This window comes from Pseudorca crassidens, chromosome 14 (genome assembly GCF_039906515.1).
Source record: "Pseudorca crassidens isolate mPseCra1 chromosome 14, mPseCra1.hap1, whole genome shotgun sequence".
Taxonomy (NCBI): Eukaryota; Metazoa; Chordata; class Mammalia; order Artiodactyla; family Delphinidae; genus Pseudorca; species Pseudorca crassidens.
In genome coordinates, this window is record NC_090309.1 from 28,507,579 (window position 1) to 28,579,667 (window position 72,089).

The following is a 72,089-nucleotide window of genomic DNA, read 5'->3' on the forward strand; positions in this document are numbered from 1 at the left end:
GTTGGTGGAAGAGAAAACCAACTTCCCAACTTCTGACTTTTTAGTGGTGTGTGTGTGTGTGTGTTGTTTTGTTTATGTGCAAGGACATTTTTCTTTAGTACACTAACATTACAACAGAAAGTATAGTCTTGTTTTGGTTTTCTCTGCGCCCTCAATTCTGTATAAGACAGTTTCGCTGCACTCCAACAGAAAGGCTCAGCAAGAGTAGAGACCACCATAAGCAGTACACGTGGGCACCAAGGGCAGATACATTGCCCTTCCTTGTGTAGGAACTAGGGCCACTTGCTGCTTTACCGGGCCAAGTTTGGGCTGGACCTGCAGGAGGGGACACCTTTGAAAAACAGCTTCCTAACTGCACTACAACCTGCTCTGGCATCCTGATTCCACTCCCCAAACCCCCCAAATCTTCAGCCAGAAAAAAAAAAAAAAAAAAAAGAATGGATCACTGGATCACTGGATCGATGGGGAGATTTCTGTCTGCTCCTCCTACTGTCACCTCTTTCTTGCTATTTCCTGCCCGAGGAAACCTGACATCAGCCCAAAAGCACCTCTGGAAATGGGTAGGAGGGAGCCTTACACCTGTCAGCGCCAGAGAAGAAAGTGCGCTCTGCAGAGTTCTCAGTTGTTCCATCTCTTGCGATGAAAGGAAGAAAAGGAGCGAATCCGCCACAGATTTACTGGAGACCAGGGTTACTTCATTCGGCTCCGGCCACAGTAACCCCTGAAGACCAAAGATGCATTTCCATTCCCAGCAGTTCTTGTTGGCGTCTTTCCCTACAGGCTAGCCCAGTGCCTGGCCCCGGAGAAGTCTCTCCGTAAAGGTTCTTTAGGTCATAAATCAGGCTCCTGTGTGTATGTGTGTTTTTCTTAGGAAAAACTGGCACAGACGAGTTAGCAGTAGAGACTGGGCTCTCCCTACTACCCTTCATGCTTGGCGGCATCACCTTCGACTACCTCGCATTCTCCCGGCGCTGACAGCCCCGGCTCCGGACCTCAGGGTTGGAAGAAGTCAGCCGCAGCTAGAACCGCCCTGTCCGGGGCTGATGCCACCCTGTGCCTAGAATGTGCGTGTGGGTGCAGGCGGGCGAGCGAGCGGCTTCTACAGTGAGACCGAAGCAGGAGCTCAGCCTTCGCCTGCGACCTGCGATCCCCAGATTCCCTGGGGACCTCGAAACTCCCAATCGGAGGTACTCCCCCCGCCCCACAGCCGCCCACCCATTCCCTCCCCCCTTACCTCAGCACGCAGCCCCTCCCTGCGTGATGTTGCAAAACCGTGGGGAGGGTGGGCGCTGGGAAGGGTGGGGAGAGCCTGAGAGCGAGCGAGGGTGGGAGGGAGTGGGCGGAGGAGGAGAGGGAGCCGAACGCGCATTTAAAGCGATAGCCATCCTCGCTCTCTCCCCAGTGCTGGGCTGTTGGAGAGCTCGAGCTGCAAGCCACCGAGCGCGAGCTCGAGCGCGGCGCGCTGGCCGGGGAACCCCAGAGCGCACGGCGCCCCAAGCTGGCAGGCGCCGCGGGACCTCCCACCCTCGCCGGCTGCCCTTCCCCGGGCGCCCCTACCCTCCTCGCCCGCAGGAGACCCTGGGCTTCGCCGGAGGAGCTCACCCCAAGGGGCCAGGACTCCGGCGGGCCCGCCACCGTCCCCTCCAGTGCCGCCGCCACCGCCGCAGCCGCGGGAGCAGCATGGTCCAGCTGGGGAAGCTGCTCCGCGCCCTGACTTTGATGAAGTTTCCCTGCTGCGTGCTGGAGGTGCTTCTGCGCGCGCTGGCGGCGGCGGCGCGCGGCCAGGAGATGTACGCCCCGCACTCCGTTCGGATCGAGGGGGACGTCACCCTCGGGGGGCTGTTCCCGGTGCACGCGAAGGGTCCCAGCGGAGTGCCCTGCGGCGACATCAAGAGGGAGAACGGGATCCACAGGCTGGAAGCGATGCTCTACGCCCTGGACCAGATCAACAGCGATCCCAACCTGCTGCGCAACGTGACGCTGGGAGCGCGGATCCTGGACACTTGTTCCAGGGACACTTATGCGCTCGAACAGTCGCTCACTTTCGTCCAGGCGCTCATCCAGAAGGACACCTCCGAAGTGCGCTGCACCAACGGCGAGCCTCCGGTTTTCGTCAAGCCCGAGAAAGTAGTTGGAGTGATTGGGGCTTCGGGGAGTTCGGTCTCCATCATGGTAGCCAACATCCTGAGGCTTTTCCAGGTAGGGGGGCGCTCCCTCCGGGGCAGAGCGCGCCGTAGCTCCCCGCGCTCTTTATCCTGAAGGCTGGCTTGGACTCCAGGGGTGCGGGGTCTGGTCAGCCTTCTTCGCTCATTTCCACCCTGGAGATCCTGCCGAATCCCTCCCACCTCACCCGAGGAGGTACTTTCCCTGCTTGATTCATTTCCCTTCCATCTCTCCCCTGTCCGCGCTCCACTCCATCCGGCTTGACATTCTGGATTTATGGCCCCATTGACAAGAAACAGTCTCCGAAAAACAAGGCGATGATTTAAATGGGTTTGCATTCGAGTGAAATACGGTTCCAAAACAGGCTTGTAAAAGTGCCGGGCTCCTGTGAGAGCCACCTAGGCGCAAGGAATATGAAAGATGAGAAGACGCGTAGAAACTAGGCATTTCTCAACTCCCCAGCTTCCCTGCCCCAAGCCGCCCGACAAGCTGCAGCTGCCTTGGAAAATTTCGAGAAGCGCTTAGGGAGGCAGTTCTTAAACCGAAGGCTAGGTCTTCACCTACATTTGGACGTGAATTGCCCATTTCGCTCGGGTTGGATTTCCCGACCTGTAACCTGTCTCTGCGAGGGCATGGGGCGGAAGGCGTGGGGACTGTCCTCAAGCGGGGAGAAGCCACCGGCAGACGTGCCCCCAGGTGATTTGCTCTGGGCAGTTGTTTGCACCGTCTAAACTGCCTTTGCGATCCGGCCACTGGCAGGAGCCGGGCGATCAGCTTTCTACTCCTGCCAGCTCAGAGCCCGGAGGTGAGCTCATGCTAACTGCGAAACACAATCGCTTTCTCTGCACCCACCCTGTGCCCATCCTTTCCCACGACCTCCCTAACGCAGCCCCCAACCCCAGTGCTGGGTTTTGAGGACGATTCTCAGAGCCAGACAAGAAGGCGCCTGGAGGGAGGCAGTAGGGTGCGCTGAGCAAGGCCGGGCGGTCCTCTAGCTCCGGGTGCAGGCGGGCAACGGCGGAAGATGCAAGGACGGCGGATCGGGCCAGCTGAGCCGTGGGCAGGTGCTGCAGTGCTCTCTCACCGCCTGCTCCCGCAGCCTCGGCCCCACAGCTCCTGTGCCGCCCTGGGTATAGATGGATGGCTTCTGGATGAAGAAATTAAGTTTCAGGGTCTGCGTGACTATGGGTTCTCTTGTTTCTCTGTCTTTCTTCCTGTGTGTCTCTCTCTCTCCCTGCTGTTTTTTTTTTTTTTTTTTGTCTCTCTGTTTTTATGTTCTCCCTTTCAATTTCTGCCTCTCTTTTCCTTCTCTACCCCTGTATCCAAGTTTTTTGTTCATCTCTGTCTTGAAGTGATCCTTTCCTAAATGCACAGCTCTCTCCCTGCCTGGTAGGACCCAAGCTCAGTTAGTCCCTTCTCCAGATGTTCTGGCTGACCCTTATGCTCCCCGTAGCTAAAAAGTTGGCTCCCTCTCAAGTGCCTTTCCTGAAGCATGTTGGGTTTCTGGAGGGGACTCCTTGTGATTCAAGCTGTCACTACATCAGCACCCAGGAGTATGAAGTTTGTGTTTGTGCCAGAAGGAGGGGTGCCTGTCTAAAGCTGCAGCCTGGTATGGCCCCTCTGAGCCTCTGAGCATCTCTAGCACCTCTTGAGTATGCCACCATGGAGATCTCGAGATGTTTGCAAGGCCAAAAGTGCTTCTGGGCAGCCTTCACTTTGAGGTAATGCTTTCAGGAAGAGCCTGGGTTGTTGTAAGCAAAACCCAGAAGCACTTCCTTTACCTCTGAGCTTAAACTAGAGAACCTGAGGAGGCAGCGCTGCAGGGAGGATGAGGCCAGAGGTCACCTGAGAACCACAGGGGCAACTCACAGTATTTTTACTGGAGCTCTGGGGGTTGAAGGCGCATTTGCTCTTTGACATTTTAAAAATTATTTTGGTGCCTTCGCTTGGAGCTTGGGCAGTACTGCAGAGGGACCTGCCTGTCGAAAAAAGAGTGAAATCTTATAGAGTCAAGAGAGAGCTTGCCGACTAGGCTGAAGGCTTGTGTTTGCTGAAAAAGATTCCAGGGGGAGCAGATTCCTTCTCTGGTGTGTGGATCTGAGGCACTTGCAAGAAAAGAGAACGCTTGCCTTACGCTTAGTTCCCCCGTTCCCTGGGCTGGGAAGGAAAGGAACTGAATGCCAACATTAGCAGTGTGGGTTGGGACCAAAACCATTCAGAGAAAACACTGTCATTTTCCTCTAATTTGCAAATTGCAGCTATTCATGTTGGATTGAACAGCTGAGGGAAAAGAGCCCCCAGTTTTCACCTGCATTTATTGAGAAGAGGCTGGTAGTAGGAGGGATGCACCAACTTGTAGCTTGTGCTGCAAGCTGGATATAAGCTTGGTGTGAGCATCCTGGTTAACCACTGCCCACGTTCAAATATACAGAGATAGATTCCAACAATCTCTTCCCGTAGCCTTATTTTTGCGTGTGATCTTAGAAGCTCCTGGCATGTAAGTCCAGTCCCCAGTTTCCCAGCCTCTGTAAACCTGCAAAATGAATAGAGAGAATAGTGGAACACAGACCCATTGTTCAAAGACACAGTCACTTTAGGGAAAGAAGAAAAGAACGGGTAGGTGAATCTTCTCTGGGATTGCAGGGTTCAGCTCAATGAAGACTGTCCTGTATAAAAGAAACTCCTCTAAATGGTTGAATTCTTAGCTCTCCAGAGATCTGAGTTTTCTTTTCCCCAGTCCCTGTGGGTTGCTGTGGGGAATGTGCCAAACCTATCATTTGAGATAAAAATTTATGGTGAGGTAAGCTTCTAGGCTGGGGGAAGGAAGACTTAGTGACTGAAATGGGGGATGCTAAGCACTGGGGGGCAAGAAGGAACAAGGAGATAGTAATGGATGTAACAAATGCTGCAGCTGCCAGCAAAGCCTGGATTGAAGTTCCTTCCTGAAAATGAGGACCCGGGCAAGAATGACCACTCAGATGTAAACAGTGTCTCTGACTGGGAATTCTCATCTGCCTGCCGGTGGGCCAGAGCTGAGCAAGTCCTTTCTCTCCTCTGTATGCACACTGAATTGGTTAGTAAGTGACATGTCAGAGGACAGGAATCATATTCAGTGGATCTTTCAAATCCAGGAGTTTGAGGCTAATGAAATTAGTGTGTGGCCAGGGCTCTGCCAACTAGAATTAAGTCACTGCAGCCACCCTGCAATGCATTTTCAGCCTGAAGGGAGCATCAGGGAGGAATTTCGGGAGATTTGTTTCTGAGCCTGTACAAAATAATACTCTCCTAATGCTAAGAAAGATTAAATGTAAATTAATGTTGACTACGAGTAACATATTTAAAAAATAATCGCCGAGTGGGGGATGGCTTAAAGTGGAGAGATTATATAACGTGGTGTCCAAAGAATAAATCTCCCCTGACCACTGTTTCATGGGCTATAAGTAAGATCTATTACAATGGAAATTAATGGGAACGTTTTTAGTCAAGGCTTCTCTGCTATTGACTTGAGAGCAAACACTCTGAGAGTATAAATTACCCTTGCTATGTGCTGACTCTGAATGAACAATATTTCATGTGCAGTGACATGGTCTAAGCTATAGACTTGGAATCGAACGGCATCTGTTTCAATTGTTTTGTTCTCTCAAGAGCAACTAGATAGAAAAAAGTGGTCAATTTGACCCTTGTGGGAGCGTGTTGCAAATCTAAACCTGTGTCCCTCATACCATAAATGAAATACATTTGTAAATTTGTAAGTGTTTTCCTTCTGTTCATTGATGCTTGAGTATAATCTCAAACTTTGGGAGCAACACTTTATACATAAGTACTTGGTTTTCTTCCTTTCTTCTTTCTCTTTCTCCTCTCTCTCTCTCTCTCTCTTTCCCCATCTTATGTAATTGGATAGAACTGGGCACCTAGGATGATGTGGTGTTACTATAGTGGGATTTAAAAAAAAAAAATCAACTCTAACTTACCCTTTTAAAAATTTCATAAATACAGGTGTCGGTGCCATTTGGAATAGTCTCTATAACAATTTCTGTCATTTACTGTTTACATTTACATTTACATTTTCATTTTACTTTTACATTACATTTACATTTTGTAATGTAAATGTAATGTACATTTTGTAATGTAAATGTAAATGTAAAATGTAAATTACTTTTACATTTTACATTTACATTTACGTTTTCTGTCATTTACATTTCATTTACTGTGTTTCAGCAAATTTACCTAACAGATGGTGAGTGGGCAATTTTTAAAGGGGCATTTTTTAAAAGAGCGGAGAGGGAAGGAATTAGAGACAGGCACATACTATATTTGAAGTTACCTCCACGTGTATTTTATGTATGTATACCCATACAATTAAGAAGTCTTTGGATGTTTTATCTTCAAGAATAATTCAGATAATGGATTACTTGAATATCATAAACATTCAGGGTTTAACAGATTTGTTACATATAGACGTTGTATCATGGATTGAAAAGACCGTAGCCAGCGGGCAGCGGCGGGCGGAACGACCGAGGGGCGGCGCGGGCTGGGCGGCGGGTGCGGGGGTCCGTGCTTCCTCGTGGTGCAGGGCTGGGGTTCGCCGGAGACGCCGGGTTGCTCCGCGTTGCCAGGTTACCGAGCGCGTGCCCCGCGCCCGCTCTTCCGCCCGGGCCGCCCTCGGCGCTGCCTGAGCCGTGGTGCGGGCTGCGCGGGGCGTCGGTTCCGCGGAAGCCTGGGTAGGGCGCTGCGTGCGGGACTCTCGTCGCTCGTGGACGGGGCGCGAGCGCGCGGGGGACGTAGGGCCCCGACCTGGGGCTCCCCGGCGCTCCGGCTCCGCTCAGGGCGCCCGCTCAGGGGCCTCCGGCGCGAGGCCCCCTCTCTGGTCAAGATGGCGGCGCCCAGGCGGGCCGCGCCGAGGTGAGCTGGAGCTGGGCCCGGAGAGCGACGAGTCTGCCACGCCCAGGACTTGGACCCCGGGCTGGTCTCCAGTCTCCCGGGGAGCGGCGGGTGAGTGGACGCGGCCGCGCGTAGGTCCTTCTCGTGGGGTGGTCAGCTCTCCGTGCGTCCGCAGACTTCTTTCCTCTGATAGTCAGCTCTGGGGTGGCCCAGGTTGGAGGCGAGGGTGCTTGATTGGGGAAACCTGAGGGGTTTAAGGACTCTGTTGGGATCGTTTCAGACCCCAGCAAGAAGCTGAGCAAGTTTCCTCCTGACTCTCTTCCCGGCTAAGTTTTCTCCCTTCTCTGAAGACGCTAGCTTTTCTGAATCACTTTGTTACCCGGGGGGATACAGTTGGTGGTTCTGACCGTGGAACGTAGGACCCGGCGCGGGGAAGCCTGAGCTGGTTCTAGTTACTTTGTTTGCAAAGCACTTGTCTTGTCTTTGGAATCTTTGTGTATGTAACCAACGTTGGGAAGAGCCAGCGTTTTCTCCTCCACAACGCTGCGAGGGGTAACTTTATACGTAAGAAACAAGTGGGCGTTCACATCCATCTCATTTCCAACCACTGAGCCTTGGTTGTGTTTCCTTTCTTTAAGTTTGTCTCGTTTTGAAGTGATAACAAAAACAAACAAAAAAGACCATAGCCAATTACACAAAGTATACTCTAGTCTCAGCCCTGCCATTAATTAGCTATGTTACCTTAAGTCATGTAAGTTTTCTAGGCCTCATTTTTCTCATGTGATGTTTTTTCTTTGCAAAAGTATAGTTTCTAGAAGTCTCTAATCTGTGTCATAGTTCAGCTTGGAGAAAACCTGTTCTTATCCAAACTCCGTGACATTGTATTTCCAGCTCCAACTTTGGACTTTGAGTGAGTTGGGGGCAACTTTTTAAGGATATTTTCACACAGCTTTTTTAGTTAATATCTGTCTAGCTGACTTGTCATACTCAGACTTTCTCCCATACTCTTTTACCAGTGTGTTCCTTAGTCATATATATGAAGGCTGTTGTGGGAAAAATGACCTCCTGGGTCAGCTTACTGCATGGTCATCGACACAGGGCAGGGAGTAAGATTCTGTGGATTTTACAGAAGCAGATACAGGTTTCATTATCCATGTCCTCTCCCCTTTCATCTTACAAAAACAGCAGGCTTTTCTTGGAGAACTGCCAGATAATGCCATCCTGCCTCCTCACGCCCCCCCCCCCCCCCCCCCCCCCGGGGGATGAGTCTCCAGGGACTGAACTCCAGTAAAGCAGGTGATTGGCTCATGGGTAGGCATCTGACCTCGGCTAAGTCTATCAGACTCCTCCCCAGGACTTTTCTCTCAGAGAAAAATGGAAGAATTGTCTTTTCTCTCTGGAATTTCTAAGCTGGGGAGATACGACTCTGGGACTCCCAGTTACCATCCAGCACAAGAAGAGACTTTCTGTAAAATAAAGTCTTGCAGAGGTAAGCAGGGCTGAGCGATGGAGAGAGAGCTGGAACCCTGCTGATACTCTGGAACTTCCAGATCCAACTGTATCTGAATATGGCTGCATCCCTGAATTTCTAGTACTTGTTTGTTGAGGTGGTGGTTGTTGTTTGGTTTTTGTTTTTAAATTTCCTTTGACTATTTTGAATTTGTTTTCAGCCATGTGCATTTGAAAGCATCATAGCTAAAAGAGCTAATTTCCTACATTAATGTCAGGTTTGCTGAGTGGCATTCCTTAAGTGAAAAATAATATCCGCTATTTTCTTTAAATAAAATCCTTCTAGCTCAGGTTTGAGATATTCAAAACTCTGCCTCCTACCCTCCTCTTTTCCAACATTTACTATATCACCTTGAAGCATTTGTGACCACATCTTTCCCATCTAGACGCAGTTGAGAGAGAGAGCAAAGACTTCTGATATAAACTGCAACCTATACGCCTCCTACCTGGAAGCTTTAGAACATACTTGATTCTTGTCATTAAAGCAAATCTTTTGTTGTTGTCTCCAGGGCACAGAAGCATTTTCATGGCATAATGGAGTACAAAGTACATTAAGCCTAACTCTACTTCTCACCCTCTTTTACTTTAAATAGGCAGAAAAGAACAATCTCAAACACATTTTCCCAACAAATAAAATACATATACGATTATGTTTAGAAGACGTTTATGCAACATATAGTTAGACTGATTAATTAATGGACCTTTCGCCAATTGGCACAGTAAATATGTATGTTCAATGTGCTTAATTAAAAAGAAGACAATAACATATTTTTACAGGTTAATTATCGGAGAAGAGTATTGTGCCAGCACACTTGATGCTACAGTATTTCATGTTTGACAGGTAATCTTCTTTCAATTATATTTACTGCTAAATGTTTCTTGGATCAAGCTATTAAATTATAAGGTCAAAAGTAAAATGGTATGAAATTACAATGATAAAGGGACACATATCCCACTTTATGAGAATAGAAGTTCTAATTTCTTTTCAATACTACTAGTAGTGACCACAGTACTAATTTGAGCCCTTACTGTGAGCCACTGTGCCCATATACATTTAGTTCTTACAGTAGTTCTGCAAAGGGCATGTAATAATCCACACTGTAAAGCTGAAGAAAGTGCTTCTCATAGCTGAAAGTCACATAGCTGGTGAGTGGCAAAGTCTAGATTCAAACTTAGAGTCGTCTGACAATGCCCAGGTTGTTGACCACTATGTACACTGCTCAATTGTTGCACCAATAAAGAAGTGCTTGAAATAATTATAGATTTGCCTACCCTGAAACTGCAGTGATTTAAAGACATCAAAGTTGCCAGTTGCTTAACCACATCTACTTACAGTAAGAAATTACATTTTATTTCATTTCTAAAACAAGATTAATTCTGCAGGCCCATAGAAACTTGAGCACACAAATCCTACCTCCAAATGAAAGATGCTTGTTTTCCACTATTCAACAGATGGCCCTGTACAGAGGCAGTAAACATATAGTAGAATCTTCATTCAAATAAATGAGAAGAGAGGTTTCTTCTTGTCCTGATTCAGTGCCCATCATTATGGATTATGATGGCTCGTCCCAAACTTTACTTCATTCACTCCACTCTTTCTACAAAACTCCAGTCATGGAATCCATCATTCAGATACATGTGCAAAGCGAAAGGACTGTATTAATACAGTTGCTGAAAGTCAAGTTGATAGAGCTCAGGAAGTACATCCTAATAAATGCAACATTAATGTTTGTGTGGGCCTTGGAGTGAGGGGTAGAAGAATTTTCAGTTTAATGGAATATTTTGCCTCTTGCTATGAAAGTGTGGCTGAATAGTCTTGTAATTGGTCGTTTACAGAATCCTCCATCTCTAGGTTTCATGCTTTCTTTACTCTGCAGCTGTTGATTCCTTCTCTTGTTCTGGATGGAAGATAGCAACGAAGCCACTTCAAAGGGCTCAGCCTGCCTTTTTGTGTTATTGTTTAGATGAAGATATTTCCATTTATTAAAGCACACTATTTAAACATTTTTATCATGTTTCAAACTTGACTGTGTTCTGAAGGTATGAGCACAGGCAGACATAATGGGGGATGTTTTCCAGGAGAGAACATAGACCATACCCTTATCAAAGGAATTATCAGAATTTTCATGTACGGATTGAGAATCAAATTCTGGAGTTAGACCTGAATTTAAATTCATACTCACAACTTATTACCAGTCTCATCTTGATCAAACGGTTACCACACTTCTCATCAATTTCCTTATCTTTGAAAGCGGAATAAGAGAAGTATGCCTGGTGGAGTTACACATAAAGCTCATCTGATAGAATATTCATAAGGATTTTGCACAAAATACACATGGAAATATTTTAGCACCGAGTTTAGCATGCGATTCGTCTTCGATACATTTAAGAGCTATTATTTTATTATTATTATGCTATCATTAAATATCACTATTACTTAAATGTCATTATTGCTAAAATTGCTGTAAAACTACCGCAGTAACCCATGATGAATTCCCCTCTTCTGTTTCCTTTGTTTAAATGGAAAATATATATATAAATCTAGACAGAGAACACGTTAGTGATCCTGTTCAGTGGAGTGAGAATTTCCATGGCACTGATTAAAACAAATCCTGAATTGCATGGACTTAAGATAGCAGAGAGGGGCTTCCCTGGTGGCGCAGTTGTTGAGAGTTCGTGACCCGATCCGGGAAGATCCCACATGCTGCGGAGCGGCTGGGCCTGTGAGCCATGGCTGCTGAGCCTGCGCGTCCGGAGCCTGTGCTCCGCAACGGGAGAGGCTGCAACAGTGAGAGGCCCGCGTACCGCAAAGAAGAAAAAAAAGATAGCAGAGAGGCTAAGAGATTTGAAGTTAGACATCCCCAAGTGTGAATTCTACTGTGACCCTCTTCTAGCTCTAGAACCTTGAGGAAGTTACTTAAACTTTCTGAGCTTTACTACTAGTTTCCTCATCTGTATCTTTTTCAGGACTATTTATCAAGGATCTTCCTGTTCTCTATGCTTGGACGTATCACTGAATAAATTAGACAAGAGCCTTTGCCTGCGTGCTCCTTCTTGCATGCTTTCTCCCTCCTTACACTCTCGTGTGGAAACGGATGTTGTAAATAAATTCTATGCTTTGTCACAAGTTGATGGGCGCCACGGGATAAGGAAAAGGATGTGAAGCTCACTGCAGAGGCTTGGGTTGGGAGTGCTGGAGGAGTGTACAGGTAGGTTCTGATTTTAAATAGGGTAGTCAGGGTGGATTTTGTAAGTTGACATTTGAGCAAAGACTTGAAGTGAGGGAGTTGTCAGAATGTATGATGGGGAGACCACTCCCTGGGAGCAAGAATAACCAGTCCCAAAACTCTAAGGCAGAAATATGCCGGGCAGCTTGGAGGAATATCAAGGAGGCCACCCTGGCTGACTTAGTGGGGAGGAAGAGACAGCAGGACGGCTGGAGGTCGGATATGTGATGGGATGGATTGGGTAAGTCCTGGGAGGCCATCACATGCATTGTGTCTTTTACTCTAAATGTAGGCAGCCAGGGGCGGGATTTTAGCCGAGGTGTGGCATGAACTGTCTCTTGTTTGAAAAGCATAACTCTATCTGTGGCCTTGAGGATGTGGGGAGAGAGTGGAGTCAGGGAGAATCTCGGGAGGCGACTACAGGATCCTCGAGGTCTATGTTGGTGGCCTGCACCAGGCTGCTAGCGGCTGGTAATTCTCAGAAGTGGCACATTGGGAAGGTTGTGACAGCATTTCGTGGTAGATTGAATGCAAGAATGGAAAGGAAGAGGGGGTCAAGGGTGAATTCGAGATTTAGGGCCTGGGGAACTGGAAAGGTGTGGTTACTGTCACCTAAGATGGAAAAAGTTTGGGGTAGAGCATGTTTGGGGGATTAAAGACCAGTTTTGGAGGTATAAGATTTGAGACGTTTTCGTGACGTCCAAGTAGAGATGCTGAGTACACAGTTGGATACACAAGTCTGCAGTTCTGAAGAAAGGTCTAAACTAGAGATACACTTTAATACAATGGAGATACTAAGAATAATTACATGGAAGCGCTATTTTAAAGATAAAATGAAGTAATGCAATTAGCACTCTGTCTTCTCAAAACATTTAATAACTGTTAGCTAAAATAATTACCTGAAATGAAAAAATACCTATAGTTTGTTTTGTTGTTTGCAGTAAAAGTGAAGAAAATGTCACAATTATTTTAATAGTATTTGTGACACAGTAGTTTTAGTTAAGACACCATGACTACAAACATTTACAATAAACCTTTCAGTCTCCTACTTTTCACTCTGATAGGGTACTTGGAACCATATTTTGTAAGGTTTAAGTTAGTTGTCATAGGGTACCTCTTTAATTAGAAGTAATTCTGAACTGTCTAGTTCCATGCAGTTTTATATACATATATGTATAATTATTATTTTATGATTTATCAAACTCAGTTGAAAATTTGCATCACTGATATACATTAGAATTTAAGCATTTGCCCAGGTATTCAAGGAAAAAAATGTACTTGTCTTGTAATTTCCATAGGGGTACTTACTTTCACATCTTCCCTTCACTTTGCAATCGAAAACATGGCAGGGGAAATATTATTATCTTACTGGTCTTTGAGTTCCCCTTAGCTATCTGCAAGTCCTTAAACAGCCTTTGTGGCTTAACCAAAATTCTCTTCCATCTTCATTCCGCTAACAGATATTGGTCTAAGCATGTACTTATACTAAAAAATGCATGACCACATTGTCTCTACACATCTATAATTTTATGTTAACACTATCATTATGTAAGCTATACTTTAATTGTAATTATAACAGATTTTATGTCAACACACATCCATTTCTAGTGTTCATCTGGTGTTCAAGGGGAGAGCAGCATGTCGTAAATTTTATCAAAATATAACATCTGAAGAATAGAACAGAGGGTAATTGTGTAATTCGGTATTCACTCTAATTAAGTTCAGTGGAGTTGGCATAATAGAATTAAGATGAAAAAAAAAAAAAAGACATTGAGGTACCATGGCTCCCTCTCCTAACACACCCTTTTCGTATCCGAGAGCAGAGACTCAGCACCTTTCTGTACAGAAATGGAGACAGGAAGAGGCCAGAGGATGAATGACAGGCACGAATGAGGTGGAACTTTGAAGAGCAACATGGAAATGAAATACTCCTTTTGTATTTGGTAGGTGGGGAAAATGTACCAGCGTGTATGCCTACTGGGACCACGTTTTCCAGAACAGTTAAGCCCAGTGTCAACTATGCTGTCCCACCTTCCTCGTAAGTAGGAACATACTGTTACTTGAATCTTTGCTTCCTGTTTCTTGATACCTGGTTGAGAAGATTATCACAGGAACTGCATCTTGTTAGCAAATACACTGTTTTGAAATGATTGACACTCACTGAAGAGTGGCAACTCCAAGCTCGCTCTCTCTTGATCTTGGACTATTTAAGTCTGGAGTGCAGGAGTGGGTTATGGGGAAAGACCATTGGAATTCTTATGTCTTCAGCATAATGGTTATAGCATAATGGTTAGGAGTGTAGGTGCTGGTTCAAATCTCTGCTTTCCACTTGCTAACCATATGAGCTTGGGCAATTTACCTGATTACCTGAACCTCAATACTCCTGCCTATAAAATGATGTTAATAATATTTCATCCCCATAGACTTGTTTTCAATGTTAAAACGAAGTCACTTACACCAAGCACTTAATACAATGCCTAGAGCATAGTAAAGTCTATTATTATCACTATTACTACTACTACTACTATTATTATTATTACTATCACGATGCCAGGTGCTATTTTTCCTATGCCTTATTCCATTATCTTCTGCCCTGTCCCCCCATTTCTGTCTTGTTTCTGTACAAGGGTAGGTTTGTCACAGAGCATTTTCTTTCCCTAGTGTCTGACTCTTAGTCATCAAGGTGACTGGTCCACGACCCGGCATTCATTGCTGCTCGTTGAAGCAACCCATTTTGAGAAGGGGAGTTGGATATTGATGCCAAGTTGGGTCAAGGAGAGAGAATTTTCTCTCTTCTGCACTCAGAGAGCTAAGTGAAATATTCAGGCCTCAGAAGGAGAATCAGGCAAAGGGCAACATGCTTAATTTCATACCTTAGTGATTCAGAGCAAGTCAGACAGGCTGGATTTGAACTCATTTCCGTCATGTACTGACAACGGAATCTTAGGTGCTTTTGTAACCCGTCTGAGGCTCAGTCAACATCTGAAAGAGACGAATAACATTATCAGGACCTAGCGTATAGCCTCGTTGTAATAAGTGAGTAAATCCTTTTAAAATGTTCAGCACGTTGTTTGGCATATAAACACTTAATAAAATTTAGCTTCTTTGACTACTACCACTGCTAATATTATTAAGTAGCTGAGCAGATCCGAGGCCCATTTTTTTCTTAGATTGCACATAATCATTTGGACAACCAGCTCACACTGATCAACCGTTGCTTATATATAAACCCCCATGAACCCAAAGGTGCTTTAACTCTCTCCCAGTCAGAGCCTGTTCTGGGGGCAGAAGCAACACCGGCACTACCCCCGTCATCTTTGCCTTTATTGTCACTACACTCGCCTGCCGTACTGAGCACTTTCTGTTTGCCAGGCACCAAATTTAGCCCTGCGTATGCACTATAGCATATAGTTCTCACACTCAGGTGGGAGACATTATCATCATCCCCAATTTTCAGATAAAGTCGCCGAGGTGCTGGAAAGGTAAGAAACTTGACCCACAGCAAGAGATGGAGCCGGAGTATTCAAACCCTTCTGTCTGACCTCAAGAACCCTTAAATATTAGCATACTACTACATCCTGGTAAGAAAATCTGCTTCCAGCCACTCTGGTGAGAGTAGAAATGATTCTCAGTCCCCACATTCCTCTATTGCCCATGCCACCCTAGCCTCAGGACTAGGGGGAAAAGGAAGTGATCTCTTCAAAGAGCAGCCAAAGGGAACCTACTCCCTTCTGCCTTTTCGTAATCAACTAACCAATATTTTATTTCCTTCTTAAGAGTCCGCACATGTTCCTTTTGGTACTTAGCTTGGCCTTTTAGGATTCTGACATTCTGTACGTGACTCATCCACTGTATTTCATGTTAATTTATTGAGGTCAAGTATAGGGTCTTACTCATCCTGAAGTCCAGTTATCCCCTGTCGCATCTAACTCCGTTCTTTTCTTCTTGTAGGACATCTGCAGATATTTATTTGAATTTTGTTGAATTGTTCTCATCAATAGTACATTAAAAGTTATACAGAAAGTGCTTTCTTATAAGGAAAACCATCTAAATAGATTTCTAGCTCTTTACTTTTTATAGCACTGTTGTAGAGATTATAGATTATAGAGTTCTTCATATCGTCTTATTTTTACATATAACGATAAATCTGAATTTTCTCTATCAAACCTCCGAGACTTCACCGGCTTGTAACTTAGCTTGTTGATTATGTGTTGCTGACTTTTCCATTTACAATGATATTTGATCCTGGTAAGGATGGGGCTGGGTGGGAAGGTACATCTTAGGGCCATAAATTGGTTTTGTAGAGAACTAACATAAAGATCTAAAGTCTCATCATTTTTCTGCAGAACTCATGAATCATTTTATTATAATTCCATTCATTCAGGGAGTATAAAACCATTTTCAAATTGTTATTCCTAATTTGTTCATCTTCTCTTCCTTAGTCGTAGTGAGAAGAGAGCAGGCTGAATGGAAGAAAGTCATTATGACCACTGGGGCCACTAGGGTAGGCATCAGTCCCAGAGTTTTGTTTTCATCTCTCCGCTATTAATATTGACTAATGTCTTGAGTGCTTACTTGGTGCAAATTACTTAGCCGACCATGGCAAATGGATTGTGTCATTTCATCCCCTGATAGTCATACAATTAATGTATGTATTATTATGATATCCCATAATGCATACATGGAACAGAGCCTCAGAAGTAGTTATTTGCTCACGAAAATATGGTAGATGTGGAATTTGGACTCAGGTCCGATAGACTCCTAAGTCACTCCTAGTGATTTTTACCACTAAATTAAAGTTGTATACCTCGGGAGAGTAGATAGTTTCTAAAATTTCCTCAGCTCTAACGTTTTATAATTAAATTTTTGTCTGATGGCAAGCTTAACAGTTAAGATGGGTAGGAAGGAATGCCAGCCTGTTGAATGGAATTTCCCTGAAATAAGCCTGTTTTATGACACCAGTTCACTCATTCATTCACTCAGCATGTATTGAATGTTTGCTCTGTGCAAAGGCAATTTTAGGCATCACAGTGGAGTGAGCGCCCCTTCCATAGACTCTCCTGCAGCGCTCAGAGAAGTCTTGGACTGGTTTGCCTGTTATGGAATGGAGCTTGGTGATAGAAGCCTGGTTTGTCCTCCACTGATAAAACTAAGACATACTCATATGAGTTTATAGGCATCTTGAAGCCGTGAGATAGTAACACACATGAATCTTACCATTTTTGCCTGGGATTAATGATATAAAGGCTTTGGATTTGGGTATGGAAAATGGGTGCAATTATGGGTGTGTTGGTTCTACATATATATGGACATCACGTGTCATCAGCCTGCAGCTACCTGCCGTTCCTCACTACTCCTTTTCACAAACCAAACAAGTACCTTCTTGTCTCTCCTGTGGATAAGCTCTTGACAGTGGCACTAGGGCCTCCCTCAATAAGTACATCATTGGCTAAACCAGTGGTTTCTCAGATATGCTCATTGAACAACCCTTAAGGTGGATTGACATTCCACTGCCTAGAATAGAATATGGTGTTCTTTAGAAATCGGGGGGAAAAAATAGGCCACCAGATGTACTTTCTTTAATTTAAATTGTTTATATATATATATATATATATATATATATATATATATATGAACAGTTGTTATGTATGTGTATGTATACTCGTTCATATATATGAATGATTTAAAATTGAAGAGATATATATATATATACACACACATATATATGTATGTATATTTAAATTTTGGCTTCTGTTAGCAAGTAGTAAATTAAATTATTAGCAGATCCATACTGCAGGGAAATAACCAATCAGATTTCATTCAGTAGCTTGCTTTTTTGTAGATTTATGGTTGTGATTTTATATCTACAGGTATGTTTGCTGAAGAAAATATTTCTACCACTTTACACAAAATTAAACGCATTTAATACCAATGCGGCATGTCTCAAATGTCTTAATACAGTTTTAATCCTTAATCGCATCAGAAGTATGAAATTAGAAACATACCCCAAAATCATTTGAAGATATAATTACTTTCATTTCCCTTATACTTTTGAGACTTTTGAAAAGTAAGTATTTAGTTGTACTTATCTGTTTCTGTCTCTCTAAGGATAGCAAACACTGAAACACAATTCTTTTTAAAAGTCAATATTAAAAATATATTGTCCAAGATGATCAAAACTAAGGAAGTGGCAAAGAAATTCAAAAATTTAAACTTTCAAAGGGTGCTTTTTTTGTGAATGTGTAGTACTTGTTCTTCTGAAGGAATTAATCTTCTTAAAAATTTAATTAACTTATTTTTTATTGAAGTATGCTTGGTTTACAGCGTTGTGTTAATTACTGCTGTACAGCAAAGTGACTCTGTTCTACATATGTATATACATTGTTTTTCATATTCTTTTCCATTATGGTTTATCACAGGATATTGAATATAGTTCCCTGTGCTATATAGTAGGACCTTGTTGTTTAGCCAATCTATATATACCAGTTTGCATCTGCTAATCCCAAACTCCCAGTTCATCCCTCTCCCACCTGCTTCCCCCTTGGCAGCCACCAGTCTATTCTCTATGTCTCTGATTCTGTTTCTGTTTCATAGATAGGTTCATTTGTGTCATATTTTAGCTTCCACATATAAGTGGTATCATGGTATTTGTCTTTCTCTTTCTGACTTACTTTGCTTAGTATGATAATCTCTAGTTGCATCCATGTTGCTGCTGCAAATGGCATTATTTCATTCTTTTTTTTATGGCTGAGTAGTATTTCATTGTATACATGTACCACATCGTCTTTATCCATTCATCTGTTGATGGACATTTAGGTTGTTTCCATGTCTTGGCTATTGTGCATATTGCTGCTGTGAAGATCAGGGTGAATGTGTCTTTTTGAATTATAGTTTGGTCTGGATATACGCCCAGGAGTGGGATTGCTGGATCATATGGTAGGTCTATTTTTAGTTTTCTGAGGAACCTCCACACTGTTTTCCACAGTGGCTGCACCAACTTACATTCCCACCAACAGTGTTGTAGGAGGGTTCCCTTTTCTCCACACCCTCTCCAGCATATGTTATTTGTAGACTTTTTAATGATGGCCATTCTGACTGGTGTGAGGTGGTACCTCATGGTAGTTTTGATTTGCATTTCTTTAGTAATTGGCAGCGTTGAGCATCTTTTCATGTGCCTATTGGCCATCTGTATTTCTTCTTTGGAGAAATGTCTCTTTAAGTCTTCTGCCTCTTTTTTTGATTGGGTTGTTTGCTTTTATTGTCATCGAGTTGTATGAGCTGTTTGTATATTTTGGAAATTAAGCCCTTGCTGGTCGCATCATTTGCAAATATTTTCTCCCATTCTGTAGGTTGTCTTTTCATTTTGTTTATGGTTTCCTTTGCTGTGCAAAAGCTCGTAAGTTTGATTCGGTCCCCTTTGTTTATTTTCATTTTTATTTCTATTGTCTTGGGAGACTGACCTAAGAAAACATTGGTATGATTTATGTCAGAGAATATTTTGCCTGTGTTCTCTTCTAGAAGTTTTATGGTGTCATGTCTTATGTTTAAGTCTTTAAGACGTTTTGAGTTTATTTTCGTGTATGGTGAAAGGATGTGTTCTAACTTCACTGGTTTATATAAGGCTGTCCAACTTTACCAACACCACTTGTGGAAGAGCCTGTCTCTTTCCCATTATATATTCTTGCCTCCTTTGTCAAAGATTAATTGTCAAAGATTAACTGAGGTGTGTGCGTTTATTCCTGGGCTCTGTATTCTGTTCCATTGACCCATATGTCTGTTTTTGTGCCAATACCATGCTGTTTTGATTACCGTGACTTTGGAGTACTGTCTGAGTCTGGGGTGGCTATGCCTCCAACGTTGTTCTTTTTCTTCAGGATTGCTTTGGCAATTCTGGGTCTTTTATGGTTCTGTATGAATTTTAGGATTATTTGTTCTAATTGCGTGAAAAATGTCATGGATGATTTGATAGGGATCGCATTAAATCTGTAGATTGCTTTGGGTAGTATGAGCATTTTAACAATACTAATTCCTCCAACCCAAGAACATGTGATGTCTTTCCATTTCTTTGAATCATCTTCACTTTCCTTTATTAATGTCTTACAGTTCTCAGCGTATAAGTCTTTTGCCTTCTTGGTGAGGTTTATTCCTAAGTATTTTATTTTTGGGGTTGTGATTTTAAAAGGCATTGTTTTTTTACATTCCCTTTCCGATATTTCATTGTTGGTATAAAGAAATGCAACCAATTTCTGTAGGTTAATCTTGTATTCTGCTACCTTGCTGAATTCGTTTATCAGTTGTAGTAGTTTTCATGTAGAGTCTTTAGGGTTTTCTATATATAATATCATATCATCTGCATCTAATGACAATTTTACCTCTTCCTGAAGGAATTAATCTTGAAGTTCTACTAAGACTTTTGGGATACCTGTTTTAATGAGCCACTACTTCCTGCCTGAGATTGCACTATGCACCAGAGATTCTAGAATTAGCATAATAAAACGAATAATGCAAACAACAGCAACAAATCTTCACAAACCTTCCTTGCAAGGAAGTAGAGTCCACTGGAAAAACAGACAAGTGAAACACACATTCAAAATGGCAGTGATTCTCAAACATTTATGTTTTGAGACATAAAACATGAAAAATCATGACAAGCATGATAACCAGGGCAATTACTAGAGCCCTTCTCCAGCTGGTCAGGTGTAAGGTCCTGTAACTCTTTTTTGGTGAATGCCTCCAGGAGAGTCTGAGACAGATGTTCTCAGTTGTCGTCAACCTTTAGTGTGCATCAGATTTGCCTGAGAATATTGTTAAAACACAGATTGCTGGGCTCCAGTGCCAGAGTTCTAACCAGTTCCCAGGTATGGCTGATATTGCTGGCCCAGGGACCACATTTTGAGAACCACCTTTCAAAACTCTGCAGTATGCGGTTGTGTGTGTTGTGAATGAGACGGGCCCAGAGAACCAAAGGAGGGCAAAGGGACTCTGCCCTAAATTAGTCAAAGGTAACAATAGCAGCTAGAATTGATTGACCCAAGAAAAAATTATAAGAACTTTACCTGCATGTGCTCATTTAATCCTTTCAGTAAGGTACATAGGTGCTACTTAGTGTTCCTCTTTTACAGGGGTGTCCAGAGAAGGTAACTACTTTGCCCACGTCCTAAACTGCTAAGTAACAGATTAAGAATTCAAGTCTAGGAAGTCTGATTCCAGAGCCCACACCTCTACCGTTTCTGCATGTAGAGAGGAGTAAAGGGTTGTCAGTGAAGCCTTCCTGGGGGCCCTGGCCTCTGAGTGTAGATAGAAGGATGAGTGGACATAAAGATCATTATTTGTGTGTGGTGGGGGTAGGGGAGGAAGTATGAGGGCTTCCAGAAGAGCCCGCCCTCCCCATGCATCTGCTATAAGCAAGTCTGATGATCAGGAGTCCGGAACATGAGTATGACTATGGGATACTGAGAAGGGTTCTAGAACCCTGAGGTTAGAGTTCTGGATCAGTTAGTAGGTAACAGAAAGTGAATGAGTGATTTACCTTACTTTGCACGGGTAGCAGGAAGTTTGGAGATAGACCCTCTAGCGTTAGTCCAGCTGCTGAAGGGCATCACCAGGGGACTGGGTTGCTTCGCTCTTCCAGCTTCCACATCTCTAGCATGTCCACATAGCTTCAAAGTGACCCCAGAATCTCCAATAGTGTTCCAACAATTTGGGCAGGAAGAAAGAAAAGGAAAAATAAAAGAAATTAAGTAAGAAAAAAAAGGCAGTGTCTAACTCAGAGAGCAAATATTTCACCACAGATGGTCAACAGACTTGCACTTAGATCTCATCAGCTCGGATTTTAAACTGGCCACCTTAGCCTTAAGGATAATGGGGTCTCCTAAACCAGGGCTCTGATAGTAAGGAATAAGGAGAGAGTGGTACTGCTTAGCAGTGCCTGCTGTCCCAAACAAATATTATCCCCAAACTATTTTTTTTTTATTCTATATTTTACTTTAAAGAATGGAGGTGAAACATTATGTATCTGTAAATAGCCTTTTAGAAAGGGTACAATTATATAGTTATACAACCCCCTGGAGGGCTCCTTTCTTCTAAAATCTCTTTAAAAACTGTTCAAGGTTAAGGACATTTTTATCTTAATTTAGTAACTTGCAGTCGATTATCTTGGAATGACATCCTCTCTCTGCAGATGTTCTGTCAGGCTTTAGAAAATTCTAGAAGTGGACAGAGAAGTGTTATGGTACATGTATTTGCAATATGCACGTCTTTGAAATGAAATCCATTTAGGGACCAAAAGGCATTTCATGTCTTTGCTATACATTTTCACATATTTGCCTTTCCAGAATTCCTTTGAGCAAATCTGTTCGATGTAACCCATCCGTTTCTCCCATCTGAATTCTTTATTACTAAACATTCTTCAGTATGCTCTCACTCCCCTCTGTCAAAGGCGTTTCTCTGGGTCCTCACCCTTCTCATCTCATATGTGAATGCGTATCTTAAACTGAAGCAACAGTCTGCTATGACTTCTCCATCGCTTGAAGAACCCGTCTTCGTGGGGAAAAAAGTAGACTTACTAACTTAAAAGGTAAAATGCGCGCAATGTTTCTGAGAATTAAAAACTAAGATAACAACATAAGCAAGGGAAAAAACTTACAGTGGATCCTTTGCAAAGACTTTATTTTACAGAGAAGGCAACTGAGGTTTAAAGAAAAAATGCGTTAGTTAAACACTAAATAATAAACCTTAAACCTCAGTGGAGCAACACACGGACAGTTCATTTCTCACTCACTCAGGAGCGTAGTATGGACTTTGGTGGTCTGAGGGTCAGTTTTCTGCTCAGTTATTCAGGGACCCACCACCTTCATCAAGTGGCTCTACGTTTGTCCTAAAAAGGAAAGGAGAGAGGAAGCTGCGAGCTACAATTATCAACTCGTTATCCTTCAGACATAAACTCTTCAGGTCACCTCTGGTCACATTCTTTGGGATAGAACCATACCCAGATGCGAGCGGAGATGGAGAATGTTGCTCCTATCTTGGTCCTAGTGATGCCTCTACAGGCTGGAGGAGCTAATTAAAGTGTAGTCAACAGCTCGTTGTTTCTGCCACAATGAGTGATTAGCCTAAGACTGTGGATTAATTATGTGTGTGTGTCACATATACATATAATACACACAAACATATATATGTGTGTGTATATATACATTTTTTAGCATGAGTTGACACATGGGGCTTCTGCCGTATCAAAAGAGTACAAACTGCCTCTTGTTGCTTTTTCTTAATTGAAGTTGACTACTACTATCTATTTCCCTTCATTTTGCTACCTCCCCCCCGCCTTTCAGTATTATATGAAAATTCTGAAAGAAAGAATTTCAAAGTTTCCAGTGCTTTTAAAGGTAATAGAATACTCAGACCTTAACAATTTTCCTGTGTGAAACTTTTGCCAGACTAAAATAGTTAACTTATGAAAAGTAAATTTAGATTGATACAAAAGAGAAAATAAGCTGATTTTTTTTTACACAAATGCCCTGAGCCAGGGTGGAAAATAAATGGAAAACTGGAGGAATTTAGATCCTTTTGTTGTAAATTTAAATATTTTTAATTGTAAAAATAATACAGGCTCATTGCAGAAACTCCAAAATTGAAAGGACTTAAAGAAAAAAGGAAAAATAACTCAAAATCCCATTTCTGATAAATCATCTCTGTAACATTTTTGAGGGTATCTTTGGAAACTTTTTTGTGACGGGGTGCATATAAATACAATGCAAGTATAAAATACCTTTAATTATTATATCAAACTACAAAACAGTTCTATAACATTTTTATTTAGTAATATAAGTATGATTACTCATCACCTAATAAAAATCTGCGGCATCATTTTTCATGGTTGAACAGCATTCTATTATTTATTTAACCAGTCCCTACTGTTCAACATTTAGATTATTCCTGTTTTGCTTTGCAAAACAATGAGACAAGCATCCTTGTTCATATGTCTTTGAGCATTTGTTTATTTCCTTAGAATGGACTTCTAGAACTTGAATGGCTGGTTGTCAGTTCTGGTACATACTGACATATTGTCTTCCAGAAAGGTTACCGTGCTTTTTATTTCTACCAAGAATTTAACATCCAGTGTGGTTTCTTACACACACTCATCAGTACCAGTATTATCAATATCAATACCAGTATTATCAAGTTTTTTAAAACTTTGTCATTCTAGTCAGTAAAATATGACACCTGAATTATTTTATTTGTATTTCTTTGATTAATAATAGCAAGGTTGAACATATTTGCATATCTTTATTGGCTGTTCATACTTTTTAGTTTGTGACTTTATGACATCCATTTTTCATCGATGTATAACAACCTTTTATATATCAATGTGTTTATTTTGTTCGTTGTAAATGCAATTTTTTTCTCTTCATTTATTAATTTTTATTTTGTGTGTGTTGAACTGCTTTCATACTGTCAAGTCCATTCAAAAACCCTTTAATGAACACAACAAATGTGGAAAATCAGTCATTCTCCTGCATTTTGTAATCAATTTATTTCCTTTTGGGCAGTACGGAAATGTAAGTTCTTATTTCATCGTATGGTTGGAAAGAATCTATTCCCTCGGAAAGGGATTATAGTCTCCATGATGCAGTAATGGGAGATTTTATAGGGTAGGCAGGGTCTACAGAAGAAAAAACCCTAAATCACACTCCATTGGTGGTTGCCTTATTTATAAAAATGGCGTTTGAGGTTGTGTGACTGCCATCAGGTAAGCAAAATTAATTTTTAGCATGAAGTACTCCTATCAGCAAGAACAGCCTAGGATAGGCTAGCAGTAAGAAGTGAGGGGTTATGGGATTGGGGCATAGCCTCTGTTTCCTCCAATGCAGCCGGAAATTTAAACTCTGGGGCTCCTGCTTGATCCAATCAGCCCAGCTAGTATGTGTTGCCAGGTAGGGTGAGTAGACTCAGAAGTACAAGAGCTCATCCTTGGTCCCCTCTGGAAATGAGCAGAGAATACTGTGTCAAGCAGAGGTGATCAGTCCATGGTCTGGAGACTTGGATCTCCTCACATAGTCCTTAAAGTCAGGGTGAGACAAAATGCCAATACAAATCATATTGATGACAGTATCAATGAGGTGACATTGAGTCCTTTGACCCAACGTGTGTCTGCAGTGTGCCATCCATTAGTAAATGGGCAAAGCCATTTGACAGATCTATCTGATACAATGAATGAATCTGACACTCATATTTTGAAAAACTGAAACTGTATCCATTTGTCAAGAACAGTGGCTACTTGTTCTGCTTTATTCCCCCTGGTAGAACTAGGTGACATTGCAGGCAGTAAGACGTTCCGGCATTTCACCCTGGAGTAGCCCCAAAACTGAAGAAGCTGTCTTATCAGTAGTTAGCTCCTTGTCACCAAGAATATTAAAGTAGATTTGTATGATTAGCAAATTAAAGAGACTGTAGTGCCTACCACTACTGTATTCACTAAGGCACCCAAGTTATTCTAAAGAAATCCTAATAATACATTAGGACCGTTTTGAATATTTTTATTTGATTAGCCGTGATCTTCTAGTTTATAACATCCATCACCATTTTGACCACTGAAACTTGGCCTTCTTTTCTTACAGCCTAGCCCTGTGGTCTTGGGCTAATCACTAACCCGCTTAGATACAATTTTCTTCTCTATGAAATAGAAACAATATTATATGCTTTGAAGGACTGCAGGAAGGTGAGCTGTAATGTTTATCAAGTGCCTAGTAAGTAGCCTGGCCCATAATAAATACTTGGCTAATTGTAGATGTTAGTTTCATTTTTAGTTTTATTTCCAAACATTGCTCTTTACTTTTGGAACTCTAAAATTTGTTTTGAGAGTGGAGGACTTGTTGTTTGGATTCCTCCAACACTCTCTGTATATTCTGTACTTCTATCCCTACATCATTTATATTAATGGAATAAATGATCTTTGGTCTGGTGATTCCAAGGTGACGAGGAGCTAAGTGGAGGTTCAGTATACACCTGGAAGTATGGATTTTCATGCCCAGTGCAAATGTGGGAAAGGCATTATTCCCACATTATAAAGGGGGTAAAGACCTCCAACTTGAGGAGACTCTGGGTTGAGAGATGAGAGATTTACAGGTACTGTGTTTATCCTGCAGGGTACCACAGGGGCTTTTATGTTCTGTAGCAAGAATTTGCACCTTATACCCTTGTAGTTAGAAGCAAAGCATACCACATAACTAATATCTAGTAAGCATGAGAGTTAGAATAAATACCATTTATTTAACGTTTCCTTTGTGTTAAGCATTTTACAGTTACAACATATGGATGGATACTATATTGTAATGGTTAAGAGTGTAGTTTTTTGAGCTGGATAATCCTGGATTGGAGTCTCATCTTTATTACCTCTTTTTTTTTCTGTTTTATTGAGGTATAATTGACAAAATTGTAAGATAGTCAAAGAGTATATCATGATGATTTGATACACATATCTGTTGTAAAAGGATCCTTCCCATCACGTTAATTAATACATCTAACAGCTCATGACACCTTTTTCCTTTTTTTCTTTTTTTGGTGAGAACACTTAAGTTCTATTCTCTCAGAAAATGTTAGTTATACAATACAGTATTATTGACTGTAGTAACTATGTTATACAGTAGATCCTCAGACCTTATTCATCCTGCAGCTGAAAGTTTGTACCCTTTTACCAGTCTTCCCCTCTTTTCCCCACCCACGCCCCAGCCCCTGGCAACCAGTTTTCTACTCTGTTTCTATGAGTGTGGCTTTTTTTCTTTTTAGATTCCATATATAAATGATATCATTCGTATTTATCCTGTCTGGCTTATTTCATCAGCATAATGTACTCCTGTTTCATCTATATTGTCACAAATGAAAGGATCTCCTTCATTTTTTTAAGGCTGAATAATATTCCATTACCTCTTAAATGAGTGACTGTTGGTACATTGTTTACACTTTCTAAGCCTCAGGGTTTCTTTTCTTCTGTAAAAAAAAAAATATATATATATATATATATATACACACTAACAGGTTATTTTCTGATATGTGGAATGTTTGTTGAATCAACAAATAATTAGTTGAGATCATAAATGTGACACTTAGCACTGTATTAACATTTATTAATACTCTCCCTGTTAATTTCTACAATAAATTGTATAATAAGTAACAATAATAATAGTACTACTAGTAGTTTTAGAAAATGCATAGGATGTGCCAGGCATCATATACTGTACTACCCTCCTTCATGTGTACCACAAGTTACATGTGGATATCATCTTCCACGTTGTTTCCTTTAAAGAAAATTGAAGCTCGGCAAGATTGAGTAGCTTGCTCCAGATGTGAACTCAGGTCTGAATCACTCCACATATAGGTTCTTAATGACTCCATGTCTTTAATTCCACATCTGCATTTGTTTGTTGTTGTTGTTTTTAACTTTCCAAGCATCTGATCTGAAATTCCTTTCTCTTTGGGGAGTTTTCCACTTTGTGGGTCTTGGTGAGAAACAGAGCCTTCCTCTCGTTATACAAGCTGAACATGTCAGATACACTGTTTACTCACATGCTCAGTCTCCCTTACAGATGGAAAACAGTCGGGCGACCTCAGGTTGGCCAACTGCACCCCTCTCTTGGATTTTGAATTACAAATAAATGATGTAAAGAAGCAAGGCCAGCAGTGCTGGGTCAACCTCCTGTTTCCTGTTCCTGCTTGGTAGCAAGGCCAGCTAGGACTTATAACATCACTTTGGCCTGATCCTATAATTGCAATAGCGTAGCCTTGGCTTTCGGTTGTTTAGTCTGCTTCTAGTTACTGAGACCTAACCATAAACCTCCAAACGTTTCCTTTTCTGCTCAAATTAGCCGTATCTGGTTCCTGATGATTACAAATAAGACCCTTCCTGATATACAATGGTGACCTACTTATCCAGGCAGATGTAACATCGTCCTGGCAGGGACAGAGGGCAGGCAAGTTCCTTGAACAGGTGAACAAGAAGAAAAAGACCTAAGAAGGAAGAATTGAAGCCAGTTCTGCTTGTGTTATAATTCTACCCTCAGCTGCCTCTGTTTCACAGACCACATGCTAAGGACCATGTCCCTTCGCCTGTAACAGACGAGCAAAGTAGACCCAGGCCTTCCAACCCAGAGACCAGCTGAGCTGTACCATGAACAATCTAGGATGTGAAAGACTTCATTCAATGTCTTTGTCACTTGACACATTGTTCCTCTCTTTGGGAAGTAGCTTCTTTGTGTGACAAGAATATGCTAAACCAACACTTAAGTGGACAGAGGTGAAAGATGCCAAAATTAGCTACAGAAAAAAAGGCGTAAAGACTTGTATTTTCTGTTATTTGAAGGTGTTAAGACCCCACATAGAATATGAGTCCTTTAAAGGAAAGTTGTGAATGGCCCAGGGAATGTTGCATTTCCATGTGGCAATATGTTCTTGATCGGTCATGATGATGATGATGGTAGCATCAGTAGCATTTATCAGTGTTTCCTGGGTGAGAGGCACTTTATCCTAATGACCTTTTATCCCCATGACGACCCTGTGAAGTAGGAAATACTGTTTCAGCATCTTCAGGGTTTTTCTTTTTCTTTTTTTTTTCATCAGGAATTTACCCTAGATCACAGTTGGGTGGTAGAACGACCAGAACTGGACACTAGGCTTTCCTGAATTCCCAGAGTGTGATCTTAGCAGTTGTATTGCCTGATGCAGAGCCATGTAAATGTTGCCAAAGCAATGAAACGTGTACCTATTTCTAACAGATTCTAAGTCAGAAGCTCTGGGGTTAAGTGCAGAGCAGTTGAGTGTGATTGTCTTTACAGACAGTAGATAACTTAAGAGAAGTTGTTTAAAAGTATATTTGCGTATTGCACTACACTGTCATATCTGTGACTGGTTAGCTATTGAGTAACTAACACAAATCCCAATCCCATCTCTAATCTCATTCATCTCTTGTATGATATTTGACCTAATTGAGGCAGTATGTTTTTTTGTTCTTTCCCACAAACACACATCGAACATCCAAAACATGCTTACCATTTGTGAGCATATTCTCTTAGTTATTTAGCAGTTGAGTAAGAGTGAGAGAGAAGGGCTTCCCTGGTGGCGCAGTGGTTGAGTGTTCTGCCCGCCGATGCAGGGGACGCGGGTTCGTGCCCCGGTCCAGGAAGATCCCACATGCCGCGGAGCGGCTGGGCCCGTGAGCCATGGCCACTGAGCTTGCGCGTCCGGAGCCTGTGCTCCGTAACGGGAGAGGCCACAACAGTGAGAGGCCCGCGGAGCACAAAAAAAAAAAAAAAAAAAGAGTGAGAGAGAAAAAGACACATAAATATGAAATACGGTCATCATTTTTTTAATATCCTTTATGTTGTTAATCCCTCTTAGCATTTACTGCCATTCACTCATTTGTATTATTTGGGGTATAGCAGTTTATTCACACAGCATTTTTACATATGGCTTATCATTTGTATTCTATTTTAATAACACTAATAATTATAGACTATTGACAAACTCATCAGACCCTACATATTCATTTCAAAATCATGAAAATAAGGTGGAAAATGAGGTGTAAAGTGGAAAATCTATGTGTATGTTTTCATTGGTGGAATGAGGAGTTACCTGAATATCACTCCTTTAGCTTTTCCTTCAAATGGTGCACTTTTTCCTCCATGCATAGGAGTCCCTTCCATTAGGTAAACAGTAGTCTTGAGGGCAAACCTCAGAAGTAGAAACAGGAGAACTTTTCAGTTATGGTAAAATCAAACATATTTTTCTTCAGTAGTGAAACAAAAATTCTTCATGAGAAGTTCAACCACCGTGAGTTCCATGGTGAAAAACTTTCCACTAATTGATGCAACTTCCCCCAGAATTCTGAGAAGTGTCGGTAGTAGAGAGGGGTGTTGCATATACCTGTTTCATTTCCCTCTGACTTTTCCTTCTCCTTTCTCTATTGACATTAAAATCTATAGTGAAAGCACATAGTAAGCAGTCTAGGACAATTGATATGACATTTGATCTAAATCTCCAAAGTCTATTTTAGATGGGGATGCTATGAGAGTCACAGGAGGGGAAAAAATCTAGAATTATTCTTATGTGATCCAATGTACTAAAATAACAAAAGCAAATCTTATTTCTAGCTAATAAAATCACATTCCTTATATGATGTCATATTATGGCAGAAAAGAAATATATGCGTCTATTTTCTTCTATATTAAAACTGCTAAGGAGTGGGGACCAATGAACTAAATCAATTGTTTTGGGTTCAAGTTGTAGTTTTTAGTAGCCATCCTTCTTAGCAAGTTTTCAGAAGCAAATGTAGTTCGTTTACTATCACCACTAAATGTGCAATTGTGTAGATTTGTGGAAAATAGTATTATCAAATATATATACTTCAAAATGATTTGTGTAAATTTATCTATTCATATTATTATTCTCCCCAAGTAAATCAAAATCTACTATATACTGTGTTTTTCTTCCATAGCTTAAAAGGGGAATGTATGTTGAAACTTATTCAAATATTTATTAGGTGTCTACTAAGTGCCAGGCACTCTACTAGGCAGTAGAGATGTTGTATTAGAGGTGGAAAATGTCCTTGACTTCCAGAACTGATACTCTTGTAAGAGAAATACTGGGTCAAACTAAGTCAACAGTTTCTTTGCTACAGAGCTTTTTACGAGTCTTGTGAATTATGAGTCTCTGATAAGGAGATGTAGTGGACAACAGATCCCAAATTTATTTGAAATCTTTTCCTTCATGGACTGTCTCATAGGATTTATGATCCACTGAACACACCTTGAGAGACACTAGTATTCTGCAGTGGTTAGTTAATTGTTTTCTATTAAACAACTATATACTGAATCCATGATATTATTATCTGGATTTTTTTGGAGGATACAATGATGTACATGGCCACTGTGATGATAAGGGCGTCCAGTTTAGTTAAGAAGAGAAACCACAGGAGCTGTAACTTAATGTAACAAAGAAATACACACACATATACATATATTTATATGTAAATTACTATTTATATAGTATACAGTGTCTTCTGAAGAAGATAGAGTTGTTTGTAACTTGGGATCTCACAGGAGGTTTCACAGAGAAGGTAGACCCTGAGCTGGGCAGAATTTCAGTAAGTTAATTTGGTTCTGACCGTACGATAAAATCAGGTATCTGCACTGGTCAATCTGACCTTGATGGAACAGCATTCCATTTGCAGGGAATAGTGTGATCAAACATGCAGTGGTGGAGATTGCCAGATTGTAATATTCCAGTACCTGGAAAGTGTTGGAACATCTGCTTTCTCCACGGTCTAGAAAAGTGAATCTCGAGTGAAATGCAAGTATAATGGAGGCCAGTGCTCTTTGCTTTGTACACTGCTCTGATTCTACAGCATGCAACAATGTAGTGATCTGTTTCAGATTGTCATTATTCGAGAGGGTTCTTAGTACCAGGAGTGGAAAAGGAAGACCTCTCTTCCTGTGTTTCTGCCCTATGCTCTTAAGCCAGAAAAGGTACCAGCATCACTGACCTGACCTTGTCTCAGGTATCTATCAGGATCTACTAGAATCATTCTAGTGAAAGGTAACTAGACGTCCAAAGGACTTAAAAGATACACTATAACTTTTGTATACTTTATATACCTGGTGAAACAAAAATGTCACCTGAGTGGTCCCCTTCCCTAGAAATACCAGTATGTTTTTCCAGTGCATGGCAGAACTTTGCAGGTAAAACTGGGATAAAGGTGAAGAACAGTCTTAAAATTCTAGTCCTTGAACAGCACCTAACACACAACAGGTTTTCAATAATCTTAGCAACAGTATTCACAAATAATGACCATCAGCGTAACTGCTCTTTGGTGCCAAAATACATTACCATATTACTTTTTTTTCCTTCAGCTTTACAACTTGGTTTCTATTATTGTTTCCATTTTACAGATTAGGAAAGTGAGGCTCAGAGATGCTAAGTCACTTGGGCAAGGTCACAGAGCTTGTAGGAGATAAACCTGTACCATTACTGTTGGATCCTACAAAGCAGACCATAATTTAAGTCCTTCAAAATATACCTCAGAACATTTGAGTAAATTAATGAATAAATCCTCCTTGTCAGACTGACCAGATCATTATATTAGGTTCAGCTATAAGTGGAGGAAAGTCATAATCATAGTTGGACGGTTAATACAGTAATTTACTTGCTTTGAATTTTCTAAATGATGTTTAGCTGGTAGTTTCATGATGATAACCATCAAATAAAAACAGGCATATTTTGGTGTTTGGAATAAGATCTCATATTGAGTAAAATACATATTGATTCCTAGACCTATATGATGTGAGTAACAGATGACATTGAGATGTCATCTAGAAGTACTCCTGTGCAGTTCATCATGTCAACCCAGCTAATAATTTTAGAATGTTCAGAGTGAATAATATATGCAACCATAAAGCATATTTCTAATCAATGCAAATAATATTTTTCCTATGCTAAACCCAGAGTTAAGTTATAACACGCATCATAAGATTAATGGGCCATTTTTTCTTCGTCACTTTGCTAAATGACTTAGTCTGGAAACCATTCAGAAGGTTGCGAATTGGAGCTGAGCAGTAGTAGTGAGACTGTGCCTCTGATGATGAAACTATTTCCACCCCGACCCCTACCGCTCCCTTCTTGGGAAAGAAGGCGACATTTCTCCTAGAAAAAGTCACAGGTTCATAAGCTGGCTTGTGTAATACGTTTGGAGGAATAGTGTGTCTTTTAAGCAGGGCCTATCTCGGCATATAAAATAATTTTTACCTACCATTTAATGAAATTAACACTCACTTTGAGGCTAGGTCTTTTGCCATTTGACTCCTGGATCACGTCTATGGATATATTTTTTTCTTGAGACGAAGTGTGAACCCAATATAGTATCCATCATTCAGTGTATCTAGCTGATGGACATCATCTGAAGCACAAGCTCCCTGGGGCCAGGCACTTTATCTGCTCTATCAGTGTAGCCCTGATGCCTAGTGTCTAGCTTTTGGAGATTCTTAATAAACGTTTGTACTGAATAAGGTATGTATATGGTCAACAAAAGTTGGCTTCCCATTTTACAGTCAAGAGTATCCTACTCATGGTCTGTGAACACTGGATAGCAGAATCTTACTATGTTATTTTTCTGTTCCCTTTGCAAGTTTCCTGAAAGGGCATTCCTGTCCTTAGAATGTCCATCTCCTCCCATCTTCCTGGAGAATAACTCTTCTTTCTTAAATACTTAGCCCCATTATTGACTCTTTAAGATTGAATGTATTACCTCCTTACAAACAGGAAAATGCAGTGCTTTTTTTTTTTTTCGACAATTTATCACCAGAAAATTATTCTAACACCTGAAATTCTGGACCTAAAATGCCTGGACTAGTGGTTCTCAAAGTCTGGTACCCAGACCAGCACATCAGCTGCACGTAGGAATTTTTAGAAGTGAAAGTCTTGGGCCCTACTCCAGACCTACAGACTCGGACACTCTGGGGGTGGGGCCCACTATCTGTTTCAGCAAGCTCTCTTGGTGATGCTGATGCATACTCAAGTTTGAGACCCACTGCTTACACCTAGAACTTAAGGTTTAGGCTTTGGACAGATCTGAGTCCTAAACACTACTGAGACACTGGAGTGACCATGAGCAAGTTACTTCTGGGAACCTCTTAGCATCTGTGTGCCTTGCTTAGCTAATAGTGATTTAAATTAATTAGAATAATGCACACGGTGTACTCAAGAGAGTAACCAAAGCATGCTTTATGTTCCATAAATTCTAGCTGTTTACCATTATCATCAGTCAGAGCTTACTGACACATCCTGAAGACATTCTTCTAATAAGTGTAGTAATGTGGTTTGTAAAATTAACAGCTTAGAAGAGCATATTACGAAGTTCATCAGACAGGGTCTCAGCAGGAAATCAGGGGTGCATCAATAAGGATAAATTGAGCCCAATGTAGAGAATCAAGAGATAGTGTAGTGCCCTGTGTTCAGTAAAAGTGTGGCTACTTTACAGGAGATGAAAGAGAAAGGAAGCCTTGCTGGAGAGAGAGTCCTCCCCAAAGATGCTGTGATGCCCCACAGAGAAGCACTATACATTAGTTGGGGGATGCAGCCAACTCCCAGCAATTTGGCAAGAATTAATACCCTAACTTCACTCCCCTCCTTCATTCCCTACAATCTTCTATTGGTTCTCTTCATTGGTGAGCCAAACAGAAGCCAGAGCAAGGACACTTACTAGGATAGGCCATGCAAGCCATCCACATAGAGTTGGGTGGAGAAAGGATGTGGAAGGGCAAATAGGACATATTTCCCGCAGGTGGTGAGCGAGCTGTAAAATCACTCGCCCTTCTAACATCATTGCCATTGCAGGAGCACGGAGGAGCAAGTGGTTAGTTCTGACTTGGCAGATCCAGGAGACTGCAGGACAGCACTGGTATATGAGTTGGGCTTTAAAGGTAGATTTGAATTTTAATGGAGAGTATGGAGTAAGAAATGGTGAAGAACCAAAGGAAAGGGAGATTCATTGCAAATGGAGAAAAGAAAAGTGGCATAAAGACAAGAGAAGTCAAGACTTATGGAAGAGATAGCAAATACTCTGCGTGTGACTGGAGCAGAGAATGGGTAGACGAAGGCTGGAAGTTAAGATGAAGTCATCCTTGAATAACATTAAAGTTTCCTCCTTTAACCTCAATTTCCACCTTCTACTCCCTTCACTAACATTGGAAAATTAAAAGTGAATTTGACTGGGTTGGTGGCAATGGCAGTATGAAGCAAAGAGAGGAGAATAAGAGTAAAAAATTTAGTAGTACCTTGGTAAAGCTGGGTAAATGATGGGTGGTGGTGTCACGTCAAAGCATGGGCAAGTGATTGTGACAAATATAGGCTTATTTCTTGACTATATGACTTCAGTTAAGGTACTTAAGCCCTCTAGGCTGCAGTCTCCCAACCTGTAAAATGGGGATAAAACCTCGCTTCCTCCAAGGTTTCTGTGAGGATCTAATGAGAAATGGAAGTAAGAGTTGAGTCCAGTAATCTGTTTTTAACACATATAAACTAATGTGAGGATAAGGGTAAGAATACTTGCTATCATTTATTGAATACTTATTATGTGTCCAATATTGTGCTAGTCTATTTACATATCTTTTCTCACTTAGCTTTCTTTTCTCTTATCTGCCTTTCTATAGGCAAGCGATAACTGATGGCTCAGTTATGAGGAAACGCAGTTGTGAGGAAAATGTCAGAGGGAAAATGTACCAGAAAGTTAATTCCTAATGGATCTGTCAGCCTTAAACAGAGCATGTCTGTGCTAAAATGTGTAAAATATCTGTGCTAAAACTACTCAATTGGACAAGTTTTGATAAAGTATTAACTTAATGAATAGGCATAAACAGCTTGGAGCTTTTTGGAGGGTATGTGGTAATATTAGTATTGGTGTGATGACTTTTGAAAGTTCTATGGCATATAGAAGTCAAAAAGAAGACCCGGAAAGGGGGAAAACTCTCTCTGAAAGTTATTGGGGAAGTCTGGCTAGTAAGACTCCAAAAGGGAGAATCAGTAAGAGGCCAGGTTATTATTCATAGGCCTTCTAAGAATGTGTCCATGAGAAATATTTACAATGATTGGATGCTGGAATAAAGGAGAGCACTGGCTCCGTAAATGGTAACTTATTTTACACAAACAGGCTAATGATAAAAATAATGAAAATCTGATGGATTTTTGAGAGTTTCATTGACCAAACTGAGACAAAAGTGCATAACAGCTAGGTGCTCATAGTTTTGATCAGTTCACTTTGGAGTCAAGCCAAGATAGCACCTGAAATGGTAAGGGACGTTTATGCAAGGTCACAAAGATTTTTGGTGGTGCATTTGGGATATAAACCCATTTCCATAAGAATTCCTTCAGAAGTCAAATGTTTGCTTGTCAAAAATAGCATGAACTTACTTCCAGGAAAAGTTCTTAAGGAAAAATAATTTGAGTAATGAAGAACACTGATGTAACAGTTAATTTAAGAACCCAGAAATAGAGGTAAAGAGTAAAGCAATTATGGGTTAAGAGTCTGCATAAATTCCCCTGGAAGGGGGATATGGTCAGAGATGGCAATTTGAAAACAGTGAGTCACCAAAAGTAAAAGTTTAAATTACAAGCTGTTTTGGGGGTCTTCAAGAGAGATTTTATAGATTGAACAACAACCGCAGCAAGGATAAGGTATAACGCTGTCATGTAGACTGCAGCCTGAAAAGAAAGCATTGCAGAAAAGCCACATCACCCTGAATTTATATTTCCGTGCATTTGAACAGATTGGAGAGCAGTGAAGTTGCTTTCAGAGCGAGTGATGTAAGTCAGCCAGCTTGTGAATAATACGAGATATTTTTGCATTTACATTAACTTATGTCCATAAATAATGAACTTTAACAATGAACAAAATCCATAATCCTGATAATGCTAAGAAAACTGGAAAGATACCTTTACCTTGAAAAGACAGGATAAAGAAGACAGCATAGAAATTTAGGGAGATTGCAGTTTTGGAAAAATTATATTAACATTTATTAGCTGCTACAGCTTTGAAATGTGATGATTTAAAGAAAGAAGTAGACTGTTGATTTCTAAAAGGTAATGTGTTGGCTGAAAGAGCAGAGGATCTTGTTGAGACCTAAAGTGTTCTTTTAAGGATATATTTCAATGTCATTTCAAAAAATAAACACACTTCCCATAACAAAACAGTGAGGTTAATGGAATAATGCAGGTGAAAGCTTTTTGGCCCGAAGGAGTTCCATCCTTTGGAACAAAGTTTTATCGTTGAACACACCATGACCCAGGCCTGTGAGTGCCAGCACAGTGGCTGTTTTTACAAGAGCTGGTACAATATCCACAGTAGTTCTGGCCTTAGCACTAGGCGAGGATCATTCTTTTTGTATCTTCCTGATTGCTTCCTCTACAGAAATGGGATAATCCCTCCTCTTCTAAACTGGAAAGTAGTTTTTTCCCTCAATAAAACTAGTTTCTTCTCCAGGTTGAGCTTTTCCAACTCTTAGAGGTCTAAAATGAATGATATGAAACATACTATATTTGCATCTATTTTTATTTAAGAGTTATCTAAGGAGATTTATCTAATTAAATCGGAATTTCCTAAGAGATGCCAAAATAAACAATCAACAAGTTTTCTTTAAAGATCTTATATATTATATAACAAGATCCCCCTAAGAGTTAAAATATAAGTAGGTATACAATTTAACTATTTGAAGATAATTTTTCTTCTTACCACTGAAGCAATAAGCAGGTAGTAGTACAATTTGGGGAAAACAATATTTCTGGCTTTTGTTTGTTTTATTTTAATTTGTGATATTCATGAGATCTTTTGTGAATCTTTTGGGCATATAGTAAAATTAATGGGTTTTTAACTTTGTATTGACTCGTAGTTTTGTAGGTTTAAAATTTTTCTTCTGGCTTTAATTTATACTATCTCCTTTTACTTTTTCATTTAGAAATAATGTATTTTTCTCAGGATTGCAATCTCAGTGCAGTCCTCTACTTTTCTATTTGTTGGACGTTCTCTTAGACGTCTACATTTTTGTCTAGTTAGTACAGTTCTAGTTTTTTATACAATTGATAAGAACTCTTTAATCTTATGAATTCTTTATATTTTCTCTTTGGAGACAAGATTTATAGGGATTTCCTTGGGCTTAAACTAGAAAGAAAAACGAATTTGCATATGAAATGTTGAAGACTTTGTTACAAAGTGGGTTAACATTATATGTATGTTTGAAATAAACCACTTCAACCAGAGCATCTAGCTGTTAACCTCCAGATTAATATCTGTCATAAAATATGTGCATGCTTCCAACACATGGCATTGCCTCCTATTACTGCATGTCCAGGAGAAATTGTTTTGTCTTGTAGCAAAAGGCATTAGCTCTTTGCACATTTTTTTTTTTTTTTTAATGACAGCTATCCAAAAATCAAGCTGAACCCTTGTATGTGAGGACAGAAAAGGACAATTTTTAGACAGGTCTAATATCCAGTTGTACCTTTCAGTCACTTAGAGAGAAGGCTTAGACCCCAGAAGCCCAAAGTCACAGGTTTTTTAGGATTATGGTGGTATATACCTCCAGTTTATAGGAAAAAAATGCGTTGTAGAAAATCCAAGTTAAATTAGGACTAAAATCCAAGTTAAATCTAGAACTAAAGTTTTACTGCCCCAAATACTTGTAAACTCTAGGTTACTGCTCTGTTGTCCATTTCATCAGTTGCAGAATATTCAAGTTAGTCTTTCAGTGCTAACAAGAACATAAAACTGCATTATGTCTAAAAGCAGAACATGATTGCCAAGCCAGATCTGCGCATTACCTGAGAGTTTGGGGGGCCACCCAAGCGGCATCTACTTGTTTGCTACTGACCTTCAGTTAGACTTGCTCAAGAATTGTTACAAGGTAATAACATACACGCTTATGTCCTCTTGAGTTGATTGAAAACACACAGCAGATGTGCACACACACACACATACACACCAGCACACCCGCACGCACCTACTCTAGAGCCTAGAATTTTAAGAGTCAGAACTTTTTATTTGCTTCTGGATTAAGATGGACCCTGTATTTCCTCAGCATGCTAATTAGAAACTCTATAAACAATTCAAAACCAGCTTCTTAAAATTCTGTTTTACAAAAATTGATGTTAAATATTGTCCTCAGAGAGTTCTACTCTGACTTTTCAAATTGTTTTTTTCTCCCTTCATGGGATAAACAGTTAGGGTTTCTTTTTGTTTGTTTTTTATCTCTCATTGTAAAAAATTCTATCTTAAAAGCTGATTTATTATTTCTTCCTTAGCATGGGCGACATGGGAACAAAGATGATATTTCATCAGTCTTGTTTTTATTTAAGTTGAAAGGTTATATATTTCTACTATCTACTGCAATAATGCTAAATATTTTTATAGTGCTTGTAAATCTTATGACATTATATTTTTAGTTTGTATTTAAGGCATTTACTCAGAAGGGACCATACGCCTCAGTTCATGTTACTCTACCATCAGTGTGTACGGTCACTCTATTTTCTAATACTTTTAAGATTGGTTTTGGCCCCGACGTTCCTCTGCCAGATTTATTTCCTTTATTTTCCCCTATAGAGCACCATTTGAGCCATTTAATATGTAATTTCCCAACTCACCTTTCATAGTTATTTTAAACATGTGTATATATTTGAAATACCGAATTGTTTTGTATTTTCTAATTTTTGCAAAAGTAGTATTGACTAAAAATCACATCCTATTCTTTTATTTTTTTCTACACAAAATTATTGTTTTAAAATTTGTCTGTGTTGCTCCATAGAAATTATTGCTTCTGGCCACTGTCTAATATTCCACCATATGTTAATACCATGTTTTGCTTATCCATTACCCTGGTGATACATACTTAGGCTATTTTCAACACTTTATGTCCACCATAAAGCATTAATACACTCTTTCCACATGTCCCCTTGAGTAACAGTGCAGAGTAACAGTGCAGCCGTGGAATGGCTGAGGTAGAAGTCATATATATGCCTTATTTCACAGATTCCTCCCCAGAATAGCTGTACCATTTTCCCCTCACCAGCAATACTTGGAATTTCTCTCTTGCCATATCCTTTGTCACCACATGCTGTTAATCTGCATTTTAAAAAATTTATTTATTTATCTTTGGCTGCATTGGGTCTTCGTTGCTACACTCAGCCTCTCTCTAGTTGCAGCAAGCGGGGTCTACTCTTCGTTGCGGTGAGCAGGCTTCTCATTGCAGTGGCTTCTCTTGTTGCGGAGCACAGGCTCTAGTCGCGCGGGCTCAGTAGTTGTGGCTCCCAGGCTCTAGAGCGCAGGCTCAGTAGTTGTGATGCACAAGCGTAGTTGCTCCACGGCATAATTTGCATTTTAACTTCTGGAAATTTGGCATGTGTGGATTCATATGAAGTAAGGTGTTTTAATTCTGCATTGCTCTGATTCTAGAAAAGTTAGGTCTTCATATGCTTTCTTGCTATTCATGTTTTCCATTCTGTGAATTGCCTATCATGACCTTCGCTCATTTTTCTATTGAGTATTCTGTGTCTTTAGAGATGTAGAAGTTTTTGTATTCAGATGTTGAGTCCTTTATTGGGTTTTAGATAATGTATATGTCTTCTACCCATCAACTGTTTTTCAGTCTGACTTTGGTATCCTTTATTGTACATAAAATTCTAATTTTTTATTAAAGTATAATTGATTTACAGTATTATGTTAATTTCAGGTGTACAACATGGTGATTCGATATTTTTATAGATTAGGCTCCATTGAAAGTTATTATAAAATATTGGCTATATTCCCCATGCCCTACAATATATCCTTGTATCTCATTTATTTTATACATAGTTGTCTGCACTTCCTAATTCCCAGTCTGTATCTTGTCCCTCTCGCTTCCCTCTCCCCACTGGTAACCACTAGATTGTTTTCTATATCTGTGAATCTGTTTCTGTTTTGTTGTATTCATTCGTCTTATTTTTTAGATTCTACTTATAAGTGATATCATTACAGTATTTTTGTCTTCGTCTGACTTATTTCACTAAGCATAATACCCTCCAGGTCCATCTATGTTGTTGCAAATGGCACAATTTAATCATTTTTTATGGCTGAGCAGTGTTGCATTGTGTATATATGGCATGTATTCTTTGTTCGTTCATCTGTTGATGGACACTTAGGTTGCTTCCGTATCTTGGCTATTGTAAACAATGCTGTTATAAACACTGGATGTGGGTGCATGCATCTTTTCAAATCAGTGTTTCTGTTTTCTTCAGATATATACCCAGGAGTGGAATTACTGGATTATATGGTTGTTCTGTTTTTGTTTTTATTAACATCTTTATTGGAGTATAGTTGCTTTACAATGGTGTGTTAGTTTCTGCTTTATAACAAAGTGAGTCAGCTATACATATACATATGTCCCCATATCTTCTTCCTCTTGTGTCTCCCTCGCACCCTCCCTATCCCACCCCTCTAGTGGCTACATCAGTTAACATTCCCACCAACAGTGTACCAGGGTTCCCTTTTCTCCACATCCTCGCCAAGGCTTGTTCGTTTTGTTCTTTTTTATGATAGCCATTCTGACATGTGTGAGGTGATCTCTCATTGTTGTTTTGATTTGCATTTCCCTGATGGCTAGTGATGTTGAGCATCTTTTCATCTGCCTGTTGGCCATCTGTATGTTTTCTCTGGAAAAATGTCTATTCAGCTCTTCTGCCCATTTTTTTTAATCAGATTTTTTATATTAATAAATTTATAATTTTAATATAGTTAAATTCATCACTTTTGCCTCATACAATGTATGTTTCTTTATTTTTCAAAGATCTATTTCATCTCTTAGCCTGAAATCACAAATATATTCCCGTGCAATTTCTTTTGTTCTCTCTAGATTTTATTTTTCACATTTAGATATTAAAACTATTGTATTTTAGTTTTGTACATTAGGTGGAATTATATAACATAATGGTTAATAGAATGATTTCTGTGGGGTTTAAGTTCCAGCTCCACCATGTACTTCTTAGGCTAGCCATTTTATCTCTCATACCTCAGTTTTTCCACCTGTAAAATGAGGATAATAGTTTATGCCTTGTGGATTTTTTTGTGAAGATTAGGTGAGCTATATAGGACTGGGTACAACATAAGTGATATCACTAGGTTAAGATCCAGTCTCATATCTCTTTTGAAAATGAGACTGTTTCCCCAAAAGCTGTAATTCAACTTCCTCCATTGGACTATGATTCCATCTCTTTCATGTGCCGACTTCCTCTCTGTATATAGCTCTATTTCTAGGCCACCTGTTTGATTTGTTTTCTTGTTTGCTGTTTCTTCCAAGGGCATCACACAGTTCTTATCTATCATGACTTCCCAATATATCTTAATGTGTAGGGCACATTCTCCATTTTGAGCTTATTTTTCAAAACTACCTTAGCTGTATGGAGAACTTTATTCTTCCAGATACATTTTATTTTATTTTAATGTTTTTTTAGTAGATAGAGCAATCTGCTCTTTTTTTTTCTTTCTTTTTTTTTTTTTTTTTTTTTGGCTGCGTTGGGTCTTCATTGCTGCGTGTGAGCTTTGTCTAGTTGCAGCGAGGGGTGGGGCAGGAGGCTACTCTTTGTTGTGGTGCACAGGCTTCTCATTGCAGTGGCTTCCCTCGTTGCGGAGCACAGGCTCCAGGCTCGTGGGCTTCAGTAGTTGTGGCTCGTGGGCTCTAGAGTGCAGGCTCAGCAGTTGTGTTGCACCAGCTTAGTTGCTCCGTGGCATGTGGGATCTTCCTGGACCAGGGATTGAACCCATGTTCCCTCCCTTGGCAGGCAGATTCTCAACCACTGCACCACCAGGGAAGTCCCCCAGATACATTTTACAATCACTTTTTTATGCTCTCCCTCAAAAAAAAAGAGCTTGGCCTTTTATTACAGTTGCATTTAATTTTATAGATTAATATAAGGACATTTATATTATTATAGTAAGTCATCTCATCCATACCTGTGATATATATTTCTTTTACTCATGTGTCTTCTAATAAAGTTTTCATTATGAAGATTTTCTGCATAATTTATTAGGCGAAACCCCACACTCTCTATAGGTTTTGTTACTATGGTAAATTCATCTTGTATTGTATCTAGATATTGATGGTATGGAGGAACACTATTGATTTTGGTGCATTAATTTTTTTCCAGCCCCTATGTTGAGCTCTTTTCTTAGATTTAATAGCTTATTGATTTTCCTGTGTTTCCAATGAAATACATAATCAAAACAATCTATAAATATGACATTTTTATCTATATTCTTCTAAACCTTCTCTCTCTTTCTATTTCTCTCAATACACAGCTCCAAAAAGGTCAGTTCCAATAGACCAGTAATGTTAGAAATCTTTATCTCAATTCTCTCCTTAAAGGAAATGCTAATTTTTTAAAAAAATTAGTCGTATAATAATTTGTGTTAGTGTATACATGTGCCATGTATTTTTGGCATATAGCCTTTATCAAGGAAAGATAGGTATTATTTGGATCTAGTTTTATAAAATTTACCCTACCCAATAGATTTTGAACCTCATGGGATGCTTTTTATCTCTTCTATCTAAAAAGAATGATGATATGATTTTCTCCTTTTATTTAACTAATACAGTGAATCACATGATTTGACTGGCTGATACTGAACCAACCTTGCATTCTCAAGGATAAACCCACTTGACCAAATCGTATTATAGTATAGATTAGCTTCTGCTGTATTACAAACCACCTCAAAACTTAGTGGCTTAGGGAGATCAGCTTGGTGCTTTGTGACCACCTAGAGGGGTGGGATAGGGAGGGTGGGAGGGAGGGAGACACAAGAGGGAAGAGATATGGGAACATATGTATATGTATAACTGATTCACTTTGTTATAAAGCAGAAACTAACACACCATTGTAAAGAAATTATACTCCAATAAAGATATAAAAAACAAAACAACAACAACAAAAAACTTAGTGGCTTAAAATAGCAATTACCTGGCAATTTGGGACTGGATTCATCTGGGTAGTGTTTTACTTTTGGTTTTATCTGGGCTCCTTCATGCAGTTTTAGTCAACTGATGGATCAGCTGAGTGAGAGCTGGTCTGAGACAGCCTCACTCACAGGTTTGGTGGTTGGCATGGACAGTGGGAGCACCTGGTCCAGTTGTCTTCAGAACCTAGTGGGCTAGTCCTCGGCAACTGAGCCATCAAGCTCTTTTGCTATTGTCTCATCATGTGGGTTGAGTATGCCAAAGCCCAGTCCTGCTGAAGTGGTGACTCAGGAATGAGGGTGTCAGAAGGGGATTGTACCATAATTTTTGAAACATCCTATCACAATGTTTTTAATATACCTTAAAACTCTGTGGAATAATATTGTATTTAGGCTTTTGACTTATATTTTTAACAAGGAAAATTTGATTGTAATGTTTTTTTATATTGCCCCTGTTTGGTATAATATTCTTCTTGCACCTCTAGCCCCATTATTCTAGCTTGGGGTACTTAAAATGTATTGAAGGGGATAGAAATGAGTATTGCATCTTAAATAAAATAGTCTTGGACAAGTGGTTCCCACTTATCACTGAGGTTGTTCAACAGGCTGCACTCTCACAGTGGACTATTGAACCCTTATGCACACCAAGCATTACATCTCACTTATACCTTACTAGCATTCTTGTGCTGGTTCCTTGATTTTAATTTAAAAAGTAGTAAGTCCTTGAAAAAATACAAAGTAAGAAGCAAAACCCCTCCATCACCCTAGTCTCTTTCCCTCACAGGGGAAGCAACTATAAAGTTAAGATGTCAATTAAAAAATATTTACAAGATGAAAATGATTCTTAAAAGTCCTTGGGGGCATTTAATCGTTGAAGGGTATGCTGAAGAAGGTAAGTAACAGTTTGACCTCCAATCCAGAGACTATTGGCAATAAGTGTAAACAGTGCTCTAACAACATGGCCTAATAGAACTATAGAACTAAAGAAAAAGCTAGGATTAGGATTATTGGGCCCGAATGCACATTGTTCCTAATGAAGAACCTTAAAATCATGAAATATTGACTGATCTCTAATTCTAAGTCATTCCAGAATGCTATTTTCTATGTCGAGGAGTGGAGTTTGAGAGAGAAATAAGAAGGAATAAAGTCCAGTTTGGTTTTAAAGAATCATGGAGAAATGAAGATTATTTCTTTCATAATTTCCCTGTAGATAGAGCTCTTCTATGACTGACTGTTTCACTAAAGCAGGGAAATACAGGGTGTTATCCAGAAAATCATATCAGTTTACTTCCAGTCAGTCCTCTTCTGGGCAAACACATCTTTAACTTCATTTGTATTATATAGTATTTTAAATTATGAATTGTTTTGTCTTCTCAGGTCAGTTTCTTTTAGCCACGTGGGTTTGTTCTCTGTTTATTCCTTCCTCCTTCCCTCTCTTCCTTCTTCTCTCCTGTACTCCCTTTTTTATTTGTGAATTGGAAAGACGATTTCCTTATATATGCTAAACTATGCAATAGCAAAACCCCAAAATATAACTAACGTTTTATGAAGAAGACAATAACGAAAAAAAATTATAGTGGAAAAATCTTAGGAAACTGGAAGGAATTTGGGGGTCTTTCTGTCTCGAAGTAGACTTGGAATGTGAATTTCAGGTTCTCTTTTTTAATGCGGGGTTGCTAGTTGAGCCTTTATTTTGTTTCCAGAAAAACAATCAGCTTACATATTTTTTTAACAAGGTTTTCTTCACCTTTGGAAATTAGTAATGATTAAAAAGAATATTATATAGTTAAGCGATGTCTAATTTTTTTCCTCATGGGTTCACCGTAGTTCAGGTTATAGCCCTGATCTGTTTAATCCTCCAACAATCCTGAGAGGGAGCAAAGGGGCAGATGTTCTTTCCTCATTTCACAGATGAGAAAACTGAGGTTCAAAGATTCAAAGTGAGGTTAAGTGCTTCTGCCAAGGTCATTCTCTGAGGTGAAGCCGGAGCCAGGAATAGCACCTCATCCTCTCGTTTTCTCTCATGTGATTCTCCATCCGCTGACCCACTCTCACTATAAAAACACACTGTACCAGTCCTCACACAATCCCTGAAACGTCCTTTTAGTAGGACACTATGGTAGTGACAAGATTGAACAGATATAAAGAATGCTGTAAAAAAGGACCTGTCTTTTTTGTTGACTCCATCCCATAAACTTCCACAGCCACACTGCATGAGAAACATGAGACATCCATTAAGATCATGTTCCCATTAGTTCCCAAAATCTAGCTAGAACTAGATTTGGCAGAAATTGAAGACACATCTTGTGGCCTGACTGCTGAAAATGAGTGTCTCGGGAGTCAGAGAGGCATTGCTGCTCAGCGAAGTCAAGAATGCCCTTTGCTAATTGTTTCTCCTCCATTTCTGAGGGAATTTAAATTCATGATCGGCACCATATATTATACTTCAATACTATTCACCATCCATCTTGTACGTATTTGCAGGAAAGAATGTTGCCCAAGTCATTATATGCCGCCATGATTCACAGTCGTATGACCTTAGGTGGCAGCTCAGCAGGAGCTTACCGGTGCCTTAAATCATCCCTGTTGTGGACATACAAGAGCGTGACCTCCGACTTCCCAAGCTGTCTCTTCATGAAATGAAAATGGAACTGAGAGTTTAGGGGAAAGTTTTGAAAGTGTCTGGCTCTTGTAGTCATCTAATGAGGTCCTCATTTCTAGCTGCTAAGCGTGCCCTTTAATTGGTGGTCAGTCGAAAATCAATGATAATATAACTGTCCAACTCTTTGGAGCTATTTTTCTCTCTGCTTTCTATCCTGCAAGTGCACGATAAAAGAAACCACCCATTCAGCCATTATCTTGTGTCACTTACTATTATTCAGAGATCAGTCTTCCTTTATGTGCTCTTTCAGGAAAGACCTGGGTTGTATTTTTCACTTGCCTTTCAGGCAGAGAGTAGAGTCCTTGGCACAGATTAAGTCCTCAAAAATGTTAGATGCGTGGATGGGTGGGCAGTGGATTGCAGCACATGAGCAACTACAGTAACATTGTGATTTTTTACTGTACATGACAAGGAAATGACCTCAGTTGGGGAAATAAATGCCTAGCACATATGCCACCACTTTCCCCTTCCATCTTCATTACAGTCCTTACTAATCTATTATGACATTTTTTCCCATTGGGTCTAGACATGACCTCAGGATGCTTGTAGAATATAAACAGTCCTGTGCAATGTAAACCTTGTATAATGTAAACAATGCTTTACTGTTTGATTTGAGTTGGGACACGAGAAGAATCCTATTTTCCGTCCATAACATAGACGTTGGGAATAATAGCTAATGCTTATGTAAACATATAGATTCATAGGATAGAAAAAATAATTTTTAAGAAATGACCTAGTACAGACTCAGGGGGAAAATGTATGTTAACTTGATTATAGAAATTTGGTTCAGCCACTCAGCTTCAACCTTCAAAAATCATGTCACTTTTTATTTTAAACCAACATATGAATCCAAGGTATAGCAAAATAAACCATAAACCTTGCAGAACAGGGCCCTTCTAGATACGATCTCGTTAGGACCTGATCCTCCATGGTTGTATCTACACAGAGGGGTAATGCCAGGTCCCCTACTGGGAAGTTGAATTGGAGGAAGAGATAGACATAGAGGTACTATGGATAATTCTAGACTGACATGGTCATCAAGAAGTCCTATGAAAAATAATTTCTGGTGAGTATAGAGTAAATCAGCAATGAGAAATGGAGAGGATTGGAATTAAGTAGACTCATCACTAGTCCGTGGTTATTACCAGTGTACCAGTTTAGCAATGAATTACTCAAGGTAGTTGATGCTAGGTAGTCTAACAAACACTCCTGAAAGCCAAGTGTCTTAACTTAATAAATGTTTATTTCTCTTGTCAGAGACCAGTGTGAATTAGGTGGTTCATTCTTAGCAGATTGCTTTCAAGTAGTGAATCAGGAACCCATGCCCCCTCCACCTTGAGGTGTTGTCTTAAGTGCATGACTACCTAAACGACAGCAGAAGGGAACATGGGCAATCATGCATAATATCTCCTGGCTGGGCCTGAAAGTGGTAGACCCATACCCTTTCAACAAGAATGCAAAAACTTGACCTCTGCCTGGCTCCAAGGGAGGTTAGAAAAGGTCATTGTTCTGTGCGTCCAGGAAGAGGAGAATGAAATGCATCTCACTGTGTCATCCATAGCTGAAGGCGGGTAATCTGTGAGAGAGAGCAATGTTTGCAGATGGTGATACATGAAGATTGAGGAAGATTGATTTCTCAATCATTGAGGAGTACTGTTCCATCTAACTGAGTTCGGAATGGTAATAAAGTCATCCACTGAAAACTTACCAATCTAGTTTGTGTGCAAGATATTATGAATTATAGTCTTACCGTTAATTTAGCAGACCCACAAATATTTACATCTACCAAGCACCGTGCTGGCGACTGCAGCTTACCAGTACTTCTTTCCTGGGCCCTGGATAATTTCCAGTAGCTGGTATCAGGATCTAAGCTATCCACTTGATGTGGACACTAGTCCCCTTGTAGCCCTCTCACAGGAGCCTTTAACCATTCGTGGCCAAAAACAAAGGAAATGGGCAAGAGTTACTGCTCTGCTTATCAGAAAGTGTCTCCTAGAGTCTTGTCTCCTAAATCATTTTTCTGGCCCCTTTATAGTAATTCTTTCTTTATTCACATTTCTTGGCCTATTGAACGCTATAATCAAATCCTCCCTCAATTTTCTTTTTTCTGAAGTATATAAAACTACATTTTCTTCAGCCTTTTTTTTAAAAAATGATAATTATCTTGTTTATTTGTATTTGGAAAATCTAATGAGATTGTGGGACTCGAGGGACATTGTTCCAGCTAATGATTAAGAACTCTCCAGACAATAGGGGCTTCTTAGACAATGGGTGAATTTCCAGGATGTCCGGCCCCCTTCCGAGAAGGAGGGAGATAAACAAAATGTAAAAAAGGTATCTGTCAAAGAACCAATCAGGAAGCCTGGGACAGGTTCCCTCTCTGGTCCGAACAGAGGCTAAGAACCTATCATTAAAAATCACAATTGAATCCACACTTTGCATAACAGGAAATTGAGACCTATAAAAGTACATGTTCACGCCCTGGGGGGGTTCCTTCTCCGGCCTCCTGCGTGAGGACCAAGGAACCCCGGTGCACCGGCCTTCAATAAACCTCTTGCGTTTTGCATCAGCTTCCGACTCTTGTTGTTTCCTGGGCGAGTCGAAACTCCTAGGAGACCGCGAAGGTCTAACATTTGGGGGCTCGTCCGGGATTCCACTCGCCCCGGACCACGAGAACATCGGGAGTTGGAGGTACCAGGTAAGCTCGAGCTTGATTGTCTGTTTGTCCCTTGTTCTTTGTGGGCCATTATCGGAGGAAGGCCGTAAGAATCGGCTTATTGTGGAATCTGTATCGGACCTCTGGCTAGGCAGACGTGCTAATAGCCGGCGTCCATGAGCCCTAGGGGACGCCCTGGTGGCTCATCTGGAAGGAGAGGCAAACTCTGTTTCCCCTTCACTCGGTTTCGGCAGTTCCCTTTGTGATAACCGCCATCTGAAGAGGTTTCGGTTTTGAAGCGAGCTCGCGGTGGCCCATACGTATATGTGTTTCGTGGAGTTTTAACTGTTTCTGTATTGTGGTCTATTCTTCTTCTCTGACGGACGACAATGGGACAAGCTATGACGACTCCTCTTTCCCTTACCCTAAGCCATTGGACCGAAGGTCGGGCCAGAGCCCATAATTTTTCGGTAGAGGTGAAGAAAGGAAAGTGGCAGACTTTGTGTGCCTCTGAATGGCCAACATTTCAGATAGGATGGCCCCCTGAAGGATCCTTTTTATTAGACAAGATTAGGTTGCTGAAGTCTAAGATATTTAATATAGGACCCCACGGACATCCAGACCAAGTACCATATGTCTTGGTCTGGGAAGATTTAATTCTCTCCCCACCTCCGTGGGTCCGACCCTTTGTTTCCTCAACAGGTACGTCCGCGCACACATCAGCAGCGTCGGAGATATTAGCCCTAAAGAAAAACCCCAACACGGAAAAGCTACCCGGCGCCCCAGATCCACCGAAAGCGATTTATCCTGACCCGCAGTCCGATTTGCTTCTTTTGGATTCCCCACCCCCTTATCCTCCGGCCCCAAATCCCCTACCACCTAGAGGTCCCCCAGCTCCACTGCCCTCGGCACCAAGGGGACCATCCATGATGGAAGAAGAAAGGGTCCCTCAGCGGGCACTAGGAGCCGGAGGGCTATCTCCCCGGACTCCACTGCCCTACCTCTTAGAGAATATGGCCCCCCCGATGGCCAAGGGAATAGACCTCTCCAATATTGGCCCTTTTCCTCTGCAGATCTTTATAATTGGAAAATGCATAACCCAACTTTTTCCGAAAATCCACAGGCCCTTACCGCTTTAATAGAATCTCTTGTTTTCTCCCACCAGCCCACATGGGATGATTGTCAGCAGCTGCTTCAGACTCTCCTAACGACTGAGGAGAGGCAACGGGTTCTTTTAGAAGCCAAAAAAAATGTATTAGGCGCCAATGGGCAACCTACCCAGCTGCCTAACGAGATTGATGCTGGTTTCCCACTCGTCAGGCCAAACTGGGATTTCAATGCCCCGGAAGGTAGGGAGCGCCTGAAAATGTATCGCCAGGCTCTGGTGGCGGGTCTCCATGGAGCGGCCAGACGGCCCACTAATTTGGCTAAGGTAAGGGAAGTAACTCAGGGGCCCCAGGAATCGCCAACTGTGTTCCTGGAACGTTTAATGGAAGCCTTTAGACGCTTTACCCCTTATGATCCAACTTCGGAGGAACATAGGGCTACTATAGCAATGGCTTTCATAGATCAAGCGGCCCCTGATATTAAGGAGAAATTACAGAGGCTAGATGGCTTGCAGGGATTTTCGCTTCAGAAGTTAGTAAAAGAGGCAGATAAAGTATATAACAAAAGAGAAACAGAGGAAGAGAAGGAAGAAAGAAAGCAGAAAGAGCAGGAAGCCCATGAAATAAGACGGGATAAGAGACAGGAGAGGAATTTAAGTAAGATACTGGCCACTGCGGTTGGAGGAAGAAATATAGGGGATAGAAATAGGCAGGAAGGGCGAACGGCAGACAGAAGGCGGCCATTAGACAAGGACCAATGTGCCTACTGTAAAGAAAAAGGACATTGGGCGAGAGAATGCCCTAAGAAAAAGAATGGAGGAAGGCCAACCAGAAACAAAATCTTAACATTGGAAGAAGAAGACTAGGAAAGTCAGGGCTCGAACCCTCTCCCCGAGCCCCGGGTAACTCTTAAAGTGGAGGGGGAACCTGTTCAATTTTTGGTAGATACCGGAGCCCAGCACTCTGTCCTTCTCCACTCAAAAGGTCCTATCTCAGCTAAAAGGTCATGGGTACAAGGAGCCACTGGGAATAAACAATATTCATGGACCACACGAAGGACAGTAGATCTTGGGATTGGACGAGTAACCCATTCATTTTTGATTATTCCGGAATGCCCCTATCCTTTGCTGGGAAGAGACTTGCTCTCCAAAGTGGGGGCTCAAATCCACTTCCAACCGGAAGGTCCCACCATAACTGACAGTAAGGGAAGATTACTCCAAATATTGACTATGAGATTGGAAGATGAATATAAATTATATGAAAAACCTTCATCTCCATGAGTTAATGTCACAGACTGGATAACTCGGTTCCCGCAAGCCTGGACAGAAACCGCCGGTATGGGGATGGCTAAAAATCGGCCCCCAGTACTAGTGGAACTCAAGGCAACTGCCACCCCAATAACGGTTCGTCAATACCCCATGAGTAAGGAAGCCAAAGACGGCATCCGTCCTCACATACAGAGGTTGCTGGAATTGGGTATTCTGGTAAGATGTCAATCCGCGTGGAATACCCCTCTCCTGCCAGTTAAGAAACCGGGAACTAATGATTATCGACCAGTACAAGACCTGCGTGAGGTAAATAAACGAGTGGCGGACCTCCACCCCACAGTACCAAATCCTTATAATCTCTTAAGCACTCTTCCGCCCCAACATACATGGTATACTGTTTTGGACCTTAAGGATGCTTTTTTCTGCCTAAGACTTTCTCCCCTCAGCCAGCCCTACTTTGCCTTCAAATGGAAGGACCCAGCATCAGGGATATCTGGCCAACTGACATGGACTCGTTTACCTCAGGGATTTAAGAACTCCCCTACCATCTTCGATGAAGCTCTTCATCAGGATTTAGCGTCATATAGAGAATCAAATCCACAGGTAACGCTACTTCAATATGTTGATGACACCTTATTAGCTGCTGAAACCCAGGAAGATTGTATCAAGGGAACTGAAAAACTGTTAACAGAGCTCGGAACCCTGGGATATAGAGCCTCAGCCAAGAAAGCACAAATATGCCAACAACAGGTCAGTTACCTGGGGTACCTGTTAAAAGGGGGACAAAGATGGCTCACGGAGAGCAGAAAGGATACGGTGGCCCAAATTCCGGCTCCCAAAAACGCCAGGCAGGTTAGAGAATTTTTGGGGACGGCTGGATTCTGTAGACTATGGATTCCAGGGTTTGCTGAGCTGGCGGCCCCATTGTACCCCCTAACCAAAAACAGCACTCCTTTCGTTTGGGGCGAAAAGGAACAACGGGCTTTTGACCAAATCAAACGAGCTTTACTTTCAGCTCCAGCCCTAGGACTGCCAGATGTAACCAAACCTTTTCATTTATATGTGGCCGAAAATAAGGGCATTGCAAAAGGAGTATTGACTCAGAAATTGGGTCCCTGGAATCGCCCAGTTGCTTATTTGTCAAAAAAAATTGGACCCTGTGGCATCAGGATGGCCCACCTGTTTAAAGATAATCGCTGCAGTAGCCGCCCTGGTCAAAGATGCTGACAAACTAACTTTAGGACAAAATCTAACGATAACAGCTCCTCATGCCCTGGAGAATGTAATCCGTCAACCACCGGGTAGGTGGCTAACTAATACCAGGATGACCCATTACCAAACCCTGTTGCTAAACTCAGATCGCATCAAGTTTGCTCCAGCCACAGGACTCAATCCAGCTACCTTGCTACCTGATCCCGATTTAGAAGGCTCCACCATCATCCATGATTGTCAGGAAGTGTTGGCTGCAGCACACGGTAGTAGACCTGATCTGACGGACCTACCCCTTCCTGATGCTGATTTTACTTGGTTTACTGATGGGAGCAGTTTCCTGGAAGGAGGTAAGCGTCAAGCTGGAGCAGCCGTGGTAGACGGAAAACAAGTCATCTGGGCAGCTGCGCTACCACAAGGGACCTCAGCCCAACGAGCTGAATTAATTGCCATGACAAGGGCATTGGAGATGGCAGAGAATAAAAAGGTAAACATCTACACGGACAGTAGATATGCATTTGCTACCGCTCATATCCACGGTGCCATCTACCAACAGAGAGGGTTGCTAACCTCAAGTGGCAGAGAAATTAAAAACAAAGACGAAATTGTGGCTCTATTGGCTGCACTCATGCTTCCCACTAAAGTTAGCATCATTCACTGCCCTGGACACCAGAAAGACAATACCCCAATAACCAGGGGTAATAATATGGCTGACCAAGTGGCCCGAGAAATAGCATCGGGAGAAGTCATTTTAGGACTGTCAGATAAAGTTCCTGAAAAACCAGGCCGCGACGAGGAAATCATCCCGGCCACAACAAAAGGAACTTTGTCCCCTCAGCAAGCAGAATCCACGTTACAACAGATTCATAGATGGACACATCTGGGGACTAAAAAAATGATATCCCTGTTACATAAAACCGGGTACGGAACCCCTGGATTGACGAAATTAGCTGAACAGATTGTACAGGAATGTGTTCCATGTCAACAGGTAAATGCTCACAAGGGAAAACTTGAAATTGGAAAAAGGCTCAGGGGAGACCGCCCAGGAACTTACTGGGAGGTGGACTTTACCGAAGTACGTCCTGGAAGGTACGGTAATAAATACCTTTTAGTTTTTGTAGACACTTTTTCAGGATGGATAGAAGCCTTCCCAACGAAGAAAGAAACAGCTGCTGTGGTAGCCGAAAAGATCCTAGAAGAAATTTTTCCTCGATTTGGGGCGCCAAAGGTAATAGGGTCCGACAATGGTCCGGCCTTCGTCGCCCAGGTAAGTCAGGATGTGGCCAGATATTTGGGGACTGATTGGAAATTACATTGTGCGTATAGACCCCAGAGTTCAGGTCAGGTAGAAAGAATGAATAGAACTCTAAAAGAGACCCTAACTAAATTGTCCTTGGAGACTGGCGGTACAGATTGGACGGTGCTCCTTCCTTTAGCCCTGTTTCGGGTTAGGAATACACCTTCCCGGTACGATCTTACTCCTTTTGAGGTGCTATACGGGGCCCCACCTCCCCTTCTCACCTTAGGAGAAGAAATAAAACCAGACTGTCAAAATAACACTGACTTGTATGCTAGGCTATTGGGACTCCAACTGGTCCAAAAGGAGATATGGTCCCAACTCGCCGAGGCCTACCAACCGGGAACACCGGGAGAAACTCATCTTTTCCAAGTCGGAGACTCCGTATACGTCCGTCGGCATCGAACCCAGACGTTGGAACCTCGATGGAAAGGACCATACACCGTCCTCCTCACCACCCCAACGGCCATAAAAGTGGATGGCATCGCTGCCTGGATTCATGCTTCACACGTGAAAGCTGCACCAGCGACGGCATCATCAGGACGGCGGGCCCAAAGAACCGACAACCCGCTCAAACTCAAGCTTGTACGAACCTAAGACTTATAATTTTGATTTTACTGCCTTTACTGACTGTAAGTGATTTTAGCCCTCACCTGCCCCAACGTCTAACTTGGCAGGTAATTTCTCAAACTGGAGATGTAACCTGGTCCATTAGCCATACTGCACCTCCCTGGACCTGGTGGCCAGACCTTTTTCCTGATGTCTGTAAACTGGCCATAGGAGCTCCCTATTGGGATCTAGAGGGTTATTATGATCAGCATAATGCTCCGTCCGAACTTCTAACTAGAGCTGATTACTCTGGAGAGGGTTGTAAAAATCAGGTCCGAAGAAGTTGGCTCAGAACCCTCTCCTTCTATGTATGCCCCGGGTTCCATCGCCCCCGATCCCTGAATTATAAATGTGGGGGAACCGAAAATTTTTATTGCCAAAACTGGGGATCTGAAACCACAGGAGATACTTATTGGAGACCCACCTCAACTTGGGATTTTATTACAGTAACAACCAACTATACTCATACTTCTTATAGGGGTCCCCAATCTGTCGCCCCCGAATGTTCAGGATGGTGCCACCCCCTGAAAATTTCCTTTAGTAATCCTGGAAAAAGAGATAAAGAATGGATAAATGGCCATTCATGGGGCATTAGATTTTACAAGAATGGATATGATTTGGGAATATTGATGACCCTTAAGCTAAAAATTGAGACTCCCGCTCCTGTGTCGATAGGCCCAAACCCTGTACTTGGCCCCCCCCCCCCCGTTACCCCCAGCCCCTAAAAATAATGGGACCTCTGGGCTGAAAGAGACAACGATTAAGCCCGGAACCCCCCAGGATAGAATGCTTTCTTTGGTGCAGGCAGCTTTTACGGTCCTTAATGCTACAAACCCGGAGGCTACAAAATCATGTTGGCTTTGTTATGCTGCCCCTCCCCCTTACTATGATGCTATAGGATATAGTTCTAATTATACTAATGTCAGCTCCCCGGACCATTGTCGATGGAAACAGGAAGGGAACAGTAAATTAACTCTGTCTTCGGTTTTTGGAAATGGTACTTGTGTAGGAGCACCTCCCCAGTCCCATCGACACCTTTGTCATGATTTTAGCCTCCCTTCAGGCTCGGGATATCTTGTACCTCCCCAAGATGGATGGTGGGCATGTAACACGGGGCTAACCCCTTGTGTTTCTCTGGAAGTTCTCAACACTTCAGCTGATTTTTGTGTACTAGTGCAATTAGTTCCTAGACTTATCTATCATTCGGATTCATCCTTTCTAGATGAATACGAGGGAAGAAAAAGATGGAAAAGAGAACCTATAACCCTCATGTTGGCCATGCTCCTAGGACTAGGAATAACTGCTGGGATAGGAACAGGAACCACAGCCCTCATACAACAACCCCAGTATTATGCAAGTTTAAGACAGGCTGTAGACATCGATCTTCGAGCATTAGAAAGTTCCATAACTCAACTAAAGGAATCACTCACCTCACTTTCAGAAGTGGTGTTGCAGAATAGAAGAGGCCTAGATTTGCTGTTTCTTAAGGAAGGGGGATTATGCGCCGCTCTAAAAGAAGAATGTTGCTTTTATATTGATCATTCAGGAACCATTACCAAAACCATGGATAAACTAAGGGAACGCTTAGATAAAAGGCAAAGGGAGAGAGAAAACGAAAAAGGATGGTTTCAATCATGGTTTGATAAGTCCCCCTGGTTTACCACCTTAATCTCTACTCTGTTGGGACCTCTTATTGTTTTATTGTTGATTTTAACTTTTGGACCATGTATTCTAAATCGCTTGATAACATTTATTAGAGAACGTATCAGTACTGTACAAGTTCTAATGCTAAGACAACAGTACCAAAGTTTACGAACAGAAGATTGAGATTCCATGATTGGAATCAATAGTCACAAGAAAAAGGGGGAAATGTGGGACTCGAGGGACACTGTTCCAGCTAATGATTAAGAACTCTCCAGACAATAGGGGCTTCTTAGACAATGGGTGAATTTCCAGGATGTCCGGCCCCCTTCCGAGAAGGAGGGAGATAAACAAAATGTAAAAAAGGTATCTGTCAAAGAACCAATCAGGAAGCCTGGGACAGGTTCCCTCTCTGGTCCGAACAGAGGCTAAGAACCTATCATTAAAAATCACAATTGAATCCACACTTTGCATAACAGGAAATTGAGACCTATAAAAGTACATGTTCACGCCCTGGGGGGGTTCCTTCTCCGGCCTCCTGCGTGAGGACCAAGGAACCCCGGTGCACCGGCCTTCAATAAACCTCTTGCGTTTTGCATCAGCTTCCGACTCTTGTTGTTTCCTGGGCGAGTCGAAACTCCTAGGAGACCGCGAAGGTCTAACATTATCACATATTTAAAAATCACATACTATCAAAAGATAAATAGTAGTAGTAATAGCTTCTGGAATATTTTTGCCCCTCATCCAACCAACGTTAGGTCCCTTACCCCTTTTCTTAGCAACTTTTATTAATTTCTTACGTGTCTATCCGAAGTTTTTTGTGGCAAAGGTACATGTGTATGTTTCAGAGGTTACTGTTGTCATGAATTCACAGAAGCCAGAGCCTGGAAAGCATTAAGTGGTCCTGAGCACCCCATTTCCAATGAGAGAGCGTAGCAGTGCTCAAACGGCTGGGTGTCCTATAATTCAACTCAATTCTGGCACTATCTACCTGTAGATAGCATCAGATCTCACATGTTAAGGGCCCACTCAGTCCAGCAGGAATGCACACACACACTTCAGGTGCCAGTCACCAAGTATATGTTGTCACCTGTGCTTCTGACCCTTGTGCCACAGATCAGAGGTTCCAACGATCCCCTTCTTAGCTTTAATTAATTTGCTCAAGTGACTCATAGAACTCACAGAAATATTCTATTAACTAGATTAACCGGTGTATTATAAAATGATAAAACTCAGCGACAGCCAGGTAGAAAACATGTATAGGATGAGGTATGGGGAGAAAGCATGGAAGCCCACTCTCCCCAATTCTCCATGTGCTCACCAACTGGGAAGCTCCCTGAACCCTGTCCTTGGGGGTTTATGGAGGCTTCAGTACACAGGTGTGACTGAATAACTCATTGGCCCTGGGCGATTGAGCTCAATCTTGAGTGGCTCTTCCCTGCCCTGAGGGCAAGGGGGTGGGACTGAAAGTTCCAACCTCTAGTCACAAGGTTGGCTCGCGACAGGCTGCCTGCTCCCATCCTTAGGTGCTTTTGGAAGATCACCTTGTTAACATAACAAAAGACACCATTATCATCTCATCACATAGGAAATCCCAAGGGTTTTAGAAACTCCGTGGCAGAAACTGGGACGCAGACCAAAAATATAATTCTTATTACTCCTAAATCACAGTTATCTAGGTAAATGTTTGTATCACCCCAAACAGGCAGTAGTCACCAGGGAAAATAAGTTAATTGCCAGTCTTTTCTATTAATTTTTAAAAATCAGATTTAAGAAGAGAATTTTTTTAATGGCCAGTGAAAATGTCTCTTACTTTAGCTCTTGCCTTTTTCTACTTATTATTTATTTTTTCAATTTTTAGTTTAGTTTTGAAAAGTGTCTTTAAGTTATTTTAAGGTTAGAACCGAACCTTCCAGGGTTAAAAAAATATTGCGTCTCTTGAAAGAGATTATTTTAGACTTAGTGAAATGGATTTGATGCTAGAGAACATGTGACATCATACATTTGACCTTTTTGAAATGGTTTACATTATATCAGCTACATTTTAAGTCCAGCAACTGTAACCAAAAAAAAGAAAGAAAAAACCCTACTAATGAAGGCAACTTTGCAGATTGATGGCATTAGATTATCAATTAAGATCTCAGTTTTAAACCAGATTTTTCCTCTAAATAGTGATCCAAAGAACACTAGTTTTACGGTCATTCTAATTAGTCAGACAGCCTTCTGATTGTTTAGTGCCTTCACTTGAAGTTTGTTAAATATTTTGACGATCACCTATGCTCCCATGGGACATTAGTGAACGTGAAGTCAACAAAAAAGAAAAAAAAGTAAGAAAAAGGATTTTGTAGTAAAATAAACTTGAGAAATCCTGGGTTCAGTAAATTTAAACATGTTTCGTGACTGGAGGACTTTTGAGATGTGGAATGAGCTATAATGTGCTCTGTGAATTTCACTGTTAAGTAGAGTTTTGTCTGAAGTGTTTTTAAACTTTATTTGGCTCTACAACCCTTTGTCAGTGGAACATTTTAAAGGACTCTTTGTTTCTAGCAACTTTGGAAAATGCTGTTCTGGTCTCAGTTAAGCCCTTGAAATCTTAGCATTTGGAAGGAGATCCACACACAAGCTCATCCAATCTCTGGTACAGAAATGTACCATGTATCCACGCTATAGGCTCACTCAGCTGTGGATGAGTATTTTGATAACAAAATGCCCACTACCCGTAAATCAGCTGATTCTATAGTCGGAATGCTGGTCTGTTAGGAGGTTTTAACTTTTTAAGTGCCTTTTACTATTAGAAAATTTTAAGTTTTAAAATTTTTTGTGTTGGACCTAGATCTGATCTCTGGATTAAGATAAGTCCTACTCAAGTAAAAGAATCCTTAGTTTTCAAGGATGATTTGTACATGAAAAAAAAAATCCATATACTTAAAATCATCTGTAAATAGTGACTGAAGAGTAATTGAAAATACATTTGAAAATAATTTTCATTTATGTCAAAATATGTTATTATATAAACGAATCCAGTATATTTTCTCTTATAGCCAGTAAAATTTAGGTTAAATTTTAATTAAGCACAAGTGCTACAAGTAAAAAAAAGAATTACATTCTGTTTCGAGTGATTATTTCAGCAAAACTGGTTTATGGGACAGTAAACTGTCCTTCACTGCATGTTCAATGTTAGCAGCTCAAACAGGCTAATTCTGGTAAAAATTCAACAGTTTTCCAAGGCCTTCTCTTAATTATTTGATACTCAATTGTTTTTTCTTTTACTTCTATTGTATCTCTTTTTTAAATTGTTAACTACACATCCTCATTTATCAATGGCTTTGTATGTTTAACCCAGCAGATCTCTGGTATTATTTACAGTGGCTTCATGATATTATATTTTTAAAATTCAGAATTTCACTTTAAAGTTGATTTGAATTTTATTTCTATTATACGGTATTATGTTTATGTTATGAATCCATCAGTGAGTAATTTTCTGAAACAGGATGAGCAGTTTGCTGACTTAGAAGGGCTGGAATCTATAGACACCTTAAAATTAGGATGTAGATAATGAATAGTTGAATGACAAGAAACCCTGTTATATGAAAACAGGAATAATAATGAGTGTTCCAGATCTTATCTTTTCTGTTCTTACTTTTCTCCAAAGGTTAGTTCTAGAGTCCTTAATTCTCCATTCAGTATTAAATGATTGACTATTTGCAGCCATCCCACCATTCTCCCCACTTCTGGGTCTGAGTTTGATAAACCTTTTGGTTTCATCCTTTATTTGTGAAGTAGTGTTCCTAGTCAAGCCAGAAGGCTGTTCCATTAAAGGTTTAGCATTTTAGTGATTTTAGTAGTAAGGGTAAGGATAAGTGGTCTTCAGCCCGTCACAGTCTTCCACCCAACCTTTCTTCATATGAATTTCCTGCAGTAGAAAAATTAGACAACCAGGCTGAATGATTGAGTCCCTGACTATGACTAGCAATGAACTACTCAGCCCTGGCTTGCTGGGCATGCCATCCTTCAAAAACAGCCTGCCAGATGGACTCTCAATCCCCTAGCTTGGCATTCAATATACTCATACTCTAATCCACCAAAATCCACTTCCAGTAGTTCTCCCCACTTCTTTCATACAGCAAATATCCATTCACCCAACCGCATTCACTTATCTGGAGTGCAAGTTCTTTTCCTTATATCCCAATATATCCCTATTTCATCTGCCTAGGAAGTCTTTCAACTTCTTCACAATCTTAAATCCTACATGGTCTTTACTTTCCTACCTTTACAACTTGACCTTAAGAAAATTTTTGCTTTCCAAGATCTAGAAGTCAATCAGTCAATAAACCATTAATAAGTTCATAGGCTGCTTCAATACAGTTCTCCTCAATACAAATATAGTTGTCAATCCTTAATAATAACAGCTTATATTTGATCACATAGAAATGTATTTTAACTCACATATTTGTTATCTAAAATGATAGTGTAGCACTCTTCATTTTGTTGGTTATTTTCACATATTTTAATGTCAGTATCACCCCTTTGAAGACTTAAAGTATATGTTGTCCATTTTTTCAGTATTTTAGTGTCCTGCCCTGTTTTACACTTAGTGGGCGTTCAATAAATGACTTCGACACTTCACAGAATGGAGAAAATTTTCCCAAATCCTACAAGCGTTGACCCTGACTTTGCACATCACTTGTTAATGGCAGCTGGGTAGTTGTGTTTGATAGAAATTCAAGAAAAAATTTCTACATGTTTCAAGACCAAAGCCACAGTCATATGAGGACCTTAGTCAGCATCATGAATATATTTTTAAACATATACAATGGAGAATTGCACTTTTATGATGAATCACATGTAAAACAGTCATTCACATTTTATTTATTTATTATTTTTAAATATCGTTATTGGAGTAGAATTGCTTTACAATGGTGTGTTAGTTTCTGCTTTATAACAAAGTGAATCAGCTCTACATATACATATATCCCCACATCTCCTCCCTCTTGCATCTCCCTCCCACCCTCCCTATCCCACCCCTCTAGGTGGTCACAAAGCACTGAGCTGATCTCCCTGTGCTATGTGGCTACTTCCCACTAGCTGTCTATTTTACATTTGGTAGTGTATATATGTCCATCCGTGCCACTCTCTCTTTGTCCCAGCTTACCCTTCCCCCTTCCTATGTCCTCAAGTCCATTCTCTATGTCTGCGTATTTATTCCTGTCCTGCCCCTAGGTTCTTCAGAACGATCTTTTCTTTCTTTCTTTCTTTTTTTTTTAGATTCCATATATATGTGTTAGCATATGGGATTTGTTTTTCTCTTTCTGACTTACTTCACTTTGTATGACAGACTCTAGGTCAATCCACCTCACTATGAATAACTCAATTTCGTTTCTCTTTACAGCTGAGTAATATTCCATTGTATGTATGTGCCACATCTTCATTATCCATTCATCTGTCGCTGGACACTTAGGATGCTTCCATGTCCTGGCTATTGTAAACAGAGCTTCAAAGAACATTCTGGTACATGTCTCTTTTTGAATGATGATTTTCTCAGGGTATATGCCCAGCAGTGGGATTGCTGGGTCGTATGGTAGTTCTATGTTTAGTTTTTTAAGGACCCGACATACGGTTCTCCATAGTGACTGTATCAATTTACATTCCCACCAACAGTACAAGAGTGTTCCCTTTTCTCCACACCCTCTCCAGCATTTATTGTTTGTAGATTTTTTTGATGATGGCCATTCTGACCGGTGTGAGGTGATACCTCATTGCACTTTTGATTTGCATTTCTCTAATGATTAGTGATGTTGAACATCCTTTCATGGGTTTGTTGTCAATCTGTATATTTTCTTTGGAGAAATGTCTGTTTAGGGTTTCTGCCCATTTTGGGATTGGCTTGTTTGTTTTTTTGATGTTGAGCTGTATGAGCTGCTTGTATATTTTGAGATTAATCCTTTGTCAGTTTCTTCATTTGCAAATATTTTCTCCCATTCTCAGGATTGTCTTTTCATCTTGTTTATGGTTTGCTTTGCTGTGCAAAAGCTTTTAAGTTTCATTAGGTCCCATTTGTTTATTTTTGTTTTTATTTCCATTTCTCTTGGAGGTGGGTCAAAAAGGATCTTGCTGTGATTTATGTCATAGAGTATTCTGCCTATGTTTTCCTCTAAGAGTTTTATAGCGTCTGGTCTTACATTTAGGTCTTTAATCCATTTTGAGTTTATTTTTGTGTATGGTGTTAGGGAGTGTTCTAATTTCATTCTTTTACATGTAGCTGTCCAGTTTTCCCAGCACCATTATTGAAGAGGCTGTCTTTTCTCCATTGTCTATTCTTGCCTCCTTTATGAAAAATAAGGTGACCATATGTGCGTGGGTTTCTCTCTGGGCTTTCTATCCTGTTCCATTGATGTATATTTCTGTCTTTGTGCCAGTACCATACTGTCTTGGTTACTGTACCTTTGTAATATAGTCTGAGGCCTGGGAGCGTAATTCCTCTAGCTCTGTTTTTCTTTCTCAAGATTGCTTTTGGTATTCAGGGTCTTTTGTGTTTCCATACAAATTGTGAATTTTTTTGTTCTAATTCTGTGAAAAATGCCATTGGTAGTTGGATAGGTATTGCATTGAATCTGTAGATTGCTGTGGGTAGTATTGTCATTTTCACAATGTTGATTCTTCCAATCCAAGAACATGGTATATCTCTCCATCTGTTTGTATCATGTTTAATTTCTTTCCTCAGTGTCTTACCGTTTTCTGCATAAAGGTCTTTTGTCTCCTTAGGTAGGTTTATTCCTAGGTATTTTATTCTTTTTGTCGCAGTGGTAAATGGGAGTGTTTCCTTAATTTGTGTTTCAGATTTTTCATTATTAGTGTATAGGAATGCAAGAGATTTCTGTTCATTTATTTTGTATCCTGCTATATAACCAAATTCATTGATTAGCTCTAGTAATGTTCTGGTAGCATCTTTAGGATTCTCTGTGTATAGTATCATGTCATCTGCAAACAGTGACAGCTTTACTTCTTCTTTTCCAATTCGGATTCCTTTTATTTCTTTTTCTTCTCTGATTTCTGTGGCTAGAACTTCCAAAACTATGTTGAATAATAGTGGTGAGAGTGAACAACCTTGTCTGGTTCCTGATCTTAGAGGAAATGGTTTCAGTTTTTCACCATTGAAAACGGTGTTGGCTGTGGGTTTGTCATATATGGCCTTTATTATGTTGAGGCAAGTTCCCTCTATGCCTACTTTCTGGAGGGTTTTTATCGTAAATGGGTGTTGAATTTTGTGGAAAGCTTTTCCTGCATCTATTGAGATGATCATATGGTTTTTCTCCTTCTATTTGCTAATATGGTTTATCACATTGATTGATTTGCATACATTGAAGAATGCTTTCATTCCTGGGATAAACCCCACTTGATCATGGTGTAGGATCCTTTTAATGTGCTGTTGGATTCTGTTTGCTAGTATTTTGTTGAGGATTTTTGCATCTATGTTCATCAGTGATATTGGTCTGTAGTTTTCTTTCTTTGTGACATCTTTGTCTGGTTTTGGTATCAGGGTGATGGTGGCCTCGTAGAATGAGTTTGGGAATGTTTCTCCCTCTGCTATATTTTGGAAGAGTTTGAGAAGGATAGGTGTTAGCTCTTCTCTAAATGTTTGCTAGAACTCGCCTGTGAAACCATCTGGTCCTGGGCTTTTGTTTGTTGGAAGATTTTTAATCACAGTCTCTATTTCAGTGCTTCTGATTGGTGTCTTTATATTTTCTATTTCTTCCTGGTTCAGTCTCAGAAGGTTGTGCATTTCTAAGAATTTGTGTGTTTCTTCCAGGTTGTCCATTTTATTGGCATAGCGCTGCTTGTAGTGATCTCTCATGATCCATTGTATTTCTGCAGTGTCTGTTGTTACTTCTCCTTTTTCATTTCTAATTCTATTGATTTGAGTCTTCTTCCTTTTTTTCTTAATGAGTCTGGCTAATGGTTTATCAATTTTGTTTATCTTCTCAAAGAACCAGCTTTTAGTTTTATTGATTTTTGCTCTCGTTTCCTTCATTTGTTTTTCATTTATTTCTGATCTGATTTTTATGATTTCTTTCCTTCTGCTAACTTTGGGTTTTTTTCTTGTTCTTCTTTCCCTGTTTGCTTTAAGTGTAAGGTTAGATTGTTTATTTGAGTTGTTTCTTCCTTCTTGAGGTAGGCTTGTATTGCTATAAACTGCCCTCTTACAACTGCTTTTGCAGCATCCCGTAGGTTTTGCGTCATCGTGTTTTCATTGTCATTCGTTTCTAGGTATTTTTTGATTTCTTCTGTGATCTCTTGGTAATTTAGTAACATATTGTTTAGCCTCCATGTTTTTGTATTTTTTACAGTTTTTTTCCTGTAATTGATATCTAGTCTTGTAGCATTATGGTCAGAATAGGTACTTGATACAATTTTAATTTTCTTACATTTACCAGGGCTTGACTTGTGGCAAGTCTCAATATATGCTCTATCCTGGAGAATGTTCCATGAGCACTTGAGAAGAAAGTGTATTCTGTTCTTTATGGATGGAATGTTCTATAAATATCAATTAAGTCCATCTTGTTTAATGTGTCATTTAAAGCTTGTGTTTCCTTATTTATTTTCATTTTGGATGATCTGTCCTTTGGTGAAAGTGGGGTGTTAAAGTCCCCTCCTATGATTGTGTTACTGTTGATTTCCCCTTCTATGGCTGTTAGCATTTGCCTTATGTATTGAGGTGCTCCTATTTTAGGTACGTAAATATTTACAATTGTTATATCTTCTTCTTGGATCGATCCCTTGATCATTATGTAGTGTCCTTCTTTGTCTCTTGTAATAGTATTTATTTTAAAGTCTATTTTGTCTGATATGAGAATTGCTATTCCAGCTTTCTTTTGATATCCATTTGCATGGAATATCTTTCCATCCCCTCACTTTCAGTCTGTATGTGTCCCTCGTATGTGTCTGAAGTGGTTCCTTTGTAGACAGCATATATAGGGGTCTTGTTTTTGTGTCCATTCAGCCAGTCTATGTCCTTTGGTTGGAGCATTTAATTCATTTACATTAAGGTAGTTATTGATAGGTATGTTCCTATTCTCATTTTCTTAATTCTTTTGGGTTTGTTATTGGAGGTTTTTTCCTTCTCTTGTGTTTCCTATCTAGAGAATTTCCTTTAGCGTTTGTAGTAAAGCTGGTTTTGTGGTGCTGAATTCTCTTAGCCTTGGCTTGTCTGTAAAGGTTTTAATTTCTCCGTCAAATCTGAATGAGATCCTTGCTGGGTAGAATTATCTTGGTTGTAGGTTTTTCCCTTTCATCACTTTGAATATGTCTTGCCACTCCCTTCTGGCTTGCAGAGTTTCTGCTGAAAGGTCAGTTGTTAACCTTATGGGGATTCCCTTGTATGTTATTTGTTGTTTTCCCTTGCTGCTTTTAATATTTTTTCTTTGTATTTAATTGTTGATAGTTTGATTAATATGTGTCTTGGCATGTTTCTCCTTGGATATTTCCTGTATGGCACTGTCTGCGCTTCCTGGACTTGATTGCCTATTTCCTTTCCCATATAAGGGAAGTTTCCAACTGTATTCTCCTCAAATATTTTCTCAGTCCCTTTCTTTTTCTCTTCTTCTTCTGCGACCCCTATAATTCGAATGTTGGTGTGTTTAGTGTTGTCCCAGAGGTCTCTGAGACTGTCCTCAATTCTTTTTATTGTTTTTTCTTTATTCTGCTCTGCAGTAGTTATTTCTACTATTTTATCTTCCAGGTCACTTTTCTGTTCTTCTGCCTCAGTTATTCTGCTATTGATTCCTTACAGAGAATTTTTAATTTCATTTATTGTGTTCTTCATCGTTATTTGTTTGCTCCTTAGTTCTTCTAGGTCCTTGTTAAACGTTTATTGTATTTTCTCCATTCTATTTCCAAGCTTTTGGCTCATGTTTACTATGATTACTCTGAGTTCTTTTTCAGGTGGACTGCCTATTTCCTCCTCATTTGTTTGGTCTGGTGGGTTTTTCCTTGTTCCTTCATCTGCTGTGTACTTCTCTGTATTCTCATTTTGCTTAACTTACTGTGTTTGGGGTCTCCTTTTTGCAGGCTGCAGGTTCGTAGTTCCTGCTGTTTTTGGTGTCTGCCCCCAATGGCTAAGGTAGGTTCAGTGGGTTGTGTAGGCTTCCTGGTGGATGGGAGTGGTGCCTGTGTTCTGGTGGATGAGGCTGCATCTTGTCTTTCAGGTGGGCAGGACCACATCCTGTGGTGTGTTTTGGGGTGTCTGTGACCTTATTATGATTTTAGGCAGCCTGTGTGCTAATGGGTGGAGTTATGTTCCTCTCTTGCTAGTTGTTTGGCATAGGGTTTCCAGCACTGTAGCTTGCTGGTCGTTGAGTGGAGCTGGGTGTTAGCGTTTAGATGGAGATCTCTGGGAGACCTTTCGCCTTTTGATATTACGTGGTGCCGGGGGGGGGTGTCTCTCGTGGACCTATGTCCTGAACTTGGCTCTCCTGCCTCAGAAGCACAGGGCTGACATCATTCAGAGCACCCAGACCCTGTCAGCCACACGGCTCAGAACAAACGGGGGAAAAAAAGAAAGAAAGAAAGTAAAAAATAAATAAAATAAAGTTATTAAAATAAAAAATATTAAAAATTTAAAAAAATTAAAAAGTAATTTAAAAAAAGAAAGAAGGAAAGAAGAGAGCAACCAAACCAAAAAAGAAATCCACCAATGATAACAAGCCCTATTAACTATACTAAAAAGCAAAAAAACAAAAGACGTACAGACAGAACCATAGGACAAATGGTATAAGCAAAGCTATACAGACAAAATCACAGAAAGTCCACCGCCTCAATTTTGGGATGATTCATTGTCTATTCAGGTATTCCACTGCTGGGATAGATTTCCCTTTTTCTTCTTTGTTCGCGCAGCTCCTGGGGCTCAGCTTTGGATTTGGCCCCGCCTCTGCGTGTAGGTCACCTGAGGGCGTCTTTTCTTCACCCAGACAGTACAGGGTTAAAGGAGCAGCTGCTTCGGGGGCTCTGGCTCACTCAGGCCGGGGAGAGGGTGGGATACGGAGTGTAGGGCGAGCCTGCCGCAGCAGAGGCCAGCGTGATGTTGCACCAGCCTGAGGCGCGCCGTGCGTTCTCCCGCGGAAGTCGTCCCTGGAATTCGGGACCCTGGCAATGGCGGGCTGCAAAAGCTCCCGGGAGGGGAAGTGTGGACAGTGGCTTGTGCTTTCACACAGGATTCTTGGTGGCTGCAGCAGCAGCCTTAGCATCTTATGCCTGTTTCTGGGGTCCGCGCTGATAGCCGCGGCTCGCGCCCATCTCTGGAGCTCGTTTCGGCAGTGCTTTATTAATCCCCTCTCCTTGTGCACCCCGAAACAGTGGTGTCTTGCCTCTTAGGCAGATCCAGACATTTTCCTGGACTCCCTCCCAGCTAGCTGTGGCACACTAGCCCCCTTCAGGCTGTGTTCACGCAGCCAACCCCAGTCCTCTACCTGGGATCTCACCTCTGAAGCCCGAGCCTCAGCTTCCAGCCCCCACCTGCCCTGGCAGGTGAGCAGAGAAGCCTCTGAGGCTGGTGAGTGCTGGTCAGCACCGATCTGTGCGGGATGCTCTCCGCTTTGCCTTTCGCACCCCTGTTGTTGTGCTCTCCTCCGTGTCTCCAAAGCTTCCCCCAACCCACTGCTCCCTGTCTCTACCAGTGAAGGGGCTTCATAGTGTGTGGAAACTTTTCCTCCTTCACAGCTCCCTCCCAAAGGTGCAGGTCCCATCCCTATTCTTTTGTCTCTGTTTTTTCTTTTTTCTTTTGCCCTACCCAAGTACGTGGGGAGTTTCTTGCCTTTTGGGAAGTCTGAGGTCTTCTGCCAGTGTTCAGTAGGTGTTCTGTAGTTGTTCCACATGTAGATGTATTTCTGATGTATTTGTGGAGAGGAAGGTGATCTCCACGTCTTACTCCTCTGCCATCTTGAAGGTTCATTCATATTTTAAATACTCTTCAGAGCACAATTTTTAAACTTGTATTTCTCGAAACATAATAATTTAATAATTAAGAGGTGTCAAAATATTACAGTTGGTTTTTCTTGTCATTCTGTTTGTTTGTTTGATCCCATATTGTATCTTGGAGATTTGGGGGCAACTTATATTCTGTGGCAGGATACAGTATATATGCACAATGTTTTAAAAATCTGATGTATAAATATTGAGTTTTACTGTCACCTAGATGGCAGATGTGCAAAAAATAAATTCATTAAAATAATTCTAATGTCCTGGTTTTAAGATAGGGAGCACTTTCTCAATGTTCATCTCCTCACATAGTCATAAAGTTTCCTACTTTAACAAAAGTCACTTGGTTCTCTGCGCGCCAATGAACTTGAATGTTAAATTTACAAGTTCATGCTAATGTGTTCTCTGCTAAATTTGGGAAATTTTCTTTCTGTGTGTCCATTGATATTTCACTATTTATCATGGTGGTGTAAATGCTTGGGTTAGCTTGACCTAAAGGCATCCAAATTCATGGAAATGAATGTGGAAATGGGACGATATAATTAAATATCACAATTAATGGGCTTGATGCTCCTATTTCATTCTTCACACAAACATATTAAAAGTAGATTTTTTTTTATTACGTAAGACTTGGTTCTATATATAGTTCAGCCAGAAGTAAAATTATTCCTAAATCACCCTGTCTCTCAACCTAATGCATCAGCTTCAGCCTGTACACATAATGACAGTCAGACCTTGATTGGCTTTTTTCTCTCCCAACTGGTGGTGTAGACAGCAAACAGGATCCCTGTCTGAGAAGAGTTTGTGTATAGACCCAGAGAAAAATTTTAACATGGCACTGTTGTTTATGTTATGATCAACCAAATTTATTGATCCAGTCATTTATTTATTTGTTCTTACAAAGTCCTGTATTCATCCATCCAGCACATTTCCTGAATACTTAGCATGCACCAAATACTGAAACTACAGTAATAAGCAAAACAGACATAGCCCACGTAGTCCCGGATTTCATAATTTGGAAAGCACAGCTGGACTAGAGTTACCCTTAGGAAAAATACGTTCAAATATAATTAGATAATCACAGAAATATGTGAAATGAATAATAAACATATGATGCTGTAAAAGCAACGAGACCCAGTATTTTCAGGAGGTCAAAGAAAGGCTTTTTTGTGTCAGTGCCATTTGAACTGAGATGGGAAGGACGCATTAACTAAGCAGTGGCGGTGATGGGGAAAGTAATCACTAGCTATCTGACCTCAGACAGGTTAGTTAACCAGTTTATGCATCAGTTTTCTCATCTATCAAATGACAAGGTTAATAGTACCTACTTTATAGGGTCTGGTGAGGATTTGGTAAGAGTTTAGGACTATGTTCACTACATGGGCTCTATGTAAATATTACATATTGTTGTTACATGGCATTTTTACCCATAGTTTGCTAAGTTAGAAACATACTGAAGAAAATAAAAATAGTTAAGTAATACGGAATGTTGATTTCAGACTTATTCAAAGTAAGATGCAAGTGATAAATAAAACTTTCCATACAAAAAGTCACAGTTCAGGTAGGGAGACAACATGGAAAATGTTGAAAGCGATGAAAATGATGATGTGAACTGCTTACAATATATGCATTATGAAATGACACCTAGGAAAACTGGAAATCAATGAAGTTGTGTTAATTGCTATTTTTTCTGGAAAGGGAAGATGGATGCTTGCAATAAACTTAAATGAAAGATTTTTAAAAATGGTGCCCTGGGAACAGAGAGGCACAAAAGCATGCTCATAATTTTGTGGCTTGGGCTGAAGCATTTCTCAAATGTCCTTGAAAGTTTCCGAAGACAGTCTTTCCTCAGGAAAGTATTTCTCCTGTGAGTAAATAATGTTCTTGCCTCGAAATGAAATGCAGTAATATATTACATTGCAAGTGAACTGTTAGCAAGACTGGCAGCAGAAGTTCAGAAACAAATGTCGCATTGCAATCTAGAGTTTGAGGCTCTGTATCTGAACTTCCATAACTTCTAAAGGGATGCCCTTTGTATGAAATCAAAATAGTCCAGAGAAGAATTTTGACTTCTCTTTACTTAACTGTTAGAAGGATTTATTTGGAATTATGATTGTGTCATGCATGTTCTGCCTTAACTTTTCTGTGGTTGAGTTGCACAATTGATAAGCTAAGGTTTCTTTTCACCATAAAAAGGCTCCTTTTAAGGAGTCCTATGATAATGACATTTAAAATACTTGCTTGCTTTTGAAGAAAGCTTCATGCTTGGGCTTCCCTGGTGGTGCAGTGGTTGAGAGTCCGCCTGCCGATGCAGGGGACACAGGGTCGTGCCCCGGTCCGGGAAGATCCCACATGCCGTGGAGCGGCTGGGCCCGTGAGCCATGGCTGCTGAGCCTGCGCATCCAGAGCCTGTGCTCCGCAACAGGAGAGGCCACAACAGTGAGAGGCCCACGTGCCGAGAAAAAAAAAAAAAGAAAGCTTCATGCTTTCCAAAGTGCTTTATAAACGCATTTCTATGAGGCAGGTGGAACATGTCCTGTCAACAGTATTTTACAGAAAAGAAAATGGAGGCTGTAAAGGAAAGCTGCTTGGTCAAGGTCATTCAGTGCGTTAGGCGAGTTTTCATCACAGGAGTCCTCACAGTTGAGCAGGGAATCCAGCAGGGAAAGCTTAAGGCTTTAGTCTATCTTTACACAAGTATTTTTGCATAAATGAAAAATTTACCCAAAATGAAGTGCATTAGGTACCTAGTACTGCCTTCTTGTTCCTTAGAGTCTAGTGAGGGATATAGACTGAGCATATTCTATCCCAATGAAGATAACTTAGATTATTCTGAGGATGATCACTTGGGCTTCAGAATCTGAATTCCAGCTTGACCCCTTCCATGAAGGAAGTTACTTAATCTTTCAGAGCCTGTTTCTCCATCCCTTAAATGGCAATTTGAATGCCCTCTCATATGTTTATTAACTCATTCACTTAACAAAGCACCTGCTAGATCTCAAGTACTCTGCTAAGAATGGTGAAGCTTTTCTAGGAAGCCAGAAGGCATCCTCCAGTAGATAGCGGAGGTCAAGAGAGGTTAGAGTTAACATTTGAATTTGACAGTGGGAGAAGATGAAAGGTTCACACGGCAAGGAAAAGAGAAAAAGACTATTATACAGGTTAAAGAGCTAGACCTGGAGATATTTGGAGTGACAAAATTTCTGAACTTTGATGTACCATACTTCCTGCGTCAGTTTCCACATCTTGGAAATGGGAATAATGATTAAACATGTTTCACAGTATTCATTTGGTAGAGATTAAATGAGGATTAAATAAGCATGGAAAGTGGCATAGGACGAATTTGATAAATTATTATGTATGAAAGTGTGTATAAATAAAATCAATTGCCATGACCCCTCTTCGTACCGAGTGATCACAGCACGCTTTAATTTTCTAGCTGAGTCTGGATATGGATTCGTAACTTTATTCAAACAGTGTATCAGGCACCACTTAACCTTTGGATTGGCTGGAAATCTTTGCTCCTCTGCTCTAATACAATTTAATTTTAATTTTGGTTTTTAAGGCACATGGGTATAAATAAGAAGAGTGTTAAAGAAATGTATTTCAGATTTTAAATTCAAAAATGTAGAAAAACTTTCTTTTACTATTTTTCATTTTACCTTTGGGTGCACTGATCAGCTACTTTTTCTTCTGCACCCAGGCAAAAGGGATTCTGAAGAAAACACTTTAAAATTTTGATTTCATATATAAGATAGTGGGAGCCTCTGCCTGCTTGATTTACATTTGTGCTCACCTTCCACTTTATGTGGGAGGGGGCATACGAGTAAAGGAAATTTTTATATGATTTCAAGTTATTTAATTCCTGATATTATATTTAGCCATGGTAGAGTGTTATGATTTGCCTACAACATCCATCCTTCCTTTTCTTGTACCTTACGTTGTTCAGAGAGGACTTGTGCCTGTTCTGCTTTGAATTTCTCAACCAGTTCAGCTGCTAAAATCACAGGTGAAGCTTAGTTTCTGCTGATTTAATCCACCCAATCGAGATAGAGTTTCTCATTTTATTCAGCAAATATTTACTACGCCTTCAAAAAAGATTTTTAAAAAAATGCATGGTCTTATTTGCTAATGCTGCTGGGAATTAATTAGTTAAGTTTTAGGTTCACAGTAAAATTGAGCACAAGGTACAGAGATTTCCCACATGTTCCTCTGGTGGGAATGTAATAAATTGGTACAGCCACTGTGGAAAACAGTACGGAGGTCCCTCAAAAGCTAAAAATAGAATTACCATATGATCCAGCAATCCCACTCCTGGGCATATATCCAGACAAAACTATAATTCAAAAAGATACATGCACCCCAATGTTCGCAGCATCAT

General features: G+C 40.7%; 3 protein-coding genes and 1 long non-coding RNA gene across 4 annotated transcripts; 3 read left to right on the forward strand and 1 right to left on the reverse strand.

Moving 5' to 3' along the window:
- Positions 1 to 1,062: 1,062 nt before the first annotated feature.
- On the forward strand, positions 1,063 to 2,287 carry LOC137205806 (uncharacterized). The gene has a single exon (XM_067703965.1). It carries the CDS (start codon positions 1,063 to 1,065, stop codon positions 2,257 to 2,259), a length of 1,197 nt encoding a protein of 398 aa, XP_067560066.1. The 3' UTR covers positions 2,260 to 2,287.
- A 2,148-nt stretch (positions 2,288 to 4,435) lies between these two features.
- LOC137205621 (uncharacterized) lies at positions 4,436 to 6,741 on the reverse strand. The gene is made up of 2 exons (XR_010934223.1): positions 6,488 to 6,741; positions 4,436 to 4,696 (listed from the first exon to the last, which is right to left on the reverse strand). It is a non-coding gene; the product is annotated as an uncharacterized lncRNA (long non-coding RNA).
- A 41,411-nt stretch (positions 6,742 to 48,152) lies between these two features.
- LOC137206091 (uncharacterized) lies at positions 48,153 to 53,760 on the forward strand. The gene is given in 4 exon segments (XM_067704690.1): positions 48,153 to 48,650; positions 49,774 to 52,125; positions 52,127 to 53,372; positions 53,375 to 53,760. Coding segments are annotated over 4 exon segments (3,945 nt in total). The 5' UTR covers positions 48,153 to 48,422; the 3' UTR covers positions 53,494 to 53,760.
- Positions 48,998 to 49,767, forward strand: LOC137206093 (splicing factor 3A subunit 2-like). Its single transcript, XM_067704695.1, has one exon. The coding sequence runs from the start codon at positions 48,998 to 49,000 to the stop codon at positions 49,745 to 49,747; it is 750 nt and encodes a 249-aa protein (XP_067560796.1). The 3' UTR covers positions 49,748 to 49,767.
- Positions 53,761 to 72,089: the final 18,329 nt, after the last annotated feature.

What these genes read in the sequence shown, in the direction of transcription:
- LOC137205806 (XM_067703965.1), top strand. Translation starts at nt 1,063, where the DNA reads ATGTGCGTGTGGGTGCAGGCGGGCGAGCGAGCGGCTTCTACAGTGAGA.
- LOC137206093 (XM_067704695.1), top strand. Translation starts at nt 48,998, where the DNA reads ATGGGACAAGCTATGACGACTCCTCTTTCCCTTACCCTAAGCCATTGG.